Source organism: Prosopis cineraria, unplaced genomic scaffold (assembly GCF_029017545.1).
Source record: "Prosopis cineraria cultivar Desert tree isolate PC_DT_omini unplaced genomic scaffold, ASM2901754v1 PC6, whole genome shotgun sequence".
Classification (NCBI taxonomy): Eukaryota; Viridiplantae; Streptophyta; class Magnoliopsida; order Fabales; family Fabaceae; genus Prosopis; species Prosopis cineraria.
Genome location: NW_026555337.1, coordinates 35,141,488 through 35,213,576, shown reverse-complemented (window position 1 = coordinate 35,213,576; position 72,089 = coordinate 35,141,488). Strand labels below are relative to the sequence as shown.

At 29.5% G+C, this 72,089-nt stretch overlaps 3 protein-coding genes and 1 long non-coding RNA gene across 8 annotated transcripts in view; all 4 read left to right on the top strand.

The window, feature by feature from the left end:
• Positions 1 to 1,401, top strand: part of LOC129312795 (putative disease resistance protein At4g10780) — an 8,255-nt gene extending 6,854 nt beyond the window's left edge. The window contains exon 5 of the mRNA XM_054955520.1: positions 510 to 1,401. Within this exon, the coding sequence (XP_054811495.1) occupies positions 534 to 1,256 (723 nt within the window). The 5' untranslated portion in view covers positions 510 to 533 and the 3' untranslated portion in view covers positions 1,257 to 1,401. The remainder of the gene's footprint in view (positions 1 to 509) is intronic.
• Positions 1,402 to 2,005: 604 nt separating this feature from the next.
• On the top strand, positions 2,006 to 9,933 carry LOC129312796 (uncharacterized). Of its 3 annotated transcripts, none has more exons than XR_008593698.1 (5): positions 2,006 to 3,528; positions 4,579 to 4,731; positions 4,965 to 5,306; positions 5,531 to 5,718; positions 9,826 to 9,933. XR_008593698.1 is itself a non-coding variant. In XM_054955521.1 (4 exons), the coding sequence occupies exons 1-3, from the start codon at positions 4,587 to 4,589 to the stop codon at positions 5,560 to 5,562; spliced, it is 519 nt and encodes a 172-aa protein (XP_054811496.1). In that variant the 5' UTR covers positions 4,517 to 4,586; the 3' UTR covers positions 5,563 to 5,718; positions 9,197 to 9,549. The 3 variants fall into 3 exon arrangements, 1 of the variants encoding a protein (XP_054811496.1); XR_008593697.1 differs by lacking the exon at positions 9,826 to 9,933 and adding an exon at positions 9,197 to 9,549; XM_054955521.1 differs by lacking the exons at positions 2,006 to 3,528; positions 9,826 to 9,933 and adding an exon at positions 9,197 to 9,549 and having other exon boundaries at positions 4,517 to 4,731.
• Positions 9,934 to 41,684: 31,751 nt separating this feature from the next.
• Positions 41,685 to 49,937, top strand: LOC129312906 (uncharacterized). Its single transcript, XR_008593767.1, has 3 exons — positions 41,685 to 41,725; positions 43,502 to 43,605; positions 49,734 to 49,937. It is a non-coding gene; the product is annotated as an uncharacterized LOC129312906 (long non-coding RNA).
• A 14,486-nt stretch (positions 49,938 to 64,423) lies between these two features.
• Positions 64,424 to 71,365, top strand: LOC129312354 (disease resistance protein UNI-like). 3 transcript variants are annotated; one of them, XM_054954908.1, is made up of 4 exons: positions 64,424 to 64,483; positions 65,122 to 65,217; positions 65,523 to 65,623; positions 70,242 to 71,365. In XM_054954908.1, the coding sequence occupies exon 4, from the start codon at positions 70,748 to 70,750 to the stop codon at positions 71,348 to 71,350; it is 603 nt and encodes a 200-aa protein (XP_054810883.1). In that variant the 5' UTR covers positions 64,424 to 64,483; positions 65,122 to 65,217; positions 65,523 to 65,623; positions 70,242 to 70,747; the 3' UTR covers positions 71,351 to 71,365. The 3 variants fall into 3 exon arrangements, with proteins under 3 accessions (XP_054810883.1, XP_054810885.1, XP_054810884.1); XM_054954910.1 differs by lacking the exon at positions 65,122 to 65,217 and having other exon boundaries at positions 64,430 to 64,483; XM_054954909.1 differs by lacking the exon at positions 65,122 to 65,217 and having other exon boundaries at positions 64,430 to 64,483; positions 70,197 to 71,365.
• Positions 71,366 to 72,089: the final 724 nt, after the last annotated feature.

Here is a 72,089-nt window from a genome sequence, read left to right as displayed (position 1 = left end):
TTTTTGTACTGCGTGTACTCTGTGTGTGTGTGTGTGTTTGTACTGCGTGTACTCTGTGTGTGTGTGTGTGTGTGTGTGAATGACATTGAAGGCCTTAAAAGGGGACACTATCACAGTAAGGGCCTATCAATTTTGTATCAGATATTGTGTTGTTAAAATACAGACATATTGTTGTAAAACGTTAAACTTTAACTTGTATTTTTTGTTAGGGTTTTGTTAGGAATTTAACAAGTTAAGTTTCAGTTTTGCACAATATGTTCGTGTTTTTACAACATAATATCCGATGCAAAATTAATAGGCTCTTATTATTTTAATTTTTCCTTTTAGAGCCTTTAATGTCATTCTCCTTGCATATTACTTAGTTTCATTGGGCATTGAATGTATAAGAATTTACGTAATTTATGTTCTTTATATATTCCATTGAATGGCTAAATTTTTCAGGTATCAATAGTAAGTATATTCATAAATTTTTTTGTATTTATTTATTTATTTATTTATGTTATGCTTAGGACAAAAAGTTACCTCTCCCTACCATGGAGATATGCACCTCTATTGTGTCAGAGATTGTGAAGAGCTTTATCAATGAAGCAATTCACCAAGCAAATTATCCATTTCGATTCAAAAGATATGTTAAAGATCTTGTCAAAGAAAAAGAGAATCTTTTAGCACAGAAAGAAAGCATAGATGGTCGTGTCACAAAAGCCAAACAAGATGCTCTAAAGATTGATATTCTTGTTACGCAGTGGTTGGATGAAGCAGATACTCTCATAGTTGATGCAGTGTTGCTGGAAGAGAAGGCCAAGGCAAACAAGAGTTGTTTTTTTGGGCATTGTCCCAACTGGATTTGGAGATGTCATCTTGCGAAGCAGATAGAAAAGAAGACAAAGGAAATGGCTAATCAAGGAGACAAATGCAAATTTGAGCTATTTGCACGCCCTGCTACACCACCAGACATAACTTATTATTCTTCCAAAGGGTTTTTCTTGTTTGATAGCACCAAATCAGCATATGGTCAACTTTTGGAGGCATTGAAAGATGTTGATGTTTCCATGATTGGATTGTATGGAATGGGTGGTTGTGGCAAAACCACCTTAGCAAAACAAGTTGGTATAGCGACGAAGGATCTTTTCAACAGAGTTGTCTTTGTTGTTATATCTAGTTCTGTTGATGTTTCGAGGATTCAAGATTCTCTTGCAAGTGAACTAGGTGTCACTCTTAAAGGACATGACAACCAAGCAAAAGCCAAAAGCTTGTAGTCAAAACTTGATAATGCAGGAAATATTTTAATAATTTTGGATGATGTGTGGGAGAAGCTTGATTTTGAAACCATAGGAATTCCCTTTGGTTCCAATTTCAAGAGATGCAAAGTTTTAATAACTGAACGGCATAAAGATATTTGCGCATTAATGGATTGCCAAAGGTCTGTTAACTTGCATCTGTTGAATGAAGAAGAGGCATGGAGATTGTTCCAATATCATGCCAAGATTACTAATCTAACCCCTGAAAGTATGAAGGATTTAGCAAAGAAAATCGCATACGAGTGCAAAGGATTGGCTATTGCAATAGCAACAGTCGCCTGCACTTTGAAGGATAAAGATATTGCTGAATGGGAAGAAGCTTTGGAAACATTAAGAGATTCTGATTGGATGAATATTGCAAAAGGTCTTCCAAATCCATACAAGTGCTTGATGTTAAGTTATCAAAACTTAAATGATGAATATGCCAAGTCAGTTTTTTTGCTATGTGCTGTATTTCCAGAAGATTTTGAAATTTATGAAGAAGATTTAGCAAGATATGGGATTGGATTAGGATTTTTCAAGAGCCTGAATTCGTTTAGAAGAGCAAGGAATAGATTACATATTTCTAAAGAAAAGCTCATTGATTCTTGCTTATTGATGAGAGTAGACAATGGGCAATGTGTGAAGATGCATGATTTGGTCCGTGATATAGCCTTATGGATTGCCAAGGAAGAGAATAAGGAAACTAGCAAATGCCAAGACGAGTGAAGAAATAATGAAAGTGGGAGGGGATACAGAAGATGATAGAATAAGATATTTATGGTTGGATGAAGTGAAATCATTTCCATCTCAATTACATTTTTCCAACCTTGTTTTCTTATATGCTAATTGTAGGGATTGGAGAGATGAACCATATATGCTCCCAAATGATTATTTTAGGAAACTGTTAAAGTTGAGAGTTTTGGTTCTTATTAGTCGACAATATTACTGGAGATTTAGAGGAAAAATTAATTCCTCAGTTTTCCAACTAATATCTATTATTTACAGTTAGAAGCATGGGTAATAGGTGATATAACTTCTGTAGGGAGTTTAAAGAAACTTCAGAGTCTTACATTGAGGAATTGCTCTTTCAATTGCTTACCAAATGAACTATGTGAACTGGAAAGCTTCAAATTGTTGGATGTACGTGGATGTGACATTGAAGACAATCCTTATAAAGTGATGGGAAGATTCACAAAATTAGAGGAATTATATTTTATTCGAAATACAGGCCCATGGATTGATGAACAAGAACATGCTTCTGATATTTTTGGCACAAAAGTTGAGGCCGTAAAATTGCAGAGGTATAGCATAGAAATTGGAAAAATTTCTTTGGAGGTTGATGTTGATTTAGGGAGACTCGTTAGAAGTATAGGGGTCCAACATTTTGATATCTCCACAACAAATGAAATGATAAAGGATCTAGTGCAAAGGGCAGAGTGTCTTTGTTTGAAAGAAATTCATGGAGGGGCTAAGAATGTCGTTCCTGAGATAATTCAAAGAATAGGGGGAATAGAAGCCGCAAATTTGAATAACTTATTTTGGATGATTCTCAAGACTTGGAATTCTTTGTTGACATTGTAGATAAAAGGATTGTTCATTTTCAAAATGTCTTGTCAAAATTGATTCAGTTAGAAATACGTAAGATGTGGAGTTTGAAAGCTTTTACAAGTGGCACATGTCTAAAAGCATATCAGATGCTAAATATGTGCAATCTCAAGGCATTCACATTATACAACTGCCCATTGTTGATTCATGTCTTTACATTTGCCTTTGCTAAAAGTCTAGTGATGTTAGAAGAGCTTAAGGTAAGTCGTTGTGAAGGGATGAAGCATATAGTAGCAGGTGATGAAATGCAGCACAATCAAGAGATGTCTAATTTTGTGTTCCAGAAATTGAAACGACTCACTGTTTCTAATTGCAAAGAAATGGAATACTTAACAACAACTCTACATGTTCAAGGCTTTGCTGAAAAATTGGAATATTTGAGCATAAATAATGTTCCCAAGCTGAAATATTTGTTCCCTCAATCTAATGTAGAACGTCGTGGTCACAACCTTAATGAGTTCCAGTGCATGGAGCTTCACAATCTAAAAGAGCTAGATCTTCAAGGCTTGCCAAATCTAATCAGCATTTTCTCAGAGAATTATTATTCAAGATGCTGTTCTTTGGTGAGCTTGACATTGGTTGGTTGCCCAAGGTTAAAGATGAAGTCATTAGGCGATCAACTTATGGTTGTGCTACCTTAGAGGTATTGCTCCTTGCCTAAATCATTTTTCTCCATAATTAAAATCTCCATTGTATATATCGAGAAATTAAAATAATTCTTATTTAGGAAGCTGCAATATCTTTTCATGTTTTTTTAATCATATTATACATTGATAATAAGATGTATATCGTTTGCAACATTAATTATTTTCAATAAAAAATTTTGAATCAATGATACATTAAAATAAAACATCAATTTTTTTCCTGGTTATTTACTTAGAAAGTTTATCTTGTCTGCATGTCTTACATCTTTCTTTTTTGTTAAAAAAGATTAACATTAACGTTACAAAAAAAAAAGATTAGCATAAACTATTTATGTGGACATTTATATCCATCAATTATTTTGGTAATTATAGTTAATTAACTTATTTTGATATTAACTTTATTATCTAAATACATATGCTCATTTTTTGTTGAGTCCAAATATATATATATATATATATATTAGGACTTATTCTTGTGGAGGATTAAGACAAAATTAATGGTTTTGCAATATACGTGTGAATTTTATATTATTTTAAGTTTGGTTAAAAAAACAAGCAAGTAAAAGCAAATTATTGTTTTATTTTGTTAATTTCATAGGTTTAAATTCCAAGTTCAGGTAATAATTGAACAAATACAAGTTGAATATATAATATGATTCTTTATTAACATTTTATAAAGCATTCTCTTTATGATTATTTGCACCTTTTGACAAGAATTGGGATCATTTTCACGAGTCACTCAAAGCACCCGTATGAGTTATGAAGCTACTCTTTTGCAAACTCTAAAATATATTAACGTTGAAGTTGTCAAGAGATAGATTTGTTTCAACAACAAGGACTTGCCCTAATGAAGAGCCAACACCATTGGTATCAAATTTAGAAACGAATGTATCTATATGGCCTTCCTAAGTTGAGATAATATGGAATCGGTTCCCATGCAATGTATCAGTCTCCAAAGGCTTGAGGGACTGGATATCAATGTATCAGTCTCCAAAGGCTTGAGGGACTGGATATCAATGGATGTAAAGAATTGAAATGCATTTTTACAGGAACTATCATGAGAAGCCTACCGCGTTTATGGAGAATAAGCATAACAGGGTGTGATGAGTTAGAGCAAATCATTGAGGAAGAGGAATCTTATTACCATTTGGAAACCACTGCAAATTCTTCTGCTCAACCTCTACATAGCTCCCAAAACATAGGTTAATATAACTACCTCTTATATTTTCTTCTTGGTCTTTTAGTTTTTTGACTCATTAATTTTAATATTACGTTATGAAAAATACTTTAAAAGAATGGAAAGTAAAATATAGTGTTCTAAGAAAATAAAAGAGTAGTAAATAATGAGATGAAGCAAAATAGGTGCAACCTTAAGTATTTCAAAGTCAGTATAGTTTTAAAATTGCTTATCTGTAGATGAATATGGTTTCAACAGGGACACCAAATTTGTGCAGTCTCTTTAAGCTGGATGTAAGCGATTGTCCAAAGTTTAAATGGTTGTTCACACTATCCACAGCTCAAACCTTAACATCACTACGGGAGTTGACAATTGAGAGATGTGAAGGGTTGCAATATGTTATGAAAGATGAGAGAGCTAAAGGCAAACAGAGCATCGAGGAAGCAATTGATGATAGGCAGGCCATGCTTCTAGAGCTCGAACACCTATATTTAGAAGATCTACCAAATCTCATTGAAGTATACAAAAGGTTTCAATTCCAATATGTCAGATCTCATGAAGTAGTGAACTGTCCAAAATTGGTCCCACAACAACCAGCAGGTGCACGCTTTGTCTTTCATGTATTTATGAATTCCTAATTAACCTTTATGCTAATTTTAATAATTAACTAATTATATATGTTTTTTTATGGAACAAACAAGTTAAACAACTCACAACACCAGTCACACGCACATACCTTTGCAATGCCTTAAGCCTTTAATTCCTTACAATCTCAAATCATATTTACATTTACTAATTTCAATGGACTTTTTAATTTGATGAAGTCGTGAGGACAACAACCAAAGATGAAAACTAGCAAGTCACAGGAGACTCAGAGGAGGACAAAACAATTGAAGAAGAAGAAAAGAAATTAGTTCCTTATGACCTCAATAAGGCAGCAAAAAAATCATTTTGGAATCAGAGTTTCCTTCCTAAAGAGCTTTTAGTTTCAACAATGAAGCTAGTCCTTCTGGTAATTCTTGCGATTCCTAATTATGATTTGAGACTTAACCTTCATTATTAACTGCTTCTTCTGAGTACAATATTTTTTTGTTGTTTTGTTAATTTTAATCATGTGCACAAATTAATAGGTGAAGTAGCACTAGAGTCGTATAACGTAGAAGCCATCGCCATCCTAGGTTTGCCATTAAGGCCATCAAAATCTGCATCCTCTGTTCAAGCTCTGCCACTTAAAGATGACTTATGAGTTCCTCAACTGTTGGACAAACTTTATATGATCATTATTATTATTCTTACGTTTAATTTCTACTCCTTTTCAATGAAATGATCAATACAATTGATGAATTTGGCACGGGCATTGAATTTTCATGAAACTAGTTTGTTAATAAATTAAAGGCATATAAATATGATCCATCTTGGATATATCAAAATCAAATTGTTTGATATTGTGTCTATTTATTAGTTATTCACTTATTGATATCTCCTTTATCAACATTAGAGAAGCTATAATTATGTTGGCTTTGCGGTACTTTATGTTCAGAAAACTAGAATAGATTCATTTATATGCTTTTGTTTTATAACACGTATAAAGTTTTACTGTTGGCGTGCATTTATATTTAAATTAATGGAATGCTAAAACAGAGGAAAAATGTGTAAGTAGAAAAAGGATAAATAAACTACATATATACACAGACAAATATAATTATATAAACTTTCCCAATCAAACTAATAGCAGCATTATTATTCATAGCCTGGAATGAACCATCAATATTAATTTTAACCACACCCTCCTTAGGCCGCTTCCAAGTCAAATCCCTCTCACAATCAGCTACAGGTTTTTGCATAACCCTTCTCTTATTCAAACCAGACCAATATTCATCAACCAACCCCAAAGCTCTGCTCAAGCAAACATCAGGCTTTATGACAGCATTTTCAAACACAAAAGCACATCTTGCTTTCCAAATACCCAAACACATAGAGCAGCAAAAAAGCCACTTCAATCTCATCACCTCTAAATCTGTTAAACAAATCATCTTCCAACCACTTCCCAAGACTCCTCATACCAACTGTATCAAATTCAAATTAAGAGGAGAACCAAACCAACAACTTTTGACCCAAGGACAAAAAATTAGGACATGCTCAACAGATTCAACCTTGGATGACATATACAACAAAGAGAATTTTCAGCACACTTCCTCTTACATAAAGCCTCCTTAGTAGCTATAGAACCACTAACAGCCCTCCATAAAAAATGCAAGACCTTCGGAGGCAATTTAATCCTCCAGATATTGTTCCACAATCTCTTTGATGCCACATAAGACTCCCTTAGATCCTTCCTACCTCCCACCTTAACCTCCTCTTTCACTACCTTATAATCCCTGTTTACTGTGTACATACCATCCTTATTTCTCAGCCAAACAAAATAATCAACAGAATTTACTGCTGGAATTCGCACTCTTCTGATTAATTCCATATCCTCAATAGTAAACCAACTATAAAATCTGCCAAAATCCTAACTCCCCTCAGAAATGATATCCTGAACCTTTAAAAGCTTCATTTCTTCAATCTAAGCTCTAGATTCAAGCCTACAACCAATCACAATAGGTATCCATTTATCAGCAAACACAAACACTTTCTCTCAAGACCCGATCCTCCAACAAATATCTTTTTCAACCAAGTCCCTTCCCTACAAAATGCTTGACCAACCCCATGATGCCTTACTACCCTTTTTAGCTTGCAAAAAATCACATTTAGGAAAATACACACCTTTCAAAATTGCACACCACGGATCATCAGAATTCTGAAGCAATCTCCATGCTCTTTTTGCAAGCAAGGCTTTGTTAAAAGCCTCAAAATTCCTAAACCCTATACCCCCTTCATCTTTAGCCAAACACAATGACTTTCATGATTTCCAATGAATCCTTCCCTTATTAATTCTCTGACCCCACCAAAACTTGGATATCATAGCATCTAACTTAGCACAAACTTTCTTAGGGAATTTAAAGACAAACATAGGAAATACAGGAATGGCATTAGCCACAGCTTTAACCAGAATTTCCCTTCCTGCAAAAGTCAAAGTTTGCTGCTTCCAACCTTGCAACTTAGCACCCATTTTACTCTTCACAAAAGCCAAAGCTTTTGCCTTCGATCTACCCCATACCATAGGTATTCTAAGATACTTCCTAGGATTTTATTGCATTAATTCCCATAATCTTGAAAACAGCATTTTTAATCTCAGGACTAGCATTTCCAGATAAGAAAATACATGATTTAGTCAGATTCACTGACTGACTTGAAGCATCACAATAATCATCCAAAATTTGCTTCAAAACTTTACAATTCCTCTTCCTTGCATTCACAAAAAAACAATGCATCATCAGCAAAAAAACAATGAGACAACATGGGACATTTTTGCGCCACCAGCTTTATACCCCTCAACATCCCCTCATCCACCCCTTGTTGGATCATAGTAGATAATACATCCATGGCAAGAATAAAAAGGTAGGGAGACAGTGGATCTCCTTGCCTAATTCCCTTTTCCATTCTTCATCTTGCTATCTTCCTCCTTGAGACAACCAAATTCAAAGAAATGGACCTAACACACTCCATAACCCACATAATCCCTTTCTGACTAAACCCTAACTTCCTCAATACTTCTTCAATAAAACACCACTCCAACCTATCATATGCTTTATTCATGTCCACTTTCACTGCCATTTCCACCTTCCCTCCTTTCTTTCTATTTCTCAAATAATGAAAGGCCTCATGTGTAATAATTATGTTATCTTGAATCAATCTATTAGCAACAAATGCTCTCTGATTATCAGAAATGATTCTACACAGCGAACCTTTCATACGATTTGACAAAATCTTTGATACTATTTTATATGCAAAATTACATAATCCAATAAGGCGAAATTCTCCCACAATTTCAGCTTTATCCACCTTTGGAATTAACACCACATTTGTCTCATTAACAATTTCATACTAGCATTATTCATAAAGAAATCAGTCACCATACTTACCACCTCAACACTAACCTCTCCCCATGCTGACTGATAGAATACACCAGAAAATCCATCTGGACCTAGGGCTTTAGTCCAATCTCATTTCATGTTTGATTTTTAAAAATTGGACTTAAACTCTCCTCTTTTTTTTGTATCATTTTTATTCACATTTTTTACGGTATTAATAAAATAAATCTTAATCCAGAGACACTTTATTGTTGGTGCGGGAGCTGAAAAATGATTGCTTAAAATCTTAGTCATATGTGTGCGCATTCCTTTCTCTTTTGGGTCTCCCAACATAAAACCAAACATGCCCTTATAGGTTTGTCTATCCCGTCATTACCCAACAATCTACAATATAATTGGTCCACTTAGTTAATCCAAAGTTCTCTGTAGTCCTATTAATTTAATTAATCATTTCAAAAAAGGCTTATTCGGAAATTTAAATCTTTCTTATTGATTAGTAAAAACTTGTTTATGTAGGGCACAATGACTAGATGAAGCAGCACCATCAGTTTTAGCCAATACAAAAGAAGTTGCAATCCCAAATTTTCCATTGAGGCTCTCAATATCTCTATCCTCTGTTCAAGCTCTGCCACTTGAACAGAGTTTTATATAATCAACATTCAATGATTCTACTGTACGTTTTTCAATTGGCTAATTGATGACTGTGGGTTTGTTATTAACAAACAAATGAATTTGAAATATAATGTAAGCATGTGTTTGCTACTAGATATGCATAGAGAAGGAGTTGCAATCCCAAGCTTATATTTGAGTTCACAAATATCTCTGTTCTATGTTCTCTGTTCATGCTCTGCAATTTGTAAGCTACAGTATCAAGCTCGTATGTTTTTTTTTTTTTGGTTAAATTAATTGATGCTTGTGGACTTGAAAACACATGCATTTGGTATGGATACTATTATTGTATCAATAAAAGGCATATGAACCTTTTTGGATATGAGCTGCATGTTGGGAGGGCAAATTTATTTAAATATTAAAAATGAAAATAAATTAATAATTAAAAAATTGATAAATAATTACATACTTAATAATTTTTTTGCCTTTATGTGCTTCAATAATTGTTGACACTTTCCATCTCTTTTATCTTGCAGAATCCATGATTAAAGTGCATGCTTGAAACCTGCCTCATGCTAAATCAACTTGTGAATATTCCATTTTACCTGACTCATTTTGAATAATATATGCGCGTGATATGAAAAGTCATAATATCATTCCATAAGAGTGCTGTACACTTTTCTTTCGTGGCGAACAAACTATATGTGTGTATGTGCGCGCGCATTATAATTGTAGGAAAATCTTATAAAAAAAAAAGACAAATCCTTGGTTCTTTCTCTAAAAATATTAGAGTCAATGATCAACTCTATTATATAGTAGGAAACTTTTAAATTATATGAAACTTAACACCTCTTACTTTTTTTTCAAAATTATTTTTTTAATTTTAAGTTATTATTCAATACAGAATAACATTTTTTTTTGTATTTTTTTGTACAGTTTGTTCAATTCGCTGCAATTTGATCATTTAAAGATATATTAATCATTCTAAAAAGTACTTGCCCGTGGATACTAATTTTTTTAAATTGACCATTCTTTTTACTGACTATAGATATTTTTCTCATAGGTGAAGAAAGTCGAGGTCTAATTGTAATAATCGAAAGTATATTCATAAAGTTAGAGTAAAATAAAAGGTAAATGAGTATATTTTATATAAATATATATATGATATATATATGTATATATATTTGGGAAGATTAATAAGATGTGGTGTGACTTAGTGGAAATTCTTTTGCTTTTGAACACGGTTGGCACCCAAGAGAAAGTAAATTGGGTATTTAAAAATTTTTAAAAATTTTTTCCAACCTACAAGATGAAGAATATATAATGAATTTGAATGTAGAAAGTTTGACTAATAAAGATTTTAAGAAAAAAAAAAAGCTTGACACAAAAAATTATCCTAATTTAACTTAATCACTTGACTTACATCCAGTTTTCAAAATCAAGATTTTTCACAAAATTACAAGCTTAATTTGGTACTTATTACTACAGTATAACTCACCAGATTACACCCCATCTTGATTTTACAACACTTATTATAATAACTTAGAAAAATTTCTTTCTAAGATTTCAAATCAATAAAAAAAAGCTTTTTACAATAATTAATCTCCAAAGAGAATACATGTAATAACAATGAAGTTTATAAACATTTGAGAGTTTTTTCACAAAATTGATATAATATAGATAAAAGTGAATGCTAATCACTTAGTGCTCAATGAATGTGTTTATCCACTTAAATCAAGTAATTATATATATAGTTTGAGGTTATTGAAATTGTTAGGAGTCCTCACACTACAAAAAAAAAATTGTTTATACACACTTAATAATCCATCTTCAACTAGTAAAAAATTTATCTCTAAATAAGTAGGGATAGATTTAGAGACAAATATCAATGTGTCTTAAACGAGACGTCACTAAATAATTAGAGAAGAATTTTTTAAGTCACCTCTTATTAGAAATGAATTTATTCTATCTCTAAATAAAAAAATTTCATCTCTAATTTTTATGAAAAATTTATTATTGTAAAATGCGTTAACAATTATATAAAATCATAGAGACTGAATATATAGTATTTAAATCTATTTTTAAAAAATGAAAACTAAATTCCTCTAGGCTCCACTGTTATGTCAGTGTCATATCACCGTCATGTCACTCTCAACGTGTGAATCAACTAATGTCATATCACTTGACATCTCACCTATCTATATGTGAATCAACCAATGCCAAGTCACGTGTCACATTACCACAACACATCACGTTACAAACAAATATATAAAGGCTAATATTTGATTCCTTGACCTTTCACTTTTTAAGCTTTAAATTCTTCTTCTTTACTAATTAGATTGAAACACAAAGTCAATTATTATATACAAAATTAATATATGTTACTTAATTACGTGTGTATATATATCAAACAATATATTAATAAAAAGATATGCATATATTATATTTTATTTTAATTATTAATATAATAAAATTATTTATATTATTTTTTAATAAATATTATTTTTATTTTTTACCAAAATATTATATTTGTGAGGAAAATGAACTTAAAATTAATCAAATTTAAAAATATTGTTTTTAATAATAATAATTAAGTATATAATTTATTAAAAATATTATTATTTTAGTTTATATAAAATATCTTTATTTCTTCTCCATATTATTCTCAAAAATTAATAAGTGAATGATCAAATTTTTATCTTCTCACAAAATAGTTAAATATTTTCCCTTCTTTTCTCAACAATAAATTTATCTACAAAATTTCAATTATTTTAAAAATATTTTAATAAAAATAATTTAAACCTATAATTTTGTTAATTCTCATTTTATAAAATTTTAATTTTTAATGAATAGTATTAATAACTTCTACAATACAAATAGTTAAATTAAATATTCAATTAAATATATTTATATGATTTTTTGTAATTAAAAATTATTTTTTTTAAAAATTATTTTTTATCAAATTTATTTAATATGTAATAGGTTTAAAAATTTAAATCTTATAATATGTTATATATATACACACCACCTTATTTTATATTATAATAAATTAAATATTATTTTATTTATGTAATTTTATGTTATATTATATATCAATAAAATTATTATTTTTATATACTCTCAAATTATTTTTATTTTCTCCTTCCATACTATAATGAACATTATTCATACAAATGCACAAAATGATAACTGAAAATTATATTTATACTAAAATAATTAATTCTAGTTGTATAAATATTATCTATTGTCATTTCAAATATATTTTTATTACTTTTTAATATTCAATTTTATAGATTTTTTGGAGTTTTGATTTTATGTTCTTGTTTTAATGTGTTTTATAAAATATTATTAGTAACTTGTTTCAAAACATTTTTTCATTTGGTAAAAATTTATTAAATATTAAAAAGAATACTAAATAAAAATATGAATGACACAAAAGAGACAAAAAATTCAATAAAATATGGTTATAAAATAAATTAATGATTGTTATAAAAAATAAATTAATGAATATTACATAAGAGTTTAGAAAATGAGAATGGTTAAACTTAAAGAAAGTGAGAAAGGAGAAAACAAGATTTAAATGGACACATAGGTAATGACCCAAACTTAAAAATTAAATAATTTTTCTTCCTATAGACAATTTATTTAATTTAATCATTTTAGTTTATAGCACATGAGGAGCATTGACCTAGTGAAATTTATATTGGTTTATATAGAGTTTAGAGTTTCAAATATTACTTAAGTCAAATGTTAGTTTTATTTTCCTTCATATAAAAAATTACTAAAGTGCCCATTGCGTTCTTGTTATAGAAATATTCTTAAAAATAAAAATAAAAAAAAATCCGGTGGGGTATTATGTAATTTTTTCAAACATTTTGGTCTTGTCTTGTAATTTTCCCCATAGTCTTTTTTTCATTCAAATTCTTCTCTTACTTTGCCGTCATATGCGCAGAACGGGGCGCGCGAGAGGGGGAGAGAGAGAGCTTGAGATTTTATTTTTCATTCCAGTGGCTTTGAATACCCCTGTTCACAGTCTTCCTCTCCGTCGACTATCCCATAGCCGGTGACAGTGGGTTCTCCCTGTCGACGTTGCAGAGCTGCCTTCCCCATTAATCGTTCTGCATCCTCCAGTCACTGTGGTGTCGTTTCTGGTGTAGGGAGCTGATGCGTGGGAGCTGAATCACCGAAATGGAGGTGTGATCTGAAGGGTCGCCGCTGCTCCCTGTTTCCTGAGTGCATTTGATCTGTCTTCCTTTGTTCTGTCTGTGCAGTGCCGAAGAGAGCAAGAGAGGAAGTCTGCCATTTGTGGAAGCTTGAAGGACGAGATCTCCATTCCCCTGTTCTGTCAGTACCTTATTGTTCTTTCTCTCTCTGTGTCGTTACTGATGATTAAGGTGAGAAACCTTGGACTCTCCTTTTTGATGACCTTGTGCGAGTGAGTGTGAGTTGTTGATTGAAGTTGCAAACTTTCTCCTCTTTGCTGCTGTCCGCGACTGTATATGCATGATCGTATATGAAGTTGATTTAAGTTGAAATTTGTGGTGATGAAAGGAAGATAAAATTGGATTTAAGTTTCCGTGAGCTTAATTGAAAATTTGATGAACTCCAATTACCATTGAAGATTATTTGAATGAGAATTGAAGAGGGGGAAAAAACTTGAAATTAGAATAAGGAAGTGAGATGTTCGACTTGAAAAGAAGTTGGAACTAAAATAGAGAGGTTTAAAAAAAAAACAGAGAGAGAAGATATTATTAGTTTTGAAGAAACATGCATAAGTTATAATTTGAGTTATTAAATTAGATTTTAAAGTACCTAAGATAGATTGTTAAAGTAAAAGTTGGTTGTGGCATTTCTTTAATTTTAAGAAGGACTTGGTGGAAATAAGGTTGTTTATTTTACATTAGGATCTAAAAGAATTTTGAGATACTAATTGGAAAGCTATATGTGAGATTACATCTACAAGTAATAAGTTGGAAATATTGGTTGAGATCTTGGGGCACCTAAAGTGGATAATATCAAATTAAATATTGGTTTATGGTCCTCCATTAAGCATTAAAAGGTATAAATGAATGAGATGGTTTTCTCTGGCTCTTGTTGGGTTATTGTTAAGTTACTAATTAGATTAGGAAATTGTGATGTTTTGTATTCTTGATGGTGCTTAGTAGTGTATAGAAGTTTGATTTAAGAATTAATTGATGAGAATAAGAAGTTGAAACTATGAAAAGTTGGTTATATGGTGAGCAAATAAGAATGCTCCCAAGAGGTTGTTAAAATATTGGTTGAGATCTTGGGGCACCTAAAGTGGATAATATCAAATTAAATATTGGTTTATGGTCCTCCATTAAGCATTAAGAAGGTATAAATGAATGAGATGGTTTTCTCTGGCTCTTGTTGGGTTATTGTTAAGTTACTAATTAGATTAGGAAATTGTGATGTTTTGTATTCTTGATGGTGCTTAAGTAGTGTATAGAAGTTTGATTTAAGAATTAATTGATGAGAATAAGAAGTTGAAACTAATGAAAATTGGTTATATGGTGAGCAAATAAGAATGCTCCCAAGAGGTTGTTTAATGCTTAAGGGGAGGGAAGGTTACTTAATTGATATAGTTAAATTTGGGTTTATTTGACAAAAAGGAGAAATTTCTAATTGGTTTAAAAGTTTTATTTGCGATGAGAAAGCTTTAAGAATTATTTTTTTATTTAACATAATAGTGGTTGGTTTTAAATTAAAATGCTGGGCTCCTTTATTATTTGAAAATTATTTGATAAATGATTTTAGGATTATGATTTATTTATCAAAAAATTAAAAGTATCATTAGAATTAAAGTGAAAAGTTAAGAGAAACAAGTTTTAAAATTCTTGAGATTCCCTCATGTGCTTGAGTGTATCCCAATTATCTTAAAATATCTTTATTTAATACTTTGTTTAAGTCTTTGCTATTATTTTTTTCTACAATTTATATAGTTCTCTCTCTATTTATCTTATTTTTGTTCAATTGGGATATATTGAAATTATTCTATTTTATCAAGAAGTTATGCTATTTGATCTAATATGTAATAAATCAATTATTTAATCAAAATAATCCTATTGTTTAAATGCTATATTTGATTTAAAATATGTTTTTATGATGATTCGTGCTTGAAAAGAAAAATATTGAAAAGGAAAGTTGATGGTTGAATCTTGCATTTGGAAAAGAATGATTTTAAAATGGATATTTAGATCCATACATGCTTGATTTTAATTAAGGGAACTAAGTTCAAAATGTTAGTTGCTAACGACAATTCAGTTAGCCCTTAGCATATCATGGTATATCTAACTAGTAAGGTGCCTGTCGGAGGTGTTATTCCTATGCATAGGCCAATGCACATGGTATAAAGGGATGGATATTTGTGAGCAACGTACTCGTACTTATTTCATGGGATTTGTGCATGCGCTTGTTTTGTAACTTTTAGCCGCAATTGATTATTTCATGGCTTTAAGCAACGCTTGTCAGTGATTTACCCTCGTAGATTTGTGTCTACACTTATTAATTGTTCTGATTAAGTCCTACCAAATAAAGAATTTTGATACTTATTTTCTTTAAATTTGATCTTTGAAAGTAAACTGCTATTTTTTTTTGCTATACATTAATTTTATATTGAATGTTATATATATATATCTCAAGAAGTTTAAGTATGTGTAGAAACTTATTAAAAAAAGTAGTAGAAGGAAAGGAAATTTGAACTTTTAAAAGCTTTTATTTAGATTTATATGTTCATGGTTTCTACATTTACCTAGTTATTGATATTGATATTTATGAGGCGTGTAACATCTCGAGTTTTAATTCCCTAATTAATTAAACATAGATATGGTAATTAAGTAAGTTGAAGTGGTGTGTGGCCAGAAAGCTTTGATAATTATATTTGATGGCATTTCAGCCCTAGTTATGGGTCTGGTATTGAGGCAGGCCACCCAGGCATCGAAAGGAAAGAAAAGGAAGAGTTGAAGTTGCTGTGCCACACACCGCGGCATGTTTATCATTCGCCGTGGCACACAACCATTTCTGAGCGAAGGAGGACCTCTTTGTGCCATGTGCGCCGTGGTGCATAGCCATTTTCTACAGTTTATCAGACGCAAAATGAGACAAAAATAGAGAGAAGAAAAAGAGAGAAAGAAGAGACTCGCCAATGCTTTGCTAGGGTTTACTTGGGGATTACTTTGGTAGTATTTTGAAGGCTACAAACACCAAGGTAAGTATTACACTCACTAATCTCCCTATTTCTTCCACATTTGAGAGTTTATGGTTAGGGTTTAATGGTGGAAGTGGAATTTCGGTCCATATAAGTTATGGGTCCGAATTTATTGACTTAAATGGAGTTGATAGGGGTAGATTAGAGTATTTAAACCTAGTTATATTGAGTTTTAGTGTCTTGAGTTATTGGGCACCACTAATGCCCAAAATCTCATTTATTATGGGTGGTTTGAAGTTTGTGATGCCATTAATGGGGATTTAATGGCCTATTAATTCTATTGGGGGTTAAAGGTAATCATTAAACCTAATAGTTAGGCTTCACCTCTTGTAAAGTGAACTTTGGGCAATTTAGAAGTAGAGGGTTGAGGTGTAAATGCTTGAAATGGTAATGTTGATGAAATTCAACTTAGTTAATTGATAGTTTTGGCTCTTGGTCACCTGTTGGATTGAAAATTCAAGCTTGGAAGCTAGTTAATTAAGGGGTAAACCTTTGACCTCTCAAAGGTTTGAGGTAACTGAGGGAAAACTCTACTTTGGGTAGTTGTATGTTAATTGATGGTTAATTGATTGTTGAATACGAATTATGAATGTTACATTATAGGATTAATTATTAAAGTAAAAACTATGTATTAGTTTCATTGAGTGCATGAAAAAGCTATTTTTAGCTTGAAAATGCAAAATGCAAAGTCAAGAAGATTTTACTATGAAAATGCTTATACTTTTAAAAAATGAATGTGATGATGTTTAAAGGTATTTGTATGTTAGTAATGAGAAATGAATTTTGAGAAAATGATAAGGATACACACTTGGGTAGCATAAGGTTATGAGCCTAACGTGGTTATATAATAGTGAGTATATGAAAGTGAAAAAGTGAAAACAAGTGAGTAATGATTATGGCATGATCAAAGACGGGAGTTCGCCTAGGGATTGGGAGTAGAGAAAAAAATTCATATGGTATTTAGGCTGCCCTCCGGGGCACGGGGGCTATAACCTTGTCCTACTGTTTGTTAAGGGACTGTCCTATGGTTTATCAAGGGACTATAACCTAGCTATCTCCATCGGTTTAATGAGGAGAATAGCCTAGGGTATGAGACACCCTAGGGATTCGAGAATGGGGGAAGTCGTGGCTTGAGAGTGAGTCTTGTGATCTTTAGCCGGGTCACATCTCACGATTGGTGAGCTTGGATAGTCTAGTCACATAGACGGAGCCCTAATCAGTGTTAAAGCCCACAATTTCAGTCTGAGGATATAAGGAGGATATAAGGTTGGTTGATCATTGCCTAAGAGTATATAAGACATGTCACACTTGCTAAGTGGTGGCAAGTCACATGAGTATGGGTCATGTTACATATATGAGAATATGGTGACAATACACCTAGTTATGTGAGTTAAAGAAGTTATAGAATGATAAATGATAAATTATGATACATGTGAGTTTGTTTTGCATATTTGATTTCTTTGTGCATGTATTTGTTTTTATAATTGATATATAACTGCATATGGTAGGTTTAACCTTGGTTACTGAGTAGTTAGACTCATCCCTTTCCTTTAACATTTTTCAAGCTCTAGCTCTAATGTTGAGAGGGAGAAGGCTAAAGAGGCAGGGAATTAACATATTCCTACTGTATGCCTCTAGTTTAGCTTTAATTGTGTAATGAAATATGAACTGCCAATTCTAGGATACATATCCCCACACTTGCACTATTTTGGTTGATGGAAATGTTTTAATTGTATTTTGTGCCCTTAGTCTTAATGTATGTTGATATATATATATATATATATATGTTTATAGGGTCAAAATACTAGTGTAAGTATAGAAATGAAGATTTGAGCATATTTTGAATGATTTGAGTGTAATGCAATGACAAATTACCTCCCCCTTTGTTTTTGGTAAATTGGGGTTGATGAGTAAATTTTTGTTATAATGATGTTTCAGTGCTAGTGACATGTTGTACTGGTAGTCCTAGGTCCATTAGACATGGTTCAGGTGTTAGGAAAAGCTTTTCGTACTTAGTTGAGGGTTTTGGACACCCATTTTGTGTAAAAGTGTTGAAAAATGGTTAAAATGTGTTTAGGTGTCCAACTTCCTAGTGTGACTTATTTTGGAAGTGAAGCCCATGCCATTAGCTAGTTCATGAAAAGATCTTTCTGTAGACACCTAGATCACATCATTCGGACATCAGAAGAAGAATCGGGGCAAGTCAAAAATTCCCTAATTCTACTGTCAAATGACAGCAGAATCAGTAAAAATTTTGTGCAACACGCCACGGCGCATGGTGCCTGAGCCTGAGCCTCGGCTCGTGGCACAGAGAGCAACACGCTGCAATGCAGTGTGCATGAGCCTCTGAGCATTGTCCTGTATCACAACATATGTTTTGTTTTCCTAAACCGCTTTCGACTTCTTTTACTTATTTGAGGTATTCCATGCTTCCGAAACTTATTTTTACTCTGATATGAAAAGATTTTGACTGATTTTAACTCATTTCTATTTAGAAAACTTGGGATCCCTTACTTTTGAATTAAACCTTAGTAATCACTTTTTGAGCTAACCTTCTAATTACCATATGTCTCATTTATTAATTGTGTTTAGTGGAGTGAGAACGTTTCAAGGCGTGTGTTTATATTAATTTTTTTCAATTGACTATTTTAGTAAATTTATAATTGATTCATTGATTTTCTTTCCATTGTTTCTTTGAACTATAAATTTGGGACGTTATTCACTTAAAAATTTTCTTTGGTCTCAAATATTATGGCTGATCATGCACCTTCGGTTGAATATTGAGGGACTCTATTGTTTTTTTAATAGTGGAAGCATGCATTAGTTCCTTTGGATGTAAATATATTTTGTGTTGGGAAAATTTTAATTTAGCGCTCTACGTATATTATAGTTAAGTCTCAATATTATTTTGCTGATATATAATATGCTAGTGTGGAGTTAGTCTCTTTTGTTGGATTGAGTGGTTGATTTTGCTATTGTAGGAATTTCAAGAGGTCCAAATTATAAGGGAGACTACCAAAATTTTTACAAAATATTTTAGACTTTACGAACTTTATAAACATATATAAACTCTATATCGATAATTTTTAGCTTAATTTCTGACTAATTAAGGCTTATGGAATATGAAGTTATCTCATGTTTTATGTCGGTCATACCCTTAGTATCGAGGTGCAACAAACCTTGAATTTTTGTTGTTCACATTGAGTGTTAAGTTCACTACACAATGATGAAATATTTTCTACATCTTTTAAAATTAATTGACATCTTAATATATTTCAAACATGTATTAAAAAAATTGACAATCCAAAAATTTAAAAGAAATAAAAATATGACTCTGTTTAGATTAGTCTCTACTTTGAATTAGAGAGTATTGAAAAAAAATTATTCCTTCTCTAACATATTTATTTTAATCATCTCTAATTCCATATCTAAATTAATAAAAATAAAATTATGGAATTTAAAAAAATATATAAAGCGAATTAGATATAGTAAATTTTTTTTTCTCTAAATTCATAAAAAAAAAGTTGTCTCAAATTCAATCTCTAAATTTAAAAAATAATATAAAATTAATATTAGAGATGAATTTGGAGATGGCTTTTGTAATAATTTTTTATAGTGTCAAGAACAAAATATAGCCATTATAGATGATATGAAGAGATAAAAAGTAGAAAAGCCTTATTTTTCATGAAGCATTTAATGTTCTTGTTAGAGTACAAAACTCATGTGTATTAGAAGGATGTGACATGTGGATTGTCATTTTGGCACAAGAGCATAGTTCTCTTCAATCTGACACTTTTTGCTTATATAAACCGTCCAATATGACACCGTCATATATTGGTAAGACAAATATTGGACGGTTTAAGAAAATGTCCAATATATTGTTGAAAGAAGTAATAACTGTGAAAGATATATTGGACGGTTAACTTTAGAACCGTCCAATATTCTGTACTATATTGGATAGTTCTAGTCACAACCGTCCAATATATGCATCATATTAGATAGTTATGACTATAATCGTCCAATAAATTCTTTTTATTGGACGGTTCTTGTTAATAATCATCCAATATATTCAAATTCTTTTTATAATAGGGAGGTTGCATTTCTTGTAGCCCCCTGCAATAATACAATGCAAATAAAATGTTCAATCTAGTCCAGTCCAGTCCAGTCCAGTTCAGTCCAAATTTATACCAAACTAAAAGCAATTATAAAAAACTAATAATTTTATTAAAAAAACAAATATGTTTGCTATACAATTGCTCATTTTAATACTAAGGAAAAAACAAACTATTACAAATTGAAATCTAAATGAGAAAAACTAAAACAAACAAGGTCTAGCTCACTTATTTTTGGCCCATAGTTGAAAAATGTACTCACACCATTCCCCAATGACTTCGTTGATGTGACGGTCCTTAAATTCTTCATCATACGAATTGGGATAAGATTGCAATAATGTAATATGAGATCAATGTTAATCAATTACTTAAAGAAATTAAAATTCATAACCTTATATAATTGAATTTAAATAACATACATACCGTAGCAGAAATTAGCATCGTTCCATGAGTGATGATATCTTTGAGAAACCTCATCACGCAATATCCACAGCCCTCGCTATATGCTATTTGTCACGGGCACTGCATAGAAAAACCAATAAACATATTAATTAGATAATTAATATTAATTGTTAAAATTAGTAGCAATTAGTACCTTTATTATCTTTTAATTAGGGTAGGCTAGATCATATGACTTGTACCTTAATAGTACAGAAAGGTTCTTTTGGGTGCGATAAATCACCACAGCTCTGATAAAGAAAGAAAATAAGTTGAAGTTAGAAATTCAAAATGATAAAAAATATATAAAAGTTAATTAAAATATAGGCTTACATATTAAATAATTTCATCATGTTTGGTCTATTATCTGGCTATCTACCAGTAGAATCTAGATAGTAAAACTTTGCAGTTTTAACACCAGTCGGCATAATGCTAATTAACATCCAGTGGCTCCTAAAACAATTTGAAAGCACATGTCATGAAATTTAAAATGAAAAGACAAATTAAATTAATTAGGATATCTCTGAACTCACCCTTGCACATAAGATACCAAAAATAATGTCGTCGTAGTAGGGTTCTATAACATCCCAAAATTTTTAAGACTTGGGTTTATTTTAAAATAAAATATCTATAATTAAATTAAAATTAAGAATAATTTGATAGAGATCCAAAGTTTGAATTTTACTAAGTCAAAGTTTGGTTTTATTTTATTTTTAACTATGAGACAAATTACCAAAGTTGACTGGGCTTTTGTGCTATAATAAAAAATGTTGGGCCATTTTTTGTAATTTGCCCCAAATTGTTTAAGTCAGTTTTTAAAAGAGAAAATTGAACTCAGAAGCTGAAATAAGAACAAAGGAAAGAAACGCACAGGAATGAGATGGAAGAGAGGAAGAAGAGAGGAGGAAAAGAGGGAGTTAAGCTTGAATTTAGGAGGCTTTGCGACCGTTGCGAACTTGGCTACACGATAGGTAAACTCCTACTTCAATCTTCTTCCCTCCCTCTTGATTTTCTTCAATTTTTAGAAGAGAGAATTTCTAGATTTTGATCCTAAAGGCTTTGTTCTTATAAGCTTTAGTTTCTTTGGGTCCTTGGGAGGTTGTTTTGAGTTTTTATATGGTGCTCTAATGTTTTGAGTAGGCAATTGGATGAAAAATGGAGTTTTAGGACAATAGTCAACCCCCAAGAGGTTGGGTTTTTCTCCTCAATGGTTTAAACCTATTGATTTAGTTATAATTGTGCTATTGAATTCAATAAGGTTTAAATTAAGCTTTGGTTTTTACTTTAAGGGCTAATGGTGAAAGTTGGTGACACTAAGTGACAGTTTTTAATTGATTAAAAATTATATGAATTGAAAATTGGCCTAGTGGTGACTAATAAATGGTTTTGATGGATTTATTTAGTAGACTAAGTTTTTAGTACAAATAAATATTTATTTTAATATATATGTGATTCTACAAGCAAATGCAAAGTGGTTGCATTGCAAATGATGTGCTATGGCCAAACATACACCTTAGATAGAGAAAGTGGGAGCGTGGGCCCCATGAAGATCTCTGAATTAAGTGAAAATGTTTAGCTTGTGTATTCATATGTATATGATATTTAGAATAATTTTTAGCCACTCTTGTATGATTTATGAATTTTGAGAACTTAGGGTCCATTTTGGAAAATGACACCCGGGTGGTCAAATTTTGATATAAAAAGTTTTTCTATCATTTAAATGTTCTATCAGGTGTTTTTAGTTCTATTTGACATGTCCAGAGTGTTTTCACAAGTTTGTGACCCTTAGGATGAGATTTGGACAATTTTGAAAATGGTTTTTACTAAAAAGCTGCACTTTTACATTCGGGCGTTCAAATCTCAATCCAACTGTTGGATTTCTCTAAAATTTGGGTCATAAATAAAAAATTTTATAAGCTTCGTGTGGACTTTGGAATCACATCGATCGAACACTAGATGGAGAAACAAAGCACTCTGAAATTTGGTCCGGAGGTGCTATCATGACAGCATGAAGTTGCTGTCATGACAGCAACAGCGTTGATGTTGGGATATGTACAAATTTTAATTTGTCTGTTGGATCTTTTTAAATTTGGTACACTAGTAGTACTCTTTGAAAGTGACAAGTGAGCTCTGAAATTACTCTGATCGGAGGTCGGATGATGAAATGGTGCACTCCGAAAGTTGGTCCGGAGGTGCTGTCATGACAGCTAAAATGACAAACTTGTAACGTGTCCAATTTTTAATCCGACTGTTAGATCTTTTTGAAATTTAGTGCACTATTAGTAATTATTAAGAATGACGTGTGAGATTTAAAATTTTTTGATCGAAGATTGGAAGATAGAACGGCACCTCCCTGAAGTTGACCCAGGAGGGCTGTCATGACAGCATCTTTTTATCCCGCTTTCGCCTAACTTGCTTCCATGCGCTATAGGTAGAACCTATAAATTTTTTTAAAGGCTTTAAATGTTTATTTTGCAATGGTTTATTTATTTATTGATTTAAATGATTTGTTACCTAAGTTGGTTTTAGGATAAATTCAGTAGCCATACTTAATTTGTTTGAATTGTGTAATTTTTGGATAACACTCAAGACAAGCGTTACAGGTTCTTTGCCTTGAAGTAATTTGCTAATGCTTGAGCTTGGCCGTGCTGCACCTCAGTAGTGACGTTACAATGAGCAGAGACATCATGAGAATAGACAAAGACAAATTTTGATGCAAGAACACCAGGGACGATAAAATTTTTATATAGGAACCTAAATAAAAAATAAACAAATTATTATCTTAAACTTAAACATAGTAAAAGTTCATGCATATAATATGTACCTCATATAAAAGTGGACCACGTTTTGGCTAATTGAAACGTGCTTAAGGACTTCATTGACCATTTCAACCCTAATCATATCGTATTGTTCTCTATCATATATGCTTTGGTCAAAATCGATAAGCACCATAGAATCAGCAAATAATTTTGCATATGTCTCAAGCGCACTCTAGTAAGTTTTTGGAAATTGATCCGGCACGACTGTCTTAACCTTGGATAATTAGCCTGATTGTTTGGTGATGCCCTTCCCCTTGGACTACCTACCAATTATGTTTTTAGAGACCAATATAGGTAACATATATATAAATAGGTTATTGGCATACCTATACTTGATTCTGTACTTCATCTTTTATATAGAAGCAAACCCTAAGCTATGCAACAAAGTTTACTCTTGCTTCTCCAATAGTGAATGCATCTAAGGTGGGAATAGGTAATGGGTAGTTGGCATCAATGGGTTCAAGAATCAACCCTCACAAATAGTCTGTAGGTGTCAGCACATTATATATGGTATTTTCCCCAGGGATATTAAACACACGGCCTTTTGCCACTTTATGTCGACCAGGGCTATTTGCCACAAAAATGCAATCGTGCTCGCCCTAAATAAACATAAGTATAAGTTAATGAAATAATAATGAACTAAAGTTAAGGAGTGAAGAATTACATATACCTCAGGAATTTGACCAGATGGTTGGGCCATAGTGCAACTATTTATCTTGCTAGGGCTAATGTGTTTCATGGGCGACTTCATGCATAACCATGGAGGTAGGTTGTAAATAATTAATATCATTAGCCATGTACTATAGGTACTGCTTTGCATGCCCTGTGGATTCATTCTGTCAGTAGCTAATGCGAGGCATAGGTTCCTAGAATTTCTTGCAAAGTCTAGATACTCTCGATTAACCTTTTCCTATTAAGCAGAGTTAGCAGGATGCCTTAGCATACCATTTCTAATCCTCTCGTCTGTATGCCATGTCAAATTTTTGGAATCTACTATACTGTTATATAAGTGTTTAAACCTAGGTACTATGGGAAAGTACCCTACTACCTTCTCCAGACTCTTTCCATTATCCTTATAATGTGATGCATTATATTTAGGACACTCAGTTAATAATGCATATTCATTCTTGAATAAAGTACAATCATTGGGGAAAGTATGTATTTTCTCACAGCTTATGCCCATAGATCGCAACACTTGTTTTGCATCATATGTTCGGGTTGGAAGCTCATTACCTTTCGGTAGCATTTCATGAATAAGAAAAAGAAATTCAGTGAAGATCATATTAGTCAAAGCCCCTCTCACTTTCAAGTTATACAATTTCAACACAGCGGTCAATTTTGAAAATCTAGTGCAACTAGTGTATAAAGGTGTTCCCGCATCATTTCTCAACCTCTCAAGCATTTAAGGACAATCTCGGAGTTCCTCTTCAATAGCATTCGCCATCTCTTCAACATGATCGTCCTCATCTATACTTGTTTCAAAATCATATGACATGTACATTGAACCACTATTCCCATGGCTTTTATCGGTTGTATCCCTTGACTCACTATGCTTATGCCAACATGTGTATGTATGATCAATTCCATAGCACACTAAATGGTCTTCCAACTCGCTCATACTAACTCACTTCAGAGGCCATACTTGATACAAGGGCATACAATGCTATTATGATCTGCCTCATGCTCTAATGCAAATCTAATGAACTCCTTCACCCCCTTTAAATATTCTTTTGAGACTTTATTCACAAACATCCATTTGTTGTCCATGATCTCTCCCAATCTAACAAAAATTATTGAGGAAAATGATATTAGTGACTCAATCATATTGAAAGAGTTAGTTTAATGAATAAATTAACTACTAACTCAATCAATCATGAGCCACATGCTTTCACATATATATCATCCCTCTCTAAGTTAATTAAATTTAAGATAATACTTACAATTATATTAAACTAATTGTAAGTAATTTATCTTAAACGAAAACTTGCCAATAAGTGAATTTTTTAATTTATAAGTTCTAAATAATTTATAACATTTATTTTTATGATTTCTTTAGATATTGTATTTGAACATATATAATTCAAACAACATTAGAGCCCCTGTATTCAAAATAAAAAAATAATTGATTTTTAAATACTTTAGAGATTTTTAAAAAAGGATTTATTGTGTAGAGATTTAAAAAAAGGAATATAATTGTTTTATGTTTGGTTACAATCACAAAATTTTTTTTACTTAAATTATAATAAGAAAAATATATATTTGAATATTAATATTAACATACATCCTAATTGTTTTATGCTTTTTACTTAAAAGAAAAAAAAACTTAAACAAAATTTTAAATAAAAATTGGGCAGCATAACGATATAAAAATGGAAACTTTTCAAGGCATTTTCCCTCATTTCAATCACAACACCATCAACAACAACAATAGCAACAATATATAGTATTTTAAGCTAAAAGACACACATAAGTAACAATTTCGAATAAGCTTAAAGTACTCATATACAATTTCAATTAATATAAAACTTCATACACTACTCAACTATTAATTAAAAAATCAAACGATAAAAAATTTCCAATCAAATCACTTAAATATTGTTCAAACCAAAAATACACAAAAAATGGGTCATAAATTTAGATAAAAATTAAAACTATATATAACTCCCATCTAATCAAATATTATTAGTCCAACACATGTCTTAAACTTATCCATAACTTAAATTTCATATGGGTTTTTGCTAAAAATAATTTTTTTTGCATGAGACATTTCATCAAACACCTTGTGGGCAACACTAATAACATACCAAATTAATATAATGTAATCTGATAAACCCAAACCAAATCAAAAATCAACCATGCCTAATCAATTCCAAACAACAATCAACCACAAAAATCCACTTAAATGGTTTCAGATAGCACTCGAGATTAAGAAGAAATATGAAAAAAATAAGGAGAGAAGAGCCAAGCACTTACGGAATGCAGAAAACAAAGTCAATGAAGGAGAAGAGTAGACCCACACAGGCTTGAGGAATATTGAAGAACATGAGCTTCAATGGAGAAGATGCTGCTCGATCGAGAGGAGAGAAACTAGAAAATAGAGGAGACGAGGTGCGGAGAAGGAGAGATGGACACTGTAAAATTGAAATCTAATATGAAACGGGAGGGAAAATGAATAAGTTAAATGTATATTAGACGGTTATCCACTTAACCGTCCAATAAACATGCAACATATTGGACAGTTATAGACAATAACCATCCAATATCTGTGTCAGAATGAAAAAATAGTAATAAATTCAAAATTCAAATCTTATATTAGATGAATTTAAGGATAACCGTCCAATATATCCGTAAATATTGGATGATTGACAACAGAACCATTTAATATTCATTCCTGCATAGGCTTATTGGACAATTTATCATATAACCATCCAATAAACCTCGTTATATATTAATAAATCTGTAGTATTGTGATTCAAGTATAAGGCTATAATGAATCAAGTGTGTTTTGGAGGACAGAAGCACCCAGCTTCTTCGTAAGCTAAAACAGACATGGGTAGGTTAGGGTTGAAACATGAATTGGAGGGTATGCACAATATAAGGTAAAATCTCCATTGTATATATCAAGAAATTAAAATAATTTCTTATTTAGGAAGCTGCAATATCTTTTCATGTTTTTTCTTCTCATATTATATATTTATAATACGATGTATATCATTTGCAATATTAATTATTTTCAATAAACGTGTTTTTTTGAATCCAACACATTAAAATAAAATGTCCATGTTTTTTGTGGCTAGTTGTTTATTTAGGAAGCTTAACTTGACAGCATGTGTTTACTATTTCATTTTCTTTTATAAAAGATTAACATCAAGTGTTAATGTGGACATTCATATCCATCAATTATTCTGGTAAATTATATGTAATTAATGTATTTTGATATTAAATTTATCCATATACTTATGCTCATTTTCTTTGTTTAGTTCAAATAAATATACATATGAGGGCTAATTCTTCTGGAGTATTGAGATGAAAATAATGGTTTTGTAATATAAGTGTGAATTTCACATTATTTTAAGTCCAGGCAAAAAAAAAAAAAAGAAAAAAAAAGAAAGTAAAGCACATTATTGTTTTATTTTGCTAATGTCATAGGTTTAAATTTCAAGTTTAGGTATAATTGAACAAATACAACTTGAATAATATGATCTTTTTTAACTTTGTACAAAGCATTCTCTTTATGATCATTTGAGCCTTTTGATAGGAATTGGGATGGCTTTCACTTGTCACTCGAAACAGCCAAATGAGTTATGAAGCTACTCTTTTGCAAACTCTTGAATATGTTATGGCTGAAGATTGTCAAGAGATACGTGCGCATTGCCTGTCATGTTTATGAATTCCCTTTTGCTAATTCCAATAATTATATATGATTATTGAGGGAGCAAACAAGATAAACAACTCACACCAAGTATTTCGCTCTCACATGCTACTCTTGTAAAGCTTTAAGCATTCAACTTCTTACAATCTCAAATCATGTATACATTTACGTCAGATGATGAAAATAAGCAAGTCAGACAAGACTTTGAGGAGGTAAAAATAGTTGAAGAAGAAAAGAAATTAGTTCCATATGATCTCAACAAGGCAGCAAAAAACATTATTTTGGAATTAGTTTCCTCTCCAAGGAGTTTCTAATTTCAACAGTGAAGCTGGTCCTTCAGGTCATACTTGTGACTCCTATGTCTGATTTGGGGCCATTTCACCTTCATTATTTACTGCTTGTCTTGATTACTATCTTTTATGATTCTTTTGTTGACTTCAATTTTTTGTACAAAACCGAAGGCGTTGCAATCCGAAGTTTGCCATTGATGCCATCCTTATATGCGTCCTCTGCTCAATCTCTGCCACTTGAATAGCCAACCCATAGCTTCCTCTGCTTCTGGAGAATAATATGGTGCTTTTGCATGTGGATACTAATGACTCTGCATTTTCCCCCCCACAAAAACTTGTGAATTTGATATGGGCGTAATATTTTTAAGGAGCTGACTTGTTAATAAAAGGCATATATAATACGATCCATTTTAGATGTACATTGTGCTTAAAACTGATTCGGGTATGCTATGGAATGACAATGTTGCTTGATATTTTTTCTGTTTATTGCTCAGTATTGATATATCCTTGCATACAGTTGAAATGAAATTGATTAATATAAATACTAAATAATGGTTCTGGATATGAGTCTCGAGTCTTATATCATATTTGATTAATTGTTAAAAACTGCACTTTGATTTCACTCCTTTTACTGGTAATTTTTATTCATTGACATTTTATAATATTTTATAAAAACGAAGGGAAGAATCTCGAAAAGCAACACATCAACAAGAAGCAAAGAATATATGGACATGGAGGAGATTCGATAATTTATCTGTGGCACATAATGCGCTTTGTTTTCCCCCCTGCAAACACATGCAAACTTTTACTGCCGACCATATAAATAGAGATGTTACTCTTGAATCTCATTTCATGTTCGATTTTGTTAAGAAAATATTAAAAAGAAATCTTATTCCAATGACATTTAATTTTATTGTTGACGTGAGATCAGATAACAGAGATTGTAATTCTAAGTTACATCAAGGCCTGACGTCATTTCTCAACCAGAGCCATTGGAATAGGTGATTAAGCAAGCTCTGTTCAAGAGACAGACTTTGAACAGAGGTCTAACCTTCTTTCAATATTAGATTGGAAATGTTGTTCCTTTGATCAAAACAGAGAGCACAAGTATGCGTGTGTGTGTGGGGACTGTAGATTAATTTCAAATGCTAAGACAAACAGGAAAATAAATAACTTTAGGTAACGTATGGATTGAAATTTTAAATGTAAAATTTTGCATTTAATTTTTTTTATTTGAATAGTTTAAAAAATTCAAATGAAAAAGAGAAATTACTTGAGATTCAAAACGAAAACAAAAAAAATTAAAAATGATGATTTTTTTTTAATTGATAAGAGATGAAAATGAGGGATGAGAAAAAACATAAGAGAAAAATTATTGAAATCAGCTGAGTGCTATTATAAAGTATATGGACTAAGTTACTTACTAGTTTTTAAAATATAGAGATTGAGTTAAAAACTGAATGAAACTATAAGGAATAATTAATTAATTCTCTTTTTTTTTAATATAAAAAGAGTGTCATAATTTAATCAACTTTTCACTTCATTCGTTGTCTTTTCTTAAAAGAAAAAAAAAAAAAAAGAGGGGAATGACTTACTGCCTATTTGGGAAGGCATTATAATCGATTATGGGCTCTAAATAATTGATTTTTAGAAAAAAAAAATCTTAAACAGGGAAAATAATTTAATAATTAATTATTGAGCCAGAATTACATTTTAAAAAAAGCTTTGAGAGGTTGCTTATAGATTCAATTTTACTGCTAAATAATATATTTTAGTTTTTAAATAAAGTTTAACAAATTTAATAATATTAAATTACAACTTTATTAATAATTTAATTTTAAAAAGTAATGTCCTTTATAATAATTTGCACAGCTAAAATCAATTTTAATATTTAAACAGATTGTGTTATAATATAATTAATTATTAAAATTAATTAATAAATAATTTTTATAATTAATTATACTTAATTGAAATCCAAATAGTTGCTTAACTTTTTCATATTATTGATATCCTTTAATGCTTGAAGGATTTGATCATAACATAAATAAATCAAGTAAAGAAAATACATGTTCAACGGCACATTAACTTTTTGACAACATATAGTCAAAAAGAATTTCGACAACATGATTGCAATAATGAAATTAAAATATCCTAAGGATAGCAAAGGAGTCTGGATCATCAATATATTCCTTTCAAATATACTTAGGATATATTTGGTTAGAGGAGGATGGAGGGGAGAAGAGATTATAATATATAAGTTCAATTTAAAAGAAAATGAAAAAGCAAAGTTAGCAAAATTTAAATAAATTTTCCTTCTCTTTTAATTTATATATATTCTCTATATTAAAATTGTGTAATCCCATTTATCCATTTTTTTTTAAATTGAAGTGATTAGACACTTTTTTCCCATCCATTTCCCTGCAACCAAAAAGGGAATTAGGCTACAGTTTATAAGTCTCAATTAATGTATAACTTATATCGACTTTATGCATAAATGCACAGCGCAAATTATAGTTTTCATAATCTATATTAAGCATGTTTTATTCCAAAGTTGCTTCCTTGCTTTAATTATTTCCATTCATGTTCGGGCACTAAATAATAGAGAAAATGACAGCCAAGAACTCTATGGAATTTTATTCACAAAAAAGGACAAAAAAAAATATGATCTGTAATTAATTCTGAAAGTGAGAATATGTAATTGTCTTTAGTTTAAAATTAAAAAATACAGCGTTTGACAGTTTTCCCAAATCACAGTTCATAACACAGCTGTATTTCTAAAAGAAAAAAAAATGACTATCTTCTAGGCTTGTTAAATAAAGAAATTGATCGTTGTTGAAAATGAAACGTGCTGTATTTTCTTAGATGATGACTTATTCACAAAATAACAATACTTATTTTTCTAAAACAATAGTTATCTTCTAAACTTGTTAAAATGGAACCGATGACTTGAAAAGATATCACTAATAAAGTTGATTTATGTCTTTTAATTTTTTTGTTAAATATATAAATGGACTGATGGAAAAAAAAAAATTTGTAGGTTTCACCAAATCAGATTGGTTTGGCCTGGATTATTTTGTTATCAACTCTTGATGTGCATGCCCTTAATTTCTAACTAATTAAACATATTGTTTTGAAGTTTCGTTTCAATTATAGAAGGCTAATGCAAATCTGGGGTACGTTAGTTAATCAAACAATTAGCCTTGTCACGGTTCACAAAATACGAGGACCATCAAAGTGAGCGAGAATCATAACGTTCGATTTAATAGCTTCTTATTTATCCACAAGAAAGTCTCTGTTTTTTTTTAGAGAGACAAGTATTGTAATGTAATGAACAAGTTATCATTTAAAAAAATATAAAATCTTTATTTCATTTTAATGACAATCAATCATTATTTAATAGGCCTAGAAGATAGCTATAATTTTAGACAAACAAATATTGTGATATGGTAAATAAGTCACTACTCAAAAAAAAAAAAATAAGTATTCATTTTATTTTAACAATAATCAATTTCTTATTTAACAATCTCAGAAAATAACTATTTTTTTTTAGAGAAATTGGTGTTATGATTTGATGAATAAGTCACTATTTGAGGAAATATAAATATCCATTCCACTTTAAAAACAGTTAAATTCTCATTTAACAAGTCAAAAGTAGATAGTCATTTTAAGAAAAACAAGTATTATGATTTAGTGATGAACAAGCCACCATTCAGAAAAATACAAAGTATACATTCTATCTTAACTACAATCAATTTCTTATTTTACAAGTTCAAAAGATAGTTAATGTTAGAAATCAACAAATGTTGTGACCTAGTAAACAAGTCACCATTATGATTTGGCGATTTGGCGATTTGGCGATGGTCATTGGCCAACACTTCCTCTCCCTCTGACTCCTGAACCAGAGGGTCCTCTCACCCAGCCTAATGAAATCTTGGAAGTTCTACAGACTCAATGTGCTGATAAGCAGCTCACAAAAGTTTTGGTTTAGCGGGATTGCTCGGATTCTCCCACCTAGGAATTACTTGAGGATATAAAGATGTTGTATCCCCATTTTGACCTTGGGAGCATGGTCCATTCTCATAGGGGGAGGGGTATTGTCACGTCGATGACATCCACGTCCAATATGGATGCGAATTATGGCCAGACCAACATGCTGAATTGGAGAAGGCAACCCGTCGAAGAACTTGCCAGAGGAAGATCGCGTGGAAGCTTCGTGAGCTAAAGGGTATGTAAGTTACGAATGGCAGTAGGAGAGGGTGTAATGTATGTGAATGAGCTTTTTCCCTCTGATATTCTGTTCCTCCTTTATATACCTTCTGACAATTCCGTTATTTCCTTTTTATTCATGCTTGCATCTTTGTCATAATTGGGATTGAGACGTTTATGCTATCAATACAATTTGAACAGAGTTTTATATAATCAACATTCCGATGATTCTTCTGTACATTTTTGAATTGGCTAGTTGATGACTGTGGATTAACAAACAAAGGAATTAGAAGTGTATAGGGAAGGAGTTGCAATCCCTTTAAGTCCAAAGTCCATCAATATCTCTGTTCTCTGTTCTCTGTTGATGCTCCGCCATTTAAAAGCCAAACTGCCAAAGCATCAAGTCCGTCCGCTTTTTCTGTTAATTAATTGACGCTTGTGGACTTGAAAACAGAGAATTTGGAATATTAAGCTAAACAAATTCCGCTTAAAATGGAAACAGAGATGCTTTGAAAAAAAGTTCGTTTTAGCTTTCAGCATCGCCTTTTGTTCATTTGATCATAACTCCCTGTTCGTCAAGTGCAGAAAAAGATGGCTGAGACTATGATCATTAGAGAATTGTTCTCACATCAAGTTTTTAGCATGAGGTTGCTTGAAAATTTTTATTTCCTGAGTCCTTAGAGACAGCAGCAACTTTATGTGTGTATGCTTCCACGAAAAACAATTTATGATTTTCCTTTCTTGTAGGTCTTGTTGTTATGTGTGATAAGTTTGTAACTAAGAATATAGAGATGGTAAATTCTTAAGTCTTGTTTATCCAAGTTTTTTTTAATGAAAAAATCACTTATTATATTTTGTTTGAAAAAAATCTATTGTGTGTAATTATTTGATGCTTGTTTAAGTTTGTAAAAATAACCAGAATCTGTAAAGAAAAAAAAATTCTGATTATTTTTAAAATAGCCAAAATCCATTTCGGTTATATGTTATGCCTTGAAACCAATTATCACGTGTTATAATGAATAACATTCCTGTTTGATGGGCGTGTAATAAAATAAAGTTTGTTATTTTATTTCTAAATCTCTTACTACACCTTTAGATTCAAATCACACATCTTTTACTCTTTAAATTGACTTTACCCGGACCAACCGATTCAACTGTTAACTAGCCTATAGTCTGATCTAATGAGGGGTGTATAACTAGGGACAAGTGAATTGGTCATGCACAAGCCAAAACCGATAAAAATCAATAAAAGTAGTTGAAAACTAGTCAAAGCCATTTCAAAACTATTTTTTGTTTTTTGTTTTTATTTGTCTTGTCCCTAGTTTTTCTTTAGTGTTAGATATATTTAACTATTCATGGTGACTTTAGTTAATAATGAAAACTTATTTTAGTTTTGGATAGACAATTAATGCAACGTACTTATGATGTTTTGTTACTTGTAATGGATAATAAATAATTGGATAAAAGAATAAATTGATTCTTAAATTAAGATCCAACAGTGTCTATAACTTTAAACTTATTTTTATTATTATGTTTTTTTTAATTTTTAAAAATGATACAATCAAATTGTATCGTTAACAAAAGTTAACATTGAATATTAATTAACTAAAAAATAATTTTAAAAAGTACAAAAAAGACTGCAAAATTATAGTCAAGGATTCAAAACTTATCATAGCAACAGCACAAGAGCAGCAGTGGTGGTCATCATCACAGGAGTAGGAGTAGGAGTAGCAGTTGTGGCAGCAGTAACAGCAACAGCAACAGCACAAGAGCAGCAGCAGCAGAGTGCTATTTCAAAATTTTCCCCAACAAGCTTCGGGTCTACTTGGTAATTTTCCCAAGGAGCTTATTATATTATTATCTCCCTTCTTGGCGGTGGAAAAACCCGGAAACAGAGTGACTAAGAGAGCAAGCAAGCGATCATTCTTCCCTTCCTCTTCGCCGTCGAGCTGCTCCTCTAGTCTTCACCGTCGGCTGTGCTCCTTGCTCCACTGTCGTATTTCTGCTGTTAAAAGTGTTGTAGCCGTGAGACTCTCTTCCTCTGTTTCTTCTTTGCTTCATTATCGTCGGTTAAAGCGTGGGTATGCATGGTTTTCGTCTATTCTTCATTCTCAGCTGCTAGACGTTACACATGTGTGGATGGTAAGTTCACTGTTTTTTTGCTGGCTGATGATTTCTATCTTCCTTCTATCAGTACTGTAGTTATTTTTGGGGGAGAATATTTGATTTGGGGCTGCTGTTCAATTAATGCTATATATTAATTCATTATGATGCCAAGCTGAATCTTGATTGTAGAGTTACATGTTTGAGCTGTCAAGATGTTGGTTCATGATTGAGTGAATGATCAATGCTCTCAAAGTGTTTGAAAAATTGCTTGAACGAAGGAGCTGTTGGAAACAAGGTTCTTTAATTTTATATTAGGGTGTGGAGGAATTATGGAATACCATTTGGCTTGAAAAGCTATGCGTGTGTAATTACATAAAGAAGTAATAAGTTGGAAATATTGGTTAGAATATTGGAGTACCTAAAATGGATAATATCAAATTAAATATTAATTTATGGTGTTTCATTAAGCATTAAGAAGGCATGAATGAATAGGATGGTTTTTTTTTCTCCTTTTGGGTTATGGTTAATTTCCATATAAAAGTTTAGCTAAGTATATGTATGACTATTCACGTCTGTAGGTAATGTGGTGTTAAGCTTGCGATGTAGAAGAGAATAATTTGATGAAATGTAAATTATTCAATTTTCTATATTAATAGTTTTGAAAGGACATGCATAAATAGTGATTTGAGTCATTAAATTGAAACCCTAAAGTACCTAAGGTAAATTATGTTAAAGCAAATGATGGTTGTGGCATTTTATTAAGTTTTAAGAAAGTATAAAAGAGGTGGAAATATTTTCTCTTACTTTAGTTGGATTGCTAATAAGTTAGTTAATTGACAATGACTTTATTAATTATACATTTAAGGTCGTGATATTGTTTGGAAATTGAATTTGAATGTTTTCCAAGTGTTAAAAAATTACTTGATAAATAATTTTTGAATTATGATTTATTTGTCAAAAAATTAAGAGCATCACTAGAATTAAAAATAAAAGTTAAGCGATGCAAGCTTTGGAATTTTGAGAAATTTTCAGGTGAGTAGATAGTATCCTAAATAATTTCTTGCAAAGTGCTTATAAATTTTTTTTATTTAAATGTTTACATTATTCCTTTTTAAGTTGTATAGATATTCTTGTCAATTGTAATTTTAGGATTCATACAATTCTTTTTACTTGGCTAACTTTTATATTAGCTGGTTATTATGAAATTTTCTTTATATTCATTAAGAATTATACTTCTGTTAAAGAATATTTGGATTTAGTACATGAGTTACAAAATATTTATTCTAAACATTTTTTTTAAATTTTATTATTTATATTACATATAAAAAAATGGTGATTCGTGCATGGAGAAAATTGAAAAGAAAATATGATAGTTGAATATTATATTTTGAAAAGAATGGTTTTCAATGAATGTTTTAACTCCATATACGCTCGATTTGAATAAGGGAGATTGAGTTCAGAATGTTGGATACTAATAACATTTTTATTAGCTCTTGATGTGCCATGATACACCTAGCTAGCAGGGTGCTTGTAGGAGTTGCTAGCTTCGTGCATAGGCCAATGCATGTGAAAGGGAGGGATGGTATTCATGAGCATCATACTCACTCTTGTTTTGTGGGCTTCATGCATGTGCTTGTTCCGTGGCTTCTAGTCACACTTGATTATTTCATGGTTTTAAACCGTGCTTGTTGGTTATTTGCCCTTGTGAATTGTATGTCCACACTTATTAATCATTTTGATAAAGTCTCACTAAAAGTAAATTTTCAAAAACTTATTATTTTTAAATTTATTTTATTAAATAAACTATTGTTTGATCATATATGATTTTATATCATTGTTTTATATTATTTATTCACAAACAAACATTTTTATCATTATTTGAATTCCTTTTACATACTTTTATGAGTTGTACAATTATTGATAACTTATGAAACTCTAAAATTATTGGTTTAGTTCATGGTTACACTGTTGAGCAACTTTGTTATTTATTGTTAGTAAAATATGGGTTTTAATACTCCATTGATTTGTTGTGAACCAAATTTTATTAATTATTACGTTTACATGTTTTATCTATAATTTTTATTGGGATGCTACTCACCAAAAACTTTCTTTGATCTCAGATAATGTAGTTGACATGCACTTCCTGCTAATCATTGAGGGGCTTTATTATTTTTTGAATAGTGGAAGCATGCTTCAATCATTTATTTTAATATAAATATTTATTATATTATATAATGGTACTTAGTGCTTCACGTATACTGTAGTTAAGTTTTGGTTCTATTTTGTTATCCTGTAATCTGCTGGTATGGAGCTAAGCTCCTTTTCTGGATTGGTTGATAGGTTTATTGATTATAAAAAATTTGAGATGTCCTAATTACAGGGGAGGCTTTACCAAAATTTTCATCGAATGTTTAAGACTCTATGAACTTTATAATTATACATATACACATATATTATTTAATTTATTGATCAGTATAATTTATTTATCATTATTATAGCTTAATATTTGGATAATTAAGGTTTAAAGAATATGAGTTTATCTCATATTCCGTGCTAGTCACACCATTAGGACTAGGATGTAACAATAAATTTGACATGTATGATAAGGATATGATTAATATTGTTTCAAATATTTTTATATTTTATAAATAATATTTACATTTTATTATTTTAATTGAGATCAATTGAACAGTTTGACCACACCCTAAGTAGTTTAATACCTGATCAATTTAATACCCTTTTGATTCACTCTGATACGATCACACAACCTCTTCCCTTCTCCTCTTCAACGCACAAAGCTATTTTCTTCCCCGTGAATGCCAGCCCTAATTGCTCAAGGTTGAATAGCTGATCCATCAGGGGCATGGCACTCCTTTTGTTTCATAGAGAACTAGCGTGACCTATGGATTCCTGAGCACAAAGATCCTATTTCTTCTTTCGCTTTAATCCTCCCATCCACAGTGTCAGTCCAGTGTGTCAACAAATTTAATCTACTTGGCTGCTAATCATCTTTCACTAATAGAGTTAAGGGATTTGTTAAGGGTTTTAACAGTATTAGAAGGAAAAGAACTAACGGGCTTGATGGTTGAAAATATAAGGGTTGGATTACAATAATTGAAACTATAGGACTTAATTCAAAACTAGGGTAAATTATAAGCACCTGCAAAGGTATTTTCCCAACAAACTATTAAGGGAAATTAAAGAAGATAAGATAGGGAGAGAGAATAGGAAACTAAGGCGGACCCACTATTAACAAATAAAACGGAAATGTAAAATCGAAGGTTTAAAACTTAACAATAAAAACAAAAGTAGAAAAAGATAGTTTGTGGTTGGTATAACTATAACCACACTTCTGGAAAGAAACATGAGTAAAGAACTGGAGTATCTTTTTTATGTCAACCAAGACATGTATTATGACTTAAAGGAGGAAATAAATTTCTTTTGTTGAGCTTTAGCACCAAGTCACCAAGTTGGATAAAGGAATCCCGATGATTTTGCTAGAAGCTATAAATCCAAAGGAGTACACTTCAAAGACAGACTGCCATGAAGATGTCTGGCGCTATCAAATTAGATCCATAAAGCATGAGATGTTGAAGTTCTATACCTTTCAAGGAAAGGTTCATTGAACAGTAAGGTTTCTTCATTTTCTTGAACTTAAAAATGTGAATTTCGCAATATGACAATTGATGCAAGGATGTTCTTATTCTCTTGTCATTTGCAAACTCAGTGTTCTGTATATGATAACTGAAAAGATCTAATTCATTAGCATGTTTGCAATTACAAGTAGATCTAATGAAGAGTAGATCTTGGTTGAAATCATGAATGAAAGATTCAGCAATTCTTTTCATATTTTGATGAAGGGAAATATCCTTGAATAGCCAATTTTTATGAAGTAAGAGGAAAATGTTTACTAACAACTTTGTTTTGGTTTTAATACAAAACCTTTAAAACTTGCAAAATCTATTGAGAGAGACCAATCTCTGAAATAGATGTAGATCTAATAGATAGAGTTCCAAACCAAATAGCTTTAATGATTGGACATTCATAGAAAAAATGATTTATGATTTCTTGGGTGTCATAGCCAAAAATACAGTGTTGAGAGCAATTTAAATGATGAATACTTAATTATCATTCTCTCTTTCATATTTCCGCCATTAAACTTTGTTACGCTTTCTTTTTCCTTTATGTGCTTCAATTGTGGACACTTTCCACCTCTTTTATCTGGCCCAATCCACGAATAGAGTGGATGCTTGAAAGTTGAAACCTTCCTCTCATGCATAATCAACTCGTGAATCCATATTTACGTGACTCATTTTGAATAATGCGTGTAATATGAAAAGTCACGCAATATTATTCCTCGAGGGTGCTATGTACTTTTCTTTCATGGCGAACAAGCTATATAAATTTCTAGAACTCTTGTGATGTCATGTATATGGTAAAGGAGAGCAAAGAAAACAATCTCAACAAGTGACCTTAATTATAAAAGAAGCAAATAATATGGGTACAGTAATGAATTAGGAGATGAAACCCGTTCCTTTCCAGAGACAAAATGAAAAGAAGGAAAAAAAAAAAACAAGAAATCATATCATTCTTTGAGTGGCCCGTACTCTTATGTGATTCTTGCTTCCATATAAAAAGCCAAACAATTATCAATTTTATTTCTTCCACACATTACTCAGACATTTCCCACTATTCCTTCCAATGTGCTCTCTCCAATCACCAACAAGAGGTTAGCGTATACTAATTCATGTTCTGAGTCCATATGTATGGTTGATTTGTTATTTTCCTGTAAAAGCTATACGTGGAGATGATATCATCAATTTTTAATCATTCTTTAGCTTTATTTTACTTTGTTTTGGAATTGAAAATTCTTCAATCCTTTCATCTCTTATTATATTTTATCCACCAAACCCATTTCATTTTGGTTTATGTTAATTAATTCACATTCTCGTCCTCGTTTAACATCTTTGTTATTCTTTCTTTTAAACTTTTGATCAAATTAACTTCGATTCACTTTTCAATTCTTTGATCTATTGATTATCTTTTTTTTGGGGAACTATATTGATCGAAATAAATTGATGATTATTTTTCATTTCAGCATGTTTTGTGTTCATAGTTTTCATCCTCACATATTGAAAGCATCCTTTTCTTTTGCTGATTCATGTTTGTAAGTGTGTTAATTATTTTTGGTTGAAGGGATTTCTCTCATTTATTGCTTACCAAGAAATTTCGTTTTATTTCCTGTTGTTGCATATAAATCTCATCACTGAAGACTACTTGTCAAATTAATTTCTGAATGAAAAATAAATATTACACACTTGTTATGTATGTATATTGATTCTTTTAATTTCTCATCAATACCTAAATTTTTATGCAATTTTTCTTGGCAGATCAAGTGCTTTTGTCTTCTTGAATTGAGTGAAGATTCCTTCTTTTCTTTCTTCTTTGTTCTATTCTTTTTCTAAACAAAAAGAAAAAAAAGGAAAGCAAGAGTTCTTTGTGGAGCACCATTGAGATCTCTCTACAAAAAGGTAAGTATATATTTTGGTTAAATTGTTCATGATATTTTTTTTTTCATTTATCCATTGCTATATATAATAATTTTGCATTTTCAACCTTCTAATTTTAAATTTACTAGGATTGTCGACATGCGTTAAATTTGATGTGCTAACTTGTTTTACTTGCAAATTTAATGAGACAAATAAACTCGACTTATTTAACCCTTGAGTTAAACAACTGAATTGGCCTATTAAGTTACGCGGGTTAGCTCATATATAACTCATCATAATATTAAAGTGAAAAATCCAAATTAATAAATCATAATATAAAATAAATAATTGTAACTAAAGCTTCGGAAAACATCAGCAGGAATATATCAATTATGCCAATAAAGAGTTCTTGCTTTAGGAATTTGAAATGGGACCATTATTTGAAGGAGGCAATTGATGATCTCAAATGCTATTTAAATAAAAAAAAATGTCAAGATGTCTTGGAATAATTAAACTGATATTTTGTTTTATCTTCCGAAAATTAAATGAAAACATTGTTGTTTATCATCTATTTAAATTTCTGCTGATTTCTTCTTTATTAATTAAATGAACCATTTATGCCATTCTGCTCAAGTACAGCCATAGCCTGCAACAAGGAAATTACAAGCATTCCTTAATTCGTTCTCTCCAAGTATTTCTCGAAAAAGAGGTCAGTTCAATATTCCTTTTTTTTTCAAAAATATTAATTTATTGACCCTTCTTTTCACTAATTTATAGTTCAATAGCTTTTTTGTTTTTCAATTAAAAGCCCAGTCTTCATGTAGATAAAAACAATGGTTGATTTTTGTGCAGTTATTTCTTATTTCAGATTTTTTTTATTACTCATAAGTATTTTCTATTAAAGGAAATTCTATTCAAGACATGATTGGATACTAAATGTGAACATTTTTTCAGTGAGGATTTGAATTTTAATTTGTCAACTAGCCTCTTTTGCTAGACCAAACCCTTGTTGATTTATTTCAGATTTTTAATTCTCCTTGTTTTATCCATCAACCTCAAGTACATCTTATTTTACCTTCTAAAGTTTTATTTTTCTTATCTACCAAAAGAAAATTTCCTGGCTATCTCTAAAATTATTACAGTCAATGAACAATAATTTGTTACTGTAAAAAAATTCTCTTAATTTCATGAAGTTTTAACACATCTTAACTGTTTTTTTTTTGGGCCCCCAATTCCAATTCCTTTTTCAATTTTAAATTATCATTCAACTTACGCTAACAATTTTCCTCCTGTTTTTTTTTTTTTTGTACAGTTTTTTTAATTGGCTAATCATTGTCAAAAGTTTCATTTAATTTGGCTACTTCAATCATCACAAGGTAAATTTTCCTATTTTTCATACATGATTATATATGTATATATATGAATCATTTCTTGTAGTCTTCAATTTAATTGATTGTTTAGATTTTGTTGCAAGCAGGGTAAAATATAGGATGAATTAATTTTAATTAATTTATTACGAATTAACATAAATTGATGAATTAATTACTTACCCAATTTCAGACAAAATTAAACAATCAGCTTTGTTTTTATAGAACCCCAAACTTGCAACATACAGAAAGCTGTAAAAGGACACTAACTAATAAAGGGTCAATAAACATGCTTGTGTTGTATAATTATTTAAGAATATTAATCTACAAATCTTTATAATTTTTCTCAATTTTAAATTAGGTCATTGAAATTTATTTTGTTTGAATTGAGTCGTGGAGGTTGGTTTGTTTGATTTTGTTTTCTATTTTTATATTCTTAAAACAATTCCATAGAGTAATTTTTTAAAACAAGTTTTGGAAACAAAAAATGAATTATCCTTTCAAGATATTAATAATTCTCGAAAGTGCTAGCCCGTGTACTCTAATTTTTTTCAAACATAGCAATTAATTGATCCTTCTTTTTACTGATTATAGATATTTCTCTCATTGGTGAAGAAAGTTGAGCTCTTCCACTCAATTTAAGCTTTTCAATCCACACTTCTATTTCTGCATTCAAATATTTGTTATCAAGTATTCGAAACCAATATTTAAAAAAATGGATTTAAATCTTATTTAGTAGTAGCCTTATATTATTAATTATTTTAAACACTAACACTTGCTCTTTTTGTTTTTTAAAAGAAAAGCTAAGCTACGTGTAGATTTTTTTTTTTTGAGTTTTATGTAGTTATTTTCTAGGGTTAAAATCATTTTTGCCCCTCAACAACTCAATCAAGAGTGTTTGATATCCTAAACTTATATGTAATTTAATTTTTACCTCCAACATTGAAAATTGTGCATTGGACACTCCTACCATTAAAGAAGTTAAGTTTGGCTGTTGACTTAAAAATTGTAAAAAAAAAAAATTAAAATTCCATGAAAGGCCACAGAAAATTACACCTAAGATCCCTATAAAAAAATTAATACCAGTCAAATCCCCTAAATTATATATAAATATCAGGATATAAATATTTTTCTTACTCATGTAGAAGACAAAGAAAATTTTGACAAACCAATTTAAACCAGCTACTGGTAATTAGCATATCATAATTGCTCATAACAACCAATTTTACAAATCTTTACACACAATTTATATACTCCCTCCGTTCAAAAATAGAAGATATTTTTAATCGAATCTCATCCCTTAATAAAGTAGTTACCTACTTTCAACCATATCTTTTTATATTTACCTCTATTAAATGCTATACAATAACTATAAAGTCATTTATCAATAGGGGCACTTTTTAAAAAAGGAAATAATTATACCTCAAAAGATTAAAAATGTCTTACATTTTTTAATATCTAACTCCTCAAAAAATGCTTTATATTTTTAAATAGAGGGAGTATAAGTTAACTTTTGAGATTTATATATTTTCTAGAATTTTGCAACTTAACAAGCATATTTGTTATTTATAAATTAATGCATTTTTTACACTAGTTGTAAAAGATCTTACCCTTTTTTCGTTACTATCAAAAACTCTTGTGAATTTTATGAAGTTTTAGTAGATATCCTAAAGTTTTCTTTTTTGGCCCAAATTCCATGTACTTTCTCTTCAGGAACATCCCTTCTTTCAATTTTAAATTATTATTCAACTTACACTAACAATTTTCCTCCTATTTTTTGTACAGTTTTTTGAATTGGCTACTTTGCGATCATGTTGAGATTTTCGTACGCCCTCCAGATCATCATTCTCAAAAGTTTCATCTAATTTGGCTATTTTAATCAAGCAAAGGTGATTTTTCCTTTTACTAATAGATGATTTGTTTTATACATACATATATATGGACCATTTATCTTATAGTCTTCTTTTTAATTGATTTTTAAGACTGTCACAAGTATGATAAAATATAGGATGAATTAATTTTAACTAATTTATCTTGACATAACATAAATTGATTAAGTACTTGTCCAAATTTAAAATTAATTAAATAATCAGCTTTGTTTTGATAGAGCCCCAACTTGAAAAGTACAGTAAGTCGTGCGAGAACTAATAAATAGTAAATCAAACTTGTGCGTATAATTATTTGAAAAAATTAATCTATAGGTCTATATGATTTCTTTGAAATTTAAATGAGATCTTTATAATTTATTTTGTATAAATTAAGTCTTTATAGTTTGATTTGTTAAATCTTTCCATCCTTCGAGGTTAAAATCCCCAAATTTCTACTTTTTAGAAATAAGATTTAATTGATTTTATATTTTTATTAAATGATTATATGACTTTAAAATTAATTATATAATTTTCATAACTCAAAATTAATTTACACAGGTATATATTAAAAAAATTTCTTTTTTCTTTTTTCAGCCAAAATTATCAAAACAAATTCCCTATGAACTTTAAACTTTTTAATTTGGAAGAATTAATTTTTTATTAATGATTTTGATATGTAGGGATTAATGGATCTAAATGGATCAAACTATAAGAGATTATTTTAAGTGAAATAAATTATAAGGATCAAATTTAAAATTGAGAAAAAATATAAAGGGCCTAAGAATTAAGTTTTCCTAATTATATTATGGAAAAATTACATCCGTGAAACAAATTTATTTATAAATAAGTTTTATAAAATTTTAAAACTACAATCAAGTGATTCCTTGGGACCTGAGTGTAATTTGTTATTGGGGCAAAAAGATCAACAATAATACCCCCAGCTATTAAAAATACATTTCATTAATCAAATAATTTACAACTACTTCATCATTAATTTACAACAATCATTTTAATTTTTTAGAATTGTAATTTCACATATCAAATAGTTATGCTAATCATACATTGCAAGGTTAATTAATACTAGTTGTTTTACAATTATCACTTAACATTTTATAACTATAACTTCACATATATAATAGTTAAACTGATCATGTATTACTAACAAAGTTTAATAGTAGTTGCTTATAGCTATCTCTTTAATAATTTACAATTATCACTTAAATATTTTACAACTATAACTTCATTATTTTTTATAGGGGCAGTATTATCTTTTTACCTCAATTTTAAATTATATTCAAATTCCAAGGGACCTATTATGATTTTTAAATTTTATATAACTTATTTATAAATAAATATGCTTCACAAGACTTATACGTAATTTTTCCTTATATTATATATGACTTTTGATATCTTAAAGTGATTAAAATTTTCTCACTACCTTCATTTTTTTTGGATTCTATTTTCTTTAGTTTCTTATTTTAAACCATACAAAAAATTAGGCAATGATTTTTGTTTTTTGTTTTTAAATAGGGCGCATCATATCCAAGAACTACTCAAAGAAATTATTTATAGACAAAGACTAATACAGATGTTAAAATGAGAACGTGACTTTTTTTTTTTGAATGGAACTTGTTTTTAGTCATTGTCTGTAAATAATTTTTTTGAATGATCCTTAGATATGACTCCCTAAAAAATATGTCCTCACATGAGGGGACACTTACCTTTAAGCCAATCTCTTAATTGAAAATACACTGACCTTCCTTCTATTTTGTTAAAATTACATAGACTTTGCTTTTATTTTTAAAACATATACTTTAGTTCCAGTTTTAACACATTTGACAAATATTCCATTAAATATTTTAAAATATGTAATTTTTATTTGTAATTATATTAAAAAATTGAAATTATTACTTTGCCCTTATAATCTAGTACATTCTCTCTCCCAATTTAAGGAACTTTAAACAATTAAGTATGACAATATTTAAATGAATAAGTTTAAAATATTGTATTAAAATTAAAAAAATGATTACCTTATCATATTAAATATGTATTTCATTTTTGAACATCTATATTTGAATTATTATTTTAGCTAACCTATATATTTTATTTACTTAAAAATACTAAATAAATGAGATTTTATCATTTGTAAAAAATTAAATATGAACAAAAAGGTACTCCTTCTGTTAAAAAATGTAAGGCATTTTTTGAGAAGTTGAACGTTTAAAAATGTAAGGCATTTTTAATTTTTTGAGGTGTAATCATTGTCTTTTTTTTAAAAGTATTCCTATTAATAATGACTTTATATTTATTATAGAGTATTTAATAACAGTAAATATGAAAAGATAGGATTAGTTTGAAAGTAGATAACTATTTTATTGAGGGGTGAGATTCAAGTAAAAATACTTTACATTTTTAAACGGAGGAAGTAAAAAAATATATCCATTATCCTTGGGTAAATTAAATGATGTTTCGATAACATTTATGTTTAAAAAGCGAATATTTTGGTACAACATATATATGGCTTCACAGTCAATTAATAGTTATATGGATGGAAATAAAATCCTAAAAGTAGAAAGGAAATTTGTTTTTGCTAACCATTGATTTTAAGGATGGCTTGTATAAGTATTAAAAATATGAATAAAAAGGTAAAATATACCAAAATATGAATAAAAAGGTAAAAATATATCAACTTTTGGATCAATTAAATTATTTTCAGATAACGTTTATGTTTAAAAAGGGATATTTGGTGCAACATACATGACTTAATGGTTAACTGATAGTTAGATGGATGAAAATAAGATCCTAAAAATAGAAAGGAGGTTTGTGTATACTAACTATTGATTTTAAGGATAGTTTGTATAAGTTTTAAAAATAAAATGAAGGTATTCATAATTAAGGTAAAATAGAAGGGATATCAATTTATTTTACTTTAAAAAAAAGTGAGTATTGCATACTTTTTTGGCCAAACACAATTACTTACATATTTAATATTGATTCTTCTTGCATAAGTAAAGCATTTTAAAACATCCGTCTCTTTTCTTTTCAATTTTTTAAAAATTTAATTTACAAGAAATTATTTTATACTTTATTACTTATTACTTTTCCTATTAAATATATATACTTTCATTCATCACTAACATTTAATAATGGTGTAAAAGAAAAAATTTATGATAGAAATTTAATGACGTGACTTATAAAACTAAACGAGAAATATTCTCTTCCTAACATATAAATAAGACCAGAAAGAGTATAATTTATTAATTGCCTAAATTTTTCATATGTCAATAGTAAGAATGTTTGCAATTTTTTATTTACTTTTGAGTTTATATCTTATGTTCAGGATAAAAAGTCATCTCTTATTGAAATGGAGATATGCACCTCTGTTATATTAGAAATTGTGAAAACCTTTATCAACGAATCGATTCACCAAGCATATTATCCATTTCGATTCAAAAGATATGTTGAAGATATTGTCAAAGAAAAAGAAAACCTTCTAACACACAAAGAAAGCATACATGATCGTGTCAAAAGAGCCCAACAAGATGCTCAAAAGATTGATATTCTTGTTATGAAGTGGTTGGATGAGGCAAATTCTCTCATAGATGATGCAGTATCATTGGAAGAAAAGGCAAGAACAAACAAGAGTTGCTGCCTTGGGCATTGTCATAACTGGATTTGGCAATGTCATTTGGCTAAGCAACTCGAAAAAAAGACAAAAGAAATGGTTGAACAAAGAAACAATTGGAAATTCGATCAACAATTTGCACGCCTCGCTACACCTCCAGGTATGCCCTATTTTTCTTCAGAAGGATTTTTCTTGTTCCACAGTACCAAATTAACAAAAGATCAACTTCTTGAAGCATTGAAAGATGACACGATTTCCATGATTGGGTTGTATGGCATGGGTGGTTGTGGTAAGACCACCTTAGCCAAACAAGTTGGCAAGGCTACAATGGAGCTTTTTAACAAGGTCGCCTTGATTGTTGTGTCGAGTTCAGTTGATAGTGCGAAGATTCGTGATTTAGTTGTAGATCAACTAGGTTTCAATCTTGAGGGGCGAAGTGATTTTAGAAAAGCTCAAAGTTTGTGGTCCAAGCTAATCAATGCAGGAAATATTTTAATAATTTTGGATGATGTTTGGGAGAGGCTTGATTTTGAAGCCATAGGAATTCCCTTTAGCTCCAATTTCAAGAGATGAAAAATTCTCCTAACTACATGGCTTGAACAAGTCTGCAAAGTAATAGACTGCCAAAGAACTATTCCCCTGTCTTTATTGAATGAAGAAGATGCATGGATTTTGTTTAAGCATTATGGTCATATAACCGATATGACCCCCGACAGCATGAAGGCTTTAGCACAAAAATTTGCCCATGAGTGTAAAGGATTAGCTATTACAATTGCAACAATTGCCTGCACTTTGAAGGGTAAAAATATGGCTGAATAGGAAGAAGCATTGGAAACATTAAGAGATTATGAATGGATGAATATTGAGTAAGGCCTTCGAGATCCATATAAATGCTTGATGTTAAGTTATGAGAACTTAAAGGATGAAGATGCCAAGTCAGTTTTCTTGTTATGTGCTATATTTCCAGAAGATTATGAAATTCATGAAGAAGAATTAGCAAGATACAGGATTGGGTTAGGCTTTCTGGGGAGACTCAGCTCCTTTAGAAAAGCAAGGAACCGATTAAGTATTGCTAAAGATAGGCTCATTGATTCTTGTCTACTGATGAATGTAGAAGATAATAAGCAATGTGTCAAAATGCATGACTTGGTTCGTAATGTAGCACTATGGATAGCAAAGGAAGACAATTGGAGAATAGCAAGTCGCCAGAGGACTAAAAAAATATTGTAAGGATGTGGGAGTATGGAAGATAATACAATAAGATACTTATGGTTGGATGAAGTGGAATCATTTCTATCTCAGTTGCATTTTCCCAGCCTCATTTTCTTACATGCTAGTTGGAAAAAGCAGCCACTAGACCAACTCGATGAGTTTTTCAAAACACTATTAGAGCTAAGAGTTTTGGTCCTTAAAGGCAAAATATATTATTGGCGAAGTAGATGGCAAAGTTCATTATTTGATTTTCCAATTAATCTCCATTATTTGCACTTGGAAGGATGGGCATTAGGTGATATAACTTTTGTAGGGAGTTTGAAGAAGTTTCAGACTCTTACATTAATGGACTGCTCTTTCAATTGCTTACCAAATGGAATATCTGAACTGGAAAGCTTCAAATTGTTGGATGTACGTGGATGTGACATTGAAGGCAATCCTTATAAAGTGATGGGAAGATGCACAAAATTGGAGGAATTATATTTTATTGGAAATAAAGGCCCATGGATTGATGAACAAGAACATGCTTCTGATATTTTTGGCGTAAAAGTTGATGCCGCAAAATTGCAGAGGTATAGTATAGAAATTGGGAAATTTCATCGGTGGCAGGTTGGTGATGATTTCTGGAGATCCATTAGAGGTATAGGCGTTCAACATTTTGATGTCTCCACCACAAATGAAATGATAAAGGATCTAGTGCAAAGGGTAGAGTGTCTTTGTTTGAAAGAAATTCATGGAGGAGCTAAGAATGTCGTTCTTGAGATGATTCAAAGAATAGGGAGAATGGAAGCCGCAGATTTGAATAACTTGATTTTGGATGATTCTCAAGGCTTAGAATTCTTTGTTGACGTTGTAGATAAAAAGATTGTTCATTTTCAAAATGTCTTGTAAAAATTGATTTAGATAGACATACGCAATATGGGGAGTTTGAAAGCTTTTACAAGTGGCATATGTCTGAAAGCATATCAGATGCTAAGTATGTGCAATCTCAAGGTATTCAAATTATACAACTGCCCATTGTTGACTCATGTCTTCACATTTTCCTTTGCTCAAGGTCTGGTGATATTGGAAGAGCTTCTGGTCTATTTATGTAAGGGGATGAAATATATAGTAGCAGATGATGAAATGCAGCACAATCAAGAGAGGTCTAATTTTGTGTTCCAGAAATTGAAACGACTCACTGTTTATAATTGCAAAGAAATGGAATACTTAACAACAACTCTACATGTTCAAGGCTTTGCTGAAAAATTGGAATATTTGAGTATAAATAATGTTCCCAAGATAAAATATTTGTTCCCTCAATCTAATGTAGAACGTCGTGGCCGCAACCTTGATGAGTTCCAGTGCATGGAGCTTCGCAATCTAAAAGAGCTAGATCTTCAAGGCTTGCCAAATCTAATTAGCATTTTCTCAGAGAATTATTATTCAAGATGCTGTTCTTTGGTGAGCTTGATATTGGTTAGTTGTCCAAGGTTAAAGATGAAGTCATTAGGTGGTCAACTTGTTGGTCGTGCTACCTTAGAGGTATTGCTCCTTACCTGAATCATTTTTCTTCATGATTAAAATCTCCATTGTATATATCGAGAAATTAAAATAATTTCGTATTTAGGAAGCTACAATATCTTTTCATGTTTTTTCTAGTCATATTATACATTGATAATAAGATGTATATCATTTGCAACATTAATTATTTTCAATAAAATTTTTTGAATCCAATGACATTAAAATAAAACATCGATTTTTTTTTTGTGTGGTTATTTACTTAGTTAGAAAGTTTATCTTGTCTGTATGCCTTACATATTTCTTTTTCTGTTAAAAAAGATTAACATTAACATTACACCAAAAATGAAAAGATTAACACTAACTGTTTATGTGAACATTCATCCATCAATTATTTTGGTAAATTACAGTTAATTAACGTATTTTGATATTAACTTTATTATCTAAATACATATGCTCGTTTTCTTTATTGAGTCCAAATATATATATATATATATATATTAGGACTTATTCTTGTGGAGGATTAAGACGGAATTAATGATTTTGCAATATACGTGTGAATTTTATATTATTTTAAGTTCGGTAAAAAAGAAAAGAAAAGAAAGTAAAGCACATTATTGTTTTATTTTGTTAATGTCATAGGTTTAAATTCCAAGTTCAGGTAAATAATTGAACAAATACAAGTTGAATATATAATATGATTTTTTTTTTACATTTTACAAAGCATTCTCTTTATGATCATTTGCACCTTTTGACAGGAATTGGTATCACTTTCACAAGTCACTCAAAGCAACCGTATGAGTTATGAAGCTACTCTTTTGCAAACTCTTGAATTTATTGATGTTAAAGATTGTCAAGAGATAGAATATTTGTTTCAACTACAAGGACTTGCCCTCAATGAAGAAAAGCCAACACCACTAGTATCAACTTTAGAACGAATGTATCTATATGGCCTTCCTAAGTTGAGATATATATGGAATCAAGGTCCCATGCAATGTATCAATCTCCAAAGGCTTGAGGGGCTAGATATCAATGGATGTAAAGAATTGAAATGCATTTTTACAGGAACTATTGTGAGAAGCCTACCACGTTTGTGGAGAATAAGCATAACAGGGTGTGATGAGTTAAAGCAAATCATTGAGGAAGAGGAATCTTATTACCATTTGGAAACCACTTTAAATTCTTCTACTCCACCTCTACATAGCTCCCAGAACATAGGTTAATATAACTACCTCTTATATTTTCTTCTTGGTTTTTTAGTTTTTTGACTCATTAATTTTAATATTATGTTATGAAAAATACTTTAAAAGAATGGAAAGTAAAATATAGTGTTCTAAGAAAATAAAAGAGTAGTAAATAATGAGATGAAATAAAATAGGTGCGATCTTAAGTTTTTCAAAGTCAGTATAGTTTTAAAATCATTTATCTATGGACGAATATGGTTTCAGCAAGGACATCAAATTTGTGCCATCTTTGGAGTCTGATTGTAACAGATTGTCCAAAGTTGAAATGGTTGTTTACACAACCCATAGCTCAAACCTTAACATCATTGTGGTTGTTGAGAATTGAGAGATGTAAAGGGTTGCAATATGTTATGAAAGATGAGAGAGCTGAAGGCAATTAGAGCGCAGAGGAAGCAATTGATGATAGCAGGCCATGCTTCCAAACCTCTATTACCTACATTTGAAAGATCTACCAAATCTCATTGAAGTATACAAGGGCTTTCAATTCCAATATGTCATCAAATCTCATAAAGTAGTGAACTGTGCAAAATTGGTCCCACAACCACCAACAGGTGCACGCTTTGTCTTTCATGTATTTATGAATTCCTAATTAACCTTAATGCTAATTTCAACAATCAACTAATTATATATGATTTTTTTATGGAACAAACAAGTTAAACAACTCACAACACCACTCACACGCTCACATACTTTTGCAGCGCCCTAAGCCTTTAATTCCTTACAATCTCAAATCATATTTACGTTTACTAATTTCATTGGACTTTTTAATTTGATGAAGTCGTGAGGACAACAACCAAAGATGAAAATGAGTAAGTCACAGGAGACTCAAAGGAGGACAAAACAATTGAAGAAAAAGAAAAGAAATTAGTTCCCTCTGACCTCAACAAGGCAGCAAAAAACATCATTTTGGAATCAGAGTTTCCTTCCCAAAGAGCTTCTAGTTTCAAAAATGAAGCTGGTCGTTCTGGTAATTCTTACGATTCCTAATTATGATTTGAGACTTAACCTTCATTATTAACTGCTTCTTTTGAGTACAATTATTAGGAATTGTGACTGTTTTTTTTTTATATTAATCATGTGCACAATTAATAGATGAAGTAGCACTAGAGTTGTATAACACAGAAGGCATCGCCATCCCAGGTTTGCCATTGAAGCCATCAATATCTGCATCCTCTGTTCATGCTCTGCCACTTGAAGCTGATGGCTCATAACTTCATTCCTCAACTATTTGACAAGCTTTATTATATGATTATTATTCTAATGTTTAATTTCTGCTCCTTTTCAATGAAATGATCGACACAAACTGATGAATTTGGCATGGGTATTGAATTTTCAAGAATCTGGTTTGTTAATACAGTAAATTAAAGGCACAAATATGATCCATCTTGGATATTCTTGTGTTATGTCTGTTTATTAATTGTTCAGTTATTGATATTTCCTTTATCAACATTGGAGAATCTATATATTATATTGTTGGCTTTGCGGTGCTTTATGTTACACAAAGTTGGAGCAGATTTTTTCAATAATGCGCTTCTGTTTTCATAACGCATGCAAACTTTTACTATTGGTGCATTTATATTTAAATTAATGGAATGATAAATGAACTACATCCGTACACAAACATACTTATATATACTTTTTATGTCACTGTCTATAAGAACTTTACTCTGGAAATAAAGCGACGCAAAAAAAAAAAAAAACTTATGAATATAAGTCTATTGAATCTCATTTCATGTTTGATTTTTAAAGACTGGACTTAAACTTTTCTCTTTTGTTATCACTTTTTATTCACATATTTTTTGGAATATTAATAAAATAAATCTTAATCCCAAGACATTTTATTGTTGATGTGAGAGCTGCAAAATGATTGTTTGAAATGTTTATCATATGCACGTGCACCCTCTTTTGGGTTTCCTAGCGTGCCACCAAACATGCCCTTAGAGATCTGTCAATGCAGACATTACTCAGCAATCTACAATTGGTTCGGTTAGTTAATCATAAATTCTAGGCTAAAATGCATAAAATATCATTGAATTTTAACACAATTGTATATAAACTCTCTCACTTTTAAAAGTTTAAAATTAACTCTCTAATCTTTAATTATTTTTCAAAATCCACTATTACTAATTATGTTATTTTTTCATAGGGATTAAAATGTCATTCAATTAAAAAATACCAAAAAATAAAAATATTATATTATATAACTATTTATAATAAATTTTTTATATTTTTTTGGATAGTTAAGGCATTGATAACAAAAAAAATTATTATCACTAAATAAAATTTTAAATATTTATGTTTATATTAGTTTTATCCATATTTTTTTTGTAATCAATGGTGCATGATTTTATTGTTTTAGAAGATAAATTTTTATTTGTATTTTCATGTTAGATGTAATGCATATGGCTAAAATATTTAAAATTTTAAATATTACTATGTTAGATTAATTTATCTTTTAATACTAGAAAACTATGCATCATTGATAACAAAAAAATAGAAAAAAAACTAACACAAAAGTAAATATTTAAGATTTTATATGGTGATAATAATATTTGTTTTGGCTATTATCAATGCTTCAACTATCCAAAAAAAATATAAATATTTTTTTATAAATAGTTATACAGTATATATTCTTGTTTACTAACATTTTTTAGTTTAACGATATTTTAACCTTTATGAAAAAAAATAACATAATTAACAATTGGGAATTTTGAAAAACAAAATTAAAAGTTAGGGGGGTTAATTTTAAATTTTTAAAAGTGAGGGGGTTATATGCAATTCTCTCAAAATTCCGAAAGGTTTATACATTTTAGCTTAAATTCTATGTAGTCATATTAATTTAATAAATCATTTAAAAAAGGCTTATCGGAGCATTTAAATCTTTCTCATTGTTTAGTTAAAACTTGTTATGTGGATTTTCCTTCATTACTGACTGATTGTGTTGGGCACAATGTTGTCCAATGCAAAAGAAGTTGCAAACCCGAGTTTACGATTGAGGCTCTCAATATCTCTATCCTCTATTCAAGCTCTGCCACTTGAGCAGAGTTTATATAATCATCATTCAATGTTCAATCTCTCAATATCTCAATACCTCTTATATTTTCAATTGGCTAGTTAATGACTATGGATTAACAAACTGATGAATTTGCAATATAAAGTAAGCATATGTTTGCTAATAGATATGTATAGAGGAGTCGCAATTGCTGGTTTACCTTTGAGGTTATCAATATCTCTGTTCCCTATTCTCTGTTCATGCTCTGTCATTTGAAGCTAAAGCATTAAGTTGCTCTGCTTTTCAGTTAATTAATCGATGCTTGTGGACTTTTGGATTCAAATCACACATCTTTTATTGTTTGAGCAATGAATGAATAAAGGAAAGAAGATAAGGGGGAGAGAGAAGGCATACCCACTTGTAACTGTTAATCATTCTCTGTTCATATTTCTACCATTAAAGTCTATTACGATTTCTTTTGCCTGTATATGTGTGCTTTAATTGTTGACGACACTTTCCAGCTCTTTTATATTGCAGAGCCCATGAATAGAGTGCATGCTTGAAACCTTCCTCATGCTTAATCAATTGTGAATCCATATTTATCGGACTCATTTTGAAATTGGTGAAATTGGTGCGCGCGAGTGCGTAATATGAAAAGTCAAGCAATATTATTTACAGCACTCATACTTCACAAAATATGTCAAATTAATTTGATGTGTTTGAAGTATCCTATGACAATTATATGTTGGTCAAATTGGTGAGTTTATTGAAATTCATCCCAAATTGCTCTGAATGGATTTGATGAGATATTTTTTTCTTTTGTATTTTTAATAGGATTAAGGTTTATTTTTATTTCTTTTTTTCTTTTAAAGGAGCACTCAACAACCTATATTGATAGGTGAGGCAATTTTTTTCTAGAACCATTTTTCTAAGGAGAAAAAAATCTTTTCCATTAGTCACCCATTAACTTTATCATTTTGTGCTGATGATGTGGCATATACATGTGAACGCCTAGTGATAAGTAGGACTTTAACCCTTGTTGACCATGTTTTTTGGTATTAATTTTTTCCTGAACTTTTTTTATGAGTGTTGCACAACTTAAAATATTTTTAAATTATTAAATATTTTAATACTTACTAATATAAATATTATTATTTATAAATATTTATCCAAAATTTGTAAATTATTTTTTAAAATATTAATAGCTCAAACTTTTTTTTTATAAATTTATAGATGACTTGTAAATTGTGTGTGGAGATTTGCAAATAACAATAATAATATTGACAATAAGTTGCAGAAAAATGACCTTATATGAAAATTAATATTGATTATAACTCATAAATTTTCTAGGTCATTCTTTATAATTTTTTTTGTTTAACTAATAGTCAAATTAATGATATTTAGAATTGAAGTGTAACTTGCTTAGCTTTACAATTAGACTAAAAATATTTAATTATAATATATCTAAAGTAATTCATACTCATCAAGATGAATGACACTTAAAAAATTATTTTATTCAAGTAAAGTCCCAACAAATTATAAAATACAAAGCAAGTTCCTTAAGTTCTTAATTGGTATTTACATATAATGTAATATGTTCAAAATTTTAAATTTGGAAAAATAAGTTGTAAATTAAACAAGACAATATTAATTTTATCCATTAATTTAAAAGTTCCTTCCCTCTATTTTTAACACAAAGTTGTAAAATATTAAAATATTAAATTTGGGTGGTGATATATATTAGAGGAAGACTAAAAGTTGGGTAATTTATTTGTAAATAATAATAATAATAATAATTAACAAATTTTCACATGCAATTTACAAGTCATTTATAAATTTTTTGAAAACTAGTTTAAACTATTAATATTTAAAAAATTATAAAATTTGGACAATATTTATGAATAATAATATTTAAATTATTAAATATTAAAAATATTTAATATTTTAATAATATTTATTAAATTTTATTTTAATAGGACTTTAGGGAGCCCATGCTCCTAGAAAAAGATTTTATAAGTAAATTAATACCAAAGGAAAATGATGCTTCCACTTTTGTGGCACATGGGCCACATGCATATGTTACAATAGTAAAAATAAAAAAATTAATGGGTGACTAATGAAAATGGGGTTTTTGCTCATCAAAAAAATAATTTAGGAAAAAATTTAACCCATTTATCATTACAAGATGCCCAACAATTTCAAAAAAAAAAAAGGTTTAGGGATAAAAATGAATATTGACATTCACACATACACACACATAAGTTTATGCGAGTTCGGTCTTAAGGCATGCTCATCAGGAACAAAGCATGCCTCTAGACTCAAAATATACTTATAAAAGTATTTATAAATTACTCACCAATAAGGTCTTTACATCAGCAACTCAAGGATTTGGTGAGATCTTTGTGTCCCTTGTTTATCTCCTAGCTTTCACCACTAGTACACCAATATAGGTGGCAAGTGATATAGCAATAAGAAAAGTATTCTTTACACAAGGATTTAGGTTCCAAATCCTGATCAAATATAAATCATTATCCTCTCATCCAATTTGATCAGGAAAAATGATAAGTGCATATTTTACAAATAATTTGATATAGATTTTTGATTATAATGACATATAGGTCCTGTTGAATATACTTTTTTCACAAATAAATTTAGAAACCACAACTATATTCCTTGAGACTTGAGTGTAATTTAAAATTAGGATCCAAAAAAAAAATTCCATTATTAAAAATACATTACACCGATTAAGTAACTTACAATTATTTCACCAGTAATTTATAATATATATGATTTCAACTTTTTATAATTGTAACTTTATATATCTAATAGTTAAACTGATCATACACTATACATTTAATTAATTATATTCAACTATTTTATCAGTAATTTATAATTATCATTTCAATATTTTACAACTATAGCTTCACATATTTAATAGTTAAACTAATTATACGTTACTAACAAAGTTTAACATTGATTATTTACATATATTTTATTAATAATTTACAACTATATTTTTAACTTTTTATAACTGTAATTTTACATATCTAATAGTTAAATTGATCATGTATTATAAGTAAGTGCAGTATTTTCTTTGCATCTTAATTTTAATTATACTTAGGTCCAAAAGAAACCTAGCTGTAGTTTCAAAATTTTGTGAGACTTATTTATTCCATGAGATTTATATATATATTCCCAATAAGTAAAGATATGAAACACTCGTGAATCTCATCTCAAGTTTGATTTTGTTAAGAAAATATTAAAAAGAAATCTTATTCGAAGGACATTATTGTATTGTTGACGTGAAGGATCTCATAACAAATAATGTTGTAATTCCAAGTTACATCCATATATATATATATATATATATATACAATATAGAGGTCTGGCTGCATCATTTCTCAGGCGGAGCCATTGGAATACGGATTATATAAGCTCTGTTCAAGAGACACTTTGAACAGAGGATGGAAATATTATATTGTTACTTCACCTAAAACAATCTTTAGCAATTCTTTGTTATAAATACTACATATATAAATATTATATATATATATATATATATGTTATGTTTTTTATTAATTGGGGAGGTACCTGTATATAGGAATGCATGAAGGTTCAGGTTTGTCCCTGACAATGATTAATACCTTCTGCTGTTGTGGAATTAAAAGGAATAATTGAATGTCTCAGAGTTAACTTGATTAATAGATTAACTTGAAATACTCTAACAAACAGGAAAAATAACACAACTTTAGAGGATAATTAATTCATTAATCGAAGGAGCCTTAGATTGTTAGCTGTATCTAAAAGATCTACCAGCTTTCATTGAAGTCTATGTTGGAATATTAGGGGTGATTAGTGTTAATTACCTAATTAGTTGATATCCCTAATTCTATATAAAGGGATCACATCATTGTATTAAGCAAGGGGGTTTAATCCCACCTTCAAAGGGAGGTTAATATAGGTCCTCATCTCAAGCTAGTTCCCAAAATAGGATTTGAAAATCACCCAAGTGAGTAGATTAGTGCGATAAATCCTTCAAGTGAAGGATCAATTTCATTGTCAATATTGTATCATTTTCTCAACATGGTATCAGAGCAAGCCATCTTTGGGCCTTATGATTGTTTAGAGGATGATCTACAAGATTCAGCCGAGAAACCAAGATTCGTAACCACAGTATCAATAGTTGAGCCTGAGTAAGTTTCAAGACCAGGGCAGAAGTTGCAAGGAATGAGCCCAAAATCACGAATTCGGGACTGTCACGGACAACATCCAGTGACCTCTCTGATTTGCAACACGATGCATTTCTTGTTCATGCCCAGAACGCTGCGTTGCGTGTTCTTTCCCTCGCCCAATGTTTTCCCTTCTTCGTGATCATTCTCGCAAGCCTTGCCACCTTCGCCTCAAAGTTGTCGTCATCTCAGATCCAGAAAACAATTCCTAGCTTCCGCTGCTACTCAACCCTTCCAGATCGTAGTTCCGCTACTCAATTCATTAAGGTCTACAAGGGGTTTCAATTCCAATCTGACATATATCATCTCCTACATAAGAATTTATCACAATGAACTCGACCTAGCTCTACCTGTGACAAATTAATTTTTCATTTTGATAATATATATTAATTAATCATGTTTTCAAAGTTTCTTCTTGCTTTACTTAATTGCATTCATGTTCCATCAACAAAGATATATACATATGCATTATATAAAATTTAGTTTTCTTTTCTATTGTGTTAATATCCGGTGTTAACTATGAGAGCCTTCTTTTCATAATAGTACCACCTTCTTGATAGTGCTTTATACTTTTCTTGACAAAATCAAACGTGAGAAGAGATTTACAAGGGTTATGTATCTTTATTTATAGCAAAAGTTACATGTAGGTCCAATGAAGTAGACTTATTTATAGTCCTATGAAATTTAAGAACTATAGCCAAGTTCCTTTAAATCTAAGTATAATTTGAAATTAAGATACAAAGACAATATCACCTATTTATAGTCCTATGAAATTTAAGAACTATAGCCAAGTTCCTTTAAATCTAAGTATAATTTGAAATTAAGATACAAAGACAATATCACCCTTATTACTTGTAATGTATGATCATTTTAACTATTGGATATTATGTGAAGTTACAATTGTAAAAAGTTAAAGTGATAATTGTAAATTACTCATGAAATAATTGCAAACAATTAATGTTAAGCTTTGTTAGTAATGCATGATTAGTTTAACTATTAGATATGTGAAGTTATAGTTATCAAATATTGAAATGATAATTATAAATTATTGATTAGGTAGTCGTAAACAATTAATGTTAAATTTTGCTAGTAATATATGATTGGTTGTTTAACTATTATATATATGAAGTTATAGTTGCACAATATTAAAATAATAGTTGTAACTAATAAGATAGTTATATACAATTAGTATTAAACTTATAATTCATGATTAGTTTAATTATTGAATATGTGAAGTTAAAGTTATAAAAAGCTGAAATTATAGATGTAATTATTATTAAATATTAGTTGTAAATTATTTAATTGATGTAATGTATTTTTAATAGAGGCATTATTATCTTTGCCACTTTAATTTTAAATTACACTCAGGTCTCTAGAAAATTTATTGTAGTTTTTAAATTTTGTAAGATTATTTATAAATAAGTTTGTTTCGCCGGACCTACATATATATATTGGTTAATTAATTGCATCCATGTTCCAACACACACGAATGAATGAATGAATGTATTTCATAAAATTTAGTCTTCTTTTCCCATGAGTTAATACCCGGTGGTAATTATGAGAGCTTTCTTTTCATAGTAGTACCACCTTCCAGACGGTGCTTTATACTTTTCTTTCTTTCATGAAGAAAAATTGTATATTCCAAATTATGGTAAGGAGTGCAAAGAAAAGAATCTCAACAAGTGACATATTAGCAAAGAATCATGTTTGAGTGGCTTATGCTGTACTTTTACTTAATTAGGAGATGAAAAACTTGTGCCTTTCCAGAGGCAAAATGAAAAATAAAAAGAGAAAGAAAAAGAATAATGTTTGAATAGCTCATACTCTTGTGAGATTCTTGCTTCCATATATAGATAGTTAAATACATTAAAAAAAAAGAACTTTTTAGTGATAACTTTTAATTGTGACAAAAAAAGCCTTTAGTGACAATAATTAGAAGTCGCTATTAAAAATAAACTTTTGTGTTGTCACTAAAAGTCACGGCCAAAAGTTTTTTTTCGAAACGGTTGCTATCAAGGGGCCCCTTTTAGCAACAATATCTAATTGTTGTCACTAAAAATTACTTTTAGTAGTGGCAAACCATCACCACCCAAAAGTAATTTCAGAAAAAATAAGGAAAAAATTGGAAAATAGTTTATATAATTACTTTAGTGGCGACAATTTATTTTCATTAAAAAATAATTAAAAATTAAAAATAATTTGGTAATTATTTTAGGGGTAACAACAGTTGCTGCCAAAAAGTATTTTTACAAATAAATAATTAAAAGTTAAAAATAATTTATGTAGTTACTTTTTAGAGGTGACAACTTGTGGTGGCTAAAAGTATTTTTATAAAAAATAATTAAAATAATTAAAATAATTTACATAGTTGCTTTAGTGGTGATATTTTTTCATCATCAAAAGTATTTTAAAAACTAATTAAAAAAATTAAAAATAATTTATGTCATTACTTTTAGTAGTGACATTTGGTTGCCACCAAAAGTATTTTCATAAAAATTAATTAAAAATTAAAAATTTATGTAATGCTTTTAGGGGTGACCAAACTATTACTGCCATAAGTATTTTTTATAAAAAAGTAATTAAAAAAATAAAAACAATTTATGTAACTAAATTTGTCGCCGCCAAAATTATTTTCATAAAAAAATAATTTATGTAATTACTTTTTACTTACAACAGGGGTCATTGCCAAATGTATTTTCAAAAAAATAATTAAAAAACTAAAAATATTTTTATTAATACTTTTATGGCAAAATTTGTTGCCCCTAAAAATATTTACATATAGAATAAGAAATAAATAACATGGAATGTTAAAATTATACATAAACATTCGAATGTTAAATTTTAATTTATAGATGTTGTAAGATGCAAATGATATTGCAAACTACTTGACACATTACATACTTAATACTTGACTTGATATACAAATAGTGTCTATTTTGTTACTGAACTCTACTTTTACTACCACATGATTATTTAAATAAGAAGCTTCATATTGATGGTATTTAAAATAAGCAACAAATAAATTATGTGAAGAATATTTAACGGTTTTTTAAATTATGGACAAAAATTATGTATAAACTTATTAAAGTTTATTTATTTTAAATTGTAATTTATGGGAAAGTTTCCCTATTAACTTTAGATTAAATTTGTTAAAAAGACTTAATAAAAAGCTAAACTAATTTATATTGAGTCAAGATAAGATTCCTTCTATTTTAATTAAGAAATATCCACTTAGATTTTAATTTAGAGTTTTTTTTGTCTAGCATCTACTTTGGCTTATCGCATGTCCATCTATTTTCTATCTTAAAGGTAATAAAAAAAATAATTGTTGAAAATGACTAGAAAAAAAAATTTATATGATTAAAATAAAGTTTAGTAAAATATTTTTAAGATAATTGAAAAATTATAGATAACATTTATTTTTAATAAAGAAGGGGAAGCATTTAACTTGCGAGAAGATAAAGGTTAAAATTTATTTTTAATTTTTGAGAAAAATATGAAAAAAATAAAAGATATTTAACGTAAACTAATATAAGACATACTTATAAATAAATTATATACTAATTATTTTATTTTAAAATAAAAATAAAATTTAAAAATTGGTAAAAATGTTTATAAGAAAATTATTTAATATTTAAAAATTATTTCATTTTAAGTTCATTTTTCTAAAAAAAAATATTTATTTTAAAAATATAATAATATATATATAACCACCTCATAGAAATTATTTTACATATTAATAATGAAACATAAAATAAAATATATCTATATATATATGTACATATTTTTACTACTATACTATTTTGATATATGTTATGTAGTTAAATAATATATATTTAATTTTACCTATAATAATTACAGGTGCGTTTTAACTCAACTACCAATAAGGAGGACTTAAGGCTTGCTACTAGAAAAATGAAAATTAGCAAGAAAATTTAGTGAGGGATTATCTATTCCTCTCTAAAATACCAAGTTAGCAAGGAAATTAGTGAGAAATGTTGATTTCATAGCTTGACTTAAAATTAGCGAGAGACTGTCAATCCCTCTCTAAAATAAGAGAATTAGTGAGGAAATAGTGAGAGACTATCAATCCCTCTCTGAAATAAGATAATTAGCGAGGAATTTAGTGAGGGATTCTATCCCAAGCTAATTACTACAAAAAAAAATACCTTTTGACAATGACTTTTAATTATACATTTAATTATTTTTATTTAAAAACAATAATTAAATTTAAAAATTAACTAAAATATTCATAATAAAATTATTTAATATTTTATTTAGTTTAAGTTGATTTTCATTAATAAAATAATATTTTATTAAAAATATAATATAAAGAATAATTTAAATAAAATATACATAGATTTTAACATATTAATAATTGAAAATAAAATTTAATATGTATATGTGTGTATTTTATATATATTATTTGATATATTTATGTAGTTAAATAATATATATCATATATATATTTAATTTCTCATATAATGCTTGTAGGTGCCTTTCAGTTCAACTGGTAAAGAAGGAGAGCATAAAGCTTGGAAGGTATGAGGTCAAGGGTTTAAACCTTGGCTTTGGCATAACATGATGAACTATATGATATGATAAAGAGCAAGTGACATGGCACAAGGTGGACAATGACATATCATGAGTTGTCGTACATGTAGTGGGTGATAAGGCACAAGATGGTAGGTGACATAGTAGTTGACAAAGCATGAGGTTGTTAATGACATGTCACAAGTTGACATCACACATAGCGGGTGATGTGGCATAATTATTTTAAATATAAGCATATTTAGCGAGGGATTAGGGAGGAATTCAGTCCCTAGCTAATTTTAGTGAGGGATTGAATCCCTCACTAAATCCTTCACTAATTAGCGAGGGAAATACCTTCCTCACTAAATTTAGCGAGCCTTTTTTTAGTTATGAATTTAGTGAAAGACAAAATTCGTAGCTAAAATGCAATTTAGCTACGAAAAATGGCATTTAGCGAGGAATTCGTCCCTCACTAAATTCAATTTTCTAGTCATGACTTAAGCATATTTCACAATGAATATGTGACATGACATGTGGCGTGATGTGGTAGTGACATAGCATGACTTGGCAAAGTGACGTGGCATGACATGGCACGCACACAGCGAGATGATGTGGCACGAACTGGTACACACGTGGCAGGTGATGTAGCACAAGATATTAGTTAATGTAGCACAAGAGGGCTGATGTGTATATGAGATGGCTCTTTTATTTTTTTTGAAAAAGTTAACTTTTGGTGGCGACAAAAAGTCACTGCTAAAACTCTTTTTTAAAAAGTTGACTTTTTGGTAGTGAGAAAAGGTCATTGTTAAAAGTTGCTGCTAAAATTTTTTAGTAGCGACTTTTCGTCATTGAAGAGTTATCACCAAAAGTCTTTTCACTAATAGTTTTTAGTGGTGACAAACATAGTCACCGCCAAAAATATAATTTAAACTTTTATTGGCAAAAAAATTTTGACGGCGACTATATTTGTTGTTGTCAAAAATTATTAATGACAAGACTTTTGATGGTGAGACTTTAGTGGCGAAAAGTCACTGTTAAAAACATTTAGTGGTGGATCCACCAAAGTATTTTTTTTTTTGTGGTGTCAATTATAAATTTCAGTCCTTCCTATGTGCTCTCTCCAATCATCAACAAAAGTTGCTCAAAATTTTTAAAATCCACGAATAGAGTGCACGTGCATGCTTGATATTGAAACTTTCCTCTCATGCATAATCACGATAAAGTTCAAAATTTTACAATACAAATTTCTAGAACTCTTGTTATGTCATGTATATGGTAAAGGAGAGAAAAGAAAACAATCTCAACAAATGACATTAATTAGAAAAGAAGCAAAGAATATCGGTACAGCAATGAATAGGAGATGAAACTTGTTGCTTTCCTGAGACAAAATGAAAAGAAGAAAGGGGCGAAAAAAAGAATCATGCTTTGAGTGTCTCATACTCTTATGTGATTCTTGCTTCCATATAAAAGCTAAACGATTATCAATTTTAGTTCTTCCATGTAACATTACTTAGCGATTTGCAACTATTCCTTCCTATGTGCTCTCTCCAATCGTCAAAAAGAGGTTAGCGTATAGTAATTCTTGTTCTAAGTGCATATGGTTGATTTGTTTTTCCCCTGTAAAAGCTATACGTAGGTGATATATATAATTTTTTAATCATTCTTCAGCTTTATTTTATTTTATTTTGGAATGAAAATTCTTGAATCCTTTCATCTCTTATTTTCTTATCCACCAATCCCATTTCAGTTTGTTTTATGTTAATTAATTAACACATATTGTCCTCGTTTAACGTCTTTGTTTTTCTTTCTTTTACACTTTTGATCAAATTAACTTTGATTCATTTTTCAATTTTTTGATCTATTGATTATTTGTTTTTGGCGGAACTATACTGAACGAAATATATTGATGATTATTTTTCATTTCAGTTTTTTTTTTTTTTGTGTTCATAGTTTTCATCCTCATATACTGAGAGCAATTCTTTCTTTTGCTGATTTATGTTTTGTAAGTGTGTGTGTGTGTGAACTATTTTAGTTGAAGGGATTGCTCTTATTTATTGCTTACAAACAAATTTCATTTTATTTCATGTTGTTGCATATAAATATCATAATTGAAGACTTGTTGTCAAATAATGAATTTCTGAATGGCAAATAAATATTATCACTTTCAAATCTCATAATTTTTATGCAATTTTTTCTTGGCAGATCAAGTGTCTTCTTGAATTGAGTGAAAATTCCTAATTTTCTTTCCTCTGCGTCCGATTCTTTGTGGAGCACCATTTAGATCTCTTTACTAAAAACGTAAGAGTGTGTGTGTGTGTGTTTTGGTTATATTTTTATTGATATTTTTTTGTACTTATCCATCGCTATATAACAATTTTGCATTTTCAACCTTCTTATGTTAAATTTAGTAGGATTTTTAAGATGTGTTACATTTGATGTGCTGACCTGTTTGACCTATTTAATGAGACAAATGAACTCAACGAATTTAACCCCTCGAGTTTATAAACAATTCAACCGGCCTACTAAGTTATTTGTTTTATATCTCTGAAATTATTATTATTATTCAACTCACACTATCAATTTTCCCCCTATTTTTTGTACAGATTTCTGGATTAGTTACTTTACAATCACTCCAATATTTTCGTATGCCCTACTAATCATTGCCAAAAGATTCATTTAATTTGGCTACTTCAATCTTCACAAGGTAAATTTTCCTGTTTCTCATACACGATTTGTTATTTATATATATGAACCATTTATCTTGTAGTGCTCTTCTTTTTAATTGATTGTTTAGACTTTGTTACCAGTATGGCAAAATGTAGAATTAATTAATTTTAATTAATTTATTATGAACTAACATAAAATAATCAATTACTTGTCCAATTTTATAATTGGTTAAATAATCAGCTTTGTTTTGATAGAACCCCAACTTGCAAAGCACAGTAACTTGCATGAGGTCAGACTAACCAATAAAGGGTACATCTAAATTGTGTGTATAATTGTTTGGAAAATAATCTATAAGTCTTTATAATTTCTTTCAATTTTAAATTATGTCTGTGTAATTTATTTTATATTAATAGAGTTTTTATAGTTTGATTCGTTAAATCCATCTATCCTTGAAGCTTATAACCTCCAAATTTCTCTGTTTTAAAAAAATTGAAATTTAAGTTGTAGGTCCAGGATAGTTTAGACTCAAAACTCATTTTTTATATAATATTTCTTTTTAACATTTAAAAAATATGCAATATTGCTTTTGTCATGAATAAATGTTAACTCTGACCATTAGTTAATAAAATTTATAAATAATGCCTTAAAAAATTATACAAAATGACTCATAAAATTATAGAAAATGATCTATAAGATAACTAATAACTAAAAAATTAATTTACACAAGTATCAAAAAAAATTTGGCCAAAAATATTAAATCAATTCTCATGTAAACTTCACAAGTGTTTTTCTTTTTGGAAAATTAATATTTCATTAATGACCTTAACTTCTAGGGATTAACATATATATATGTATCCAATAAATCCAACTATAGAGGCTTGACTCAAATAAAATAAATTACAAGAACCTAATTAAAAATTGAGAAAAACTATAAAGACTTGAGAATTAACTTTCCCTAATAAGTTTGTATATGTCTTTTGATATCTTAAAGTGATTAAAAATTTGTCACTATCTTCATTTTTGGATTTTATTTTAATCGGTTTTTTCATTAAATCCTAAAAAAAAAAGACTAATACTTTTTTGGTTTAAAACAATATACCCCCACAAGTGATTATATCCTTGTAGTTTTTTGCGTTTGAAATGAGTCCTTATAATTTGATTAATTAAATATATCTGTCCGCACAAGTTAAAATCCACAAATTTCGTCCTTAAAAAACTAAAATTTAAGCAATTTTATATTCTATTAATTGATTAAATAAATTTATAATAAGATATATAATTTTTATAACTCAAACATAATTTACAAAAGTGCTAAACCAATTTTTTCTTTTTTTTAGCCAAAAGTGTTAAATCAAATTTCAAAAGTGTTTTTTTGTAAAATTAATATTTTATTAAAAATTTAAGCTTTTAGGGATTAACAAATCTGATGGACCAAACTATGAGAATTTAATTCAAATAAAATAAACTACAGGACATAATTTAAAATTGACCAAAACTATAAGGATCTTAGGATTAACTTTTTCTAATTATTTTTATGTGACTTTTGATATCTTAAAGTGATTAAAAATTGCCACTATTTTCATGTTTTTGGATTCTGATTTCATTAGTATTTTTCATTAAGTCATACAGAAATTAAGCAAAGATTTCTTTTTTTTTTTTTTTGGCTGTTAGAAAATATGCCCGCCCGCATGTGGGGACAAATACAATTAAGTAAATCTCTCATTGGAAACTAATAAAGTCAGTATTGCATATTTAAAGTTGATGCTTCTTACACAAATAAAGCATTTTAAAACTTTCTTCTCGTTTCTTTTAATTTTTAAATGGCACCCAATAATTCCAATTAGTTTCTCTTCATGGAACATCACATTTTCCTCCATTTTTTTTTGTTTTTTGGATTGGATACTTTACTATTTAATTTGTCTACTTCAATCTTCGCAAGGTAAATTTTCCTATTTCTAATACATGATTTGTTTTATTTTTATATTTATGAACCATTTATCTTGTAGTCTTCTTTTAAATTGATTGTTTAGACTTTGTTAAGAGTAGGCATAAATTGATTCATTACTTGTCCAATTTTGGACTTAATTAAATAATCATCTTTTTTTTTTTTATATATAGAACCCCAACTTGTAATGCATAGTAAGCTGTCCCAGGACACTAACTAATAAAGGATAAATCAAATTGTGTGTATAATTATTTGAGAAAATTAATCTACAATTCCTTAGATATAATTCCTCTCAATTTTAAATTAAGTCTTTGTAGTTTATTTTGTTTGAATTGAGTTCTGAAGATTGGGCTTCTTTCATTCTATTTTATTTTGATGTTCTTAAAATAATTCTATAGAGTAATGTTTTAGAACAATTTTACGAAACAAAAAAAATTAATAAAATCTGTTTGAATCATTAATATGAAAAACATATCTAATGTGGTGAAATAAAGAATGAAAGAATTATTTTCTTATTAACATAATTGTCATAAAGGAAAACATGATATTTTCTATCTTTTCTCTTATTTTAATTTAATTTGCAGCAAGCAAAATAACAAAACATTTAAAAAAAGTTATGATTTTTTAATTTTTCAGAACAACTGTTATATATTTTGTTTTTTTAAAAAAATAATAGTAAACATATTTTCAAACAGGTTTTTAAATATTTTTTTAAAACAAAAAATTAGTCTCAAAACAGGTAATAAAAAAGTCACAAATCGTAACATTTCTCCTTTATGTTATTAATTTTTATAACTCTAGATTAATTTAAACAAGTATTAAATCAGTCTGTTTCTTTTTTTTGGTCAAAAATATTAAATCAAAATTTATATAAATTTTAAATTTTTGGTTTAGAAAAAATTAATATTTTATTAATAATTTTGACTTTTAGAGTTTAGCATTAACATATCAAATTCAAACAAAGTAAATTATTGGAACCTAATAAAAAATTTGGAAAAATATAAGGATGTAGGAATTAAATTTTCCAAATTATTTTCTGGTGACTTTTGGCATCTTAAAAAATTAAAAATTTGTCACTATCTTAATTTTTGGATTATATTTTCATTGGTTTCACTAAGTCATGCATAAATTAGGCAAAGATTTTTTTTTTTTTGGGGTTAAAAAATATGGCCTCACATGTGGCGACCATTACCTTCACATGTTTAATATTGATGCTTCTTACAGAAATAAAATTTTTTTAAACTTCTTTGTCTTTTAATAAAAAAATTACAAATGGGTCCTATACAAGAAATTTATTCACAATTAAGTCTTGCGGATTTTTGAAAACACTCTCAAGCCCCATGGGACTTGTTTGTAATTAACTTATCATGTAAAGTGACACAGATGCACTTGGATCACACTCCCTTGGTCAACAGCCATTGATAGGTCACAAGCATCACATTTTTTATTAAATTTAAAATAAATTCACATTTTAAATTATTTTTTTAAAATATTTTTATTAAAGTATTCATATTTTATTAAATCAAACATCACATATTTACAAGCAAATCTTTAAGATTCATAGTTCAAATTTTTATATTTACTAGTCAACTACTTATAATATTAATAAGTTAATACATAATAGTCAACTTCATAGATTTACAGTTAAACTTCAGACTTATAATTTAGACATCTTAAATTTATTTGCAAATTTATAAAAAATACTTTAACCTTAACAAGTCAATATTATAAATTTAAAATCAACATGGCAGATTTAAAGGTGAATTTACATAATTTTTGCAATGGTTCTTGAAATTTATAAATTGATTCACAAGTCAAATTTTAAATTTATAAGTCAAACCTAAAAACTTATAACTTAATAAGGTAAAATGCTTAGTTTATTTGTATGATTTGAAAATTTTGTAAATCAATTTGTAAAATTTGAAGAACCAATGCAAAATTTATATAACTTCAATTGTAAATATATGAGGTTGACTTACAAATATACGAGATTGAATGAAAAATATTAAATTTTTAATTTTTTTCAAGACATACTTTTAAATTTAAGAAGTCTGACTTGTAAATCTGCAAAATTTAATTTGTAAATATTGGTATTTTCATATTGCAAGAGGTTTACTTGTAAATGTAATAAATTTTACTTATACATCTTGAACATTTACTTGTTATTCTATGAGGTTTGACTTGCAAAAAATAACGTATTAAAATGTTAATAAAAATATTTGTCAAAGATATTTTTGACCGGCCAACGTCAATTGGTGACTAGTCAACATTTGCTGGTGGTCTGTCAACAATGATCAATGCTAGTAAAAGGGTGTGAATCAAAGAGCATTTGTGTTTACATAGTAAATTAAATGTAATCAAGTGCCATGGAACTTGAGAGTATTTTTACGAATTGTGGGACCAACTTATAAATAATTTTGTTATATGGGACTCATTTGAAAGTTTTCCTTTTTAAATTCTTTTAAAGTTCATTTACAAAAAAATAATTTTTGTACTAGATATTACTTAGTATCATTGGGCATTGAGTTCATAAGAATTTACATAAGTTATGCTCTCTTCATATGTTTCATTGAATGGCTAAATTTGTTAAGCATCAACAGTAGGTATGCTCGTAAATGTTTCTCATTTATTATCCATTTTTTTATGTCATGTTTAACATAAAAAGTTACCTCTCACTACCATGGAGATATGCACCTTTGTTTTGTCAAAGATTGTGAAGAACTTCATCAATGAGTCGATTCACCAAGCAAATTATCCATTTCGATTCAAAAGATATGTGAAGATCTTGTCAAAGGAAAAGAGAATCTTCTAGCATAGAGAGAAAGCATACATGATCATGTCACAATAGCCAAACAAGATGCCCAAAAGATTGATATTCTTGTTACAAAGTGGTTGGATGAGGCAAATGCTCTTATAGTTGATGCAGTGTTGTTGGAAGAGAAGGCCAAGGCAAACAAGAGTTGGTGTTTTGGGCATTGTCCCAATTGGATTTGGAGATGTCATCTAGCCAAGCAGATAGAAAATAAGACAAAGGAAATAGCTGATTAAGGAAACAAATGCAGTTTTGAGCAATTTGCACGCCCTGCTGCCCCACTAGACATAGCTTATTATTCTTCAGAAGGGTTTTTCTAGTTTGATAGCACCAAATCAGTATATGGTGTACTTTTAGAGGCATTGAAAGATGATGATGTTTCAATGATTGGATGATTGTATGGAATGGGTGGTAGTGGCAAAACCACCTTAGCAAAACAAGTCGGTAAAGCGATAAAGGATCTTTTCAATAGAGTTGTCTTTGTTGTTATATCTAATTCTGTTGATGTTTCGAGGATTCAAGATTCTCTTGCATGTGAACTAGGTGTCACTCTTGAAGGACATGATAACCAAGCAAAAGCCAAAAGCTTGTCATCGAAGCTAGACAATGCAGGAAATATTTTAATAATTTTGGATGATGTGTGGGAGAAGCTTGATTTTGAAACCATAAGAATTCCCTTTGGTTCCAATTTTAGAAGATGCAAAGTTTTAATAACTACACGGCATGAAGATATATATGCATTAATGGATTGCCAAGGGTCTGTTAACCTACATCTGTTGAATGAAGAAAAGGCATGGAGATTGTTCCAATATCATGCCAAGATTACTAATCTAACCTCTGAAAGCATGAAGGATTTAGCAAAACAAATCGCATATGAGTGCAAAGGATTGGCTATTGCAATAGCAACAGTCACTTGCACTTTGAAGGATAAAGATATTGCTGAATGGGAAGAAGCTTTAGAAACAATAAGAGATTCTGATTGGATGAATATTGCAGAAGGTCTTTGAGATCCTTACCTGAATCATTTTTCTCCATGATTAATTTCCATTGTATATATCAAGAAATTAAATTAATTTGTTACTTAGGAAGCTGGAATATCTTTTCAAGTCTTTCCAGTCATATTATAAATTTATAATAAGATGTATATTATTTGCAATATTAATTATTTTCAATAATATATTTGAATCCAATGACATATTAAAATAAAACGTCAATTTTTTTTTGTGTGGTTATTTACTTAGTTAGAAAGTTTATCTTGACTGCATGTCTTGCAAATTTATTTTTCTTTTTAAAAAGATTAACATTAACGTTACACCCAAAAAAAAAGATTAATACTAACTGTTTATGTGGACATTCATATCCATCAATTGTTTTGGTAAATTATAGGTAATTAATGTATTTTGATATTAACTTTATTATATAAATACAAATGCTAGTTTTCTTTGTTTAGTTCTCACACACACCCACATATTAGGACTTATTCTTTTGGAGGATTGAGAGGAAAATAATGGTTTTGCAATATACATGTGAATTTCATTTTATTTTAAGTTCAGGTAAAAAAAAACAATAAAGTAGAGAAAATCATTGTCTTATTTGGTTAATGTTATAGGTTTAAATTTCAGGTTCAGGTAATAAATGAACAAATGCAACTTGAATAATATGATTTTTTTTCTTACTTTTTACAAAGCATTCTCTTCATGATCATTTATACTTTTTTGACAAGAATTGAGATCACTTTCGCTAGTC

Excerpts from the sequence above, each read along its gene's own strand:
- LOC129312796 (XM_054955521.1), top strand. The coding sequence starts at position 4,587 with ATGAGAAGCCTACCGCGTTTATGGAGAATAAGCATAACAGGGTGTGAT. Across the intron at positions 4,732-4,964 it reads ACATAGCTCCCAAAACATAG|GGACACCAAATTTGTGCAGT; the intron begins GTTAATATAACT and ends TGGTTTCAACAG. Across the intron at positions 5,307-5,530 it reads GGTCCCACAACAACCAGCAG|TCGTGAGGACAACAACCAAA; the intron begins GTGCACGCTTTG and ends AATTTGATGAAG.
- LOC129312354 (XM_054954908.1), top strand. The coding sequence starts at position 70,748 with ATGGGTGGTAGTGGCAAAACCACCTTAGCAAAACAAGTCGGTAAAGCG.